This window comes from Camelus ferus, chromosome 7 (assembly GCF_009834535.1).
Source record: "Camelus ferus isolate YT-003-E chromosome 7, BCGSAC_Cfer_1.0, whole genome shotgun sequence".
Lineage (NCBI taxonomy): Eukaryota > Metazoa > Chordata > Mammalia > Artiodactyla > Camelidae > Camelus > Camelus ferus.
In genome coordinates this window covers 16,877,601-16,929,409 of record NC_045702.1, presented here as the reverse complement: position 1 = coordinate 16,929,409, position 51,809 = coordinate 16,877,601, and the positions used below count along the sequence as shown (strand labels likewise).

The 51,809-nt window shown below is 42.4% G+C and overlaps 2 protein-coding genes and 1 pseudogene across 3 annotated transcripts; 2 read left to right on the top strand and 1 right to left on the bottom strand.

The window, feature by feature from the left end:
• The first annotated feature begins 7,645 nt into the window (after positions 1–7,645).
• Positions 7,646–28,457, top strand: MKRN1 (makorin ring finger protein 1). 2 transcript variants are annotated; one of them, XM_032483495.1, is made up of 8 exons: positions 7,646–8,036; positions 15,108–15,236; positions 21,266–21,495; positions 22,133–22,359; positions 24,655–24,869; positions 25,602–25,712; positions 26,261–26,399; positions 26,763–28,457. In XM_032483495.1, the coding sequence occupies exons 1-8, from the start codon at positions 7,852–7,854 to the stop codon at positions 26,973–26,975; spliced, it is 1,449 nt and encodes a 482-aa protein (XP_032339386.1). In that variant the 5' UTR covers positions 7,646–7,851; the 3' UTR covers positions 26,976–28,457. The 2 variants fall into 2 exon arrangements, with proteins under 2 accessions (XP_032339386.1, XP_032339387.1); XM_032483496.1 differs by lacking the exon at positions 7,646–8,036 and adding an exon at positions 17,171–17,298.
• A 3,319-nt stretch (positions 28,458–31,776) lies between these two features.
• LOC116665085 lies at positions 31,777–32,183 on the top strand (annotated as a pseudogene).
• A 6,666-nt stretch (positions 32,184–38,849) lies between these two features.
• RAB19 (RAB19, member RAS oncogene family) lies at positions 38,850–49,049 on the bottom strand. The gene is made up of 4 exons (XM_006185351.3): positions 48,922–49,049; positions 46,995–47,207; positions 45,151–45,334; positions 38,850–40,058 (listed from the first exon to the last, which is right to left on the bottom strand). Exons 2-4 carry the CDS (start codon positions 47,193–47,195, stop codon positions 39,790–39,792), a joined length of 654 nt encoding a protein of 217 aa, XP_006185413.2. The 5' UTR covers positions 47,196–47,207; positions 48,922–49,049; the 3' UTR covers positions 38,850–39,789.
• Positions 49,050–51,809: the final 2,760 nt, after the last annotated feature.

The window sequence follows — 51,809 nt, the reverse complement described above, 5'->3', positions numbered from 1 at the left end:
CTAACAAATCACAAAAGGATCACAAATTTAAATGAAATGAATCAAACCATAAAATTACTAGGAAAAAAAATCACAGACGAATACCTTGGGGTGGGGAAGAGTTTTATAACTATGATACAAAATCCAGAAACCATAGAATTAGATGGCATTAAAAAAAAAAAAAAGAGAGAGATCCCACTGGCAAAAATGACAAGGGAAAATAGAACAACAAACTGAGAAACATATTTGCAGTTAAAGATAAACAAAATGCTAAGTTCCCTGGTTCCCTTTACAAAGTGCTAATGCAAACTGATAAGAAGACCAATGTTCTAAAAGAAAAGTGGGCAAAGGATGTGAATAGATAGAAAAAGAAACAAAGTATCTCTTAAACTTATGAGTGAAACAAAGCAGGACCTTGAGGGGTCTTCAAATAAGAATTTGTGGAAAATAAGCTTCATCCAGCCTCCTTGACCTTCCCTAAATTCCGGAAAGGCAGATTCAAACAGTGGCTTATCAGGGAAGGAAGGGAACAGAGAAACAAAGGAGGAGGAGCCATCAACAATAGTGCAGCCTTGGGGCAGGGCCCTGGTTCCTCCTTAAGGGATATACATAATAATATCTTCGAGTTCTTCTGCAGGAACTAACCCCCACCCCACCCCACCCCACCCCCACCCAGGTGGAAGACAATAACTTCCTGCTGAGCACAAGATTCCCGCAACACCACCCTGTTACCTCACCACCAGCCAATCAGAAGAAAGTCACACACCCTGCAGCCCTCACCCCGAGTTTTGCCTATTAAAAACTTCCCCCTGGAAACCATCTGAGTTCAGGGTTTTAGAGCACGAGCCACCCATTCTCCTTGCTTGGCCCTGCTATAAACCTTTCTCTGCTCCAAACTGATGTTTCGGTTTACTTGGCCTCACTGTGTGTAATATGAGGGTTAACAGAAGTGGCAATTGATGGTAAACTATACTTCAATTTAAAAAGAGAGAGAGAGAGAAATCACAATTAAAACTACACTGAAATGCTACTTCCCCACCCAGTTGGCAATACCCAAATGTTTGGCAGCTTATTGGATTGGTGAAGCTGTTTGCAAACGGGGTCCTTATACACTACTGGTGGGACTGCAGATTGGAGGATGTATTCATCAAATCCGTGCACACGACTAAAGCTCATACTTAACTGGCCCAGCAATGCCAGTTCTAGGAGTTTATCCTACAGACAAAATCTCACATGTGCAAAATATTATACGTAAATGTTATTAATTGAAGCACTATTTATTATGATAAAAGATCGAAAATAAACCAGTTGTCCGTAAGAGGGGACTGGTCATATAAATCGTGGTGCCTCCACACAGCAGAGAACTACGCAACTATCGAAAAGAATGAGGATTTCCTTTAGGTTCTGATAGAGAAAGAGCTCCAAAATACAGTGGTTGTTAGGTGGGGGTGGAGGCCAGGTGTATAGTCTGCCGCTAGTTTATTTAAAAGAGGAAAAAATACATAGACATGTTTGTTTGAATTTGCATAAGAAAGAATACATAAAGTAACAGTAGTTAGCTATGGGGAAAGGAGCTGGGTGGCGGGGGGGGGGGGAGGAAGAGGAGGAAGAATCTTTACTCTATACCCATTAAAGAAAAAATAATATTCTGTTAGAGAAAAAAGTATGCAAAGCACAGCAAGACAGATTTTATTTAAGGGGAACCATCGTGGTGGGTGTAGGGGCCACTGAAGTGAGGTCTTGCAGTAAAGGAGAGAGATTGGACCCTACTCTGAATACAGCTTAAGCAAGTAGGAATTTCTGGCCAAGAAGCAGGATTGGGGGTGGGGGTCAGTGGATGGAAAATTCTAAGAGGAAACATAAGGTATGAGGGGGATTCTGGCTAAACTGACCTAACAGGATTCTTGCTGAAGGCAGGCCAGGGTGATCAGACGTCATCTGAGAGAGAGTGGATCACCCAATCAGATATGGAGGGTGATCAGATACAGGGGATGGAGAATTCTAGCTAAACCAATTTAACAGGATTCTTGCTAAAATTGGACAATGCAGGGTTGAACATGAAAGTCCAAAAATTGAGGCCTTGATGAAAAGTTCAGAGAAGCCTGAGTAGAATTTGGTCAAGGAGAGAAAATTTATCACGCTCTTTTCTATTTGTAAAAAATTTTGGTCTCATGACTGCATTATTATAAAAATGTTTTTATACAAACCAAAAATTAACACAGCATTTAATACAAAATAATTAATAAACTGTGAGAAAAGATACTTAAGTCAGGGAACCACTGACCTATGTGAAGTGGTTTTTTTTCTCTTCTTTTAAAAAATTTTTATTGAAGTATAGTTGATTTACAATGTGTTAGTTGCAGGTGTGCAACAAGGTGATTCAGTTATACATATACTATATATATACACATCATTTTCTGGATTCTTTTCCATTATAGGTTATTACAAGATATTGAATATAGTTCCCTATGCTATACAGTAGGTCCTTGTTGTTTATCTATTTTATATATAGTAATGTGTATATGCTAATCCCAGACTCCTAATTTATCCCTTCTCCCCAACCTCTTGCCCCTTTGGTAACCATAGTTTGTTTTTTATGTCTGTGAGTCTGTTTCTGGTCTGTAAATAAGTTCATTTGTATCTTTTTTTTTTTTTTTTTAGATTCCACAAGTGACATTACATGATACTCGTCTTTCTCTGACTTACTTAACTTAATATGATTATCTCTAAGTCTATCCATGTTGCTACAAATGGCATTATTCTTTTTTATGGCTGAGTACTATTCCATTGTGTGTCTATATGTGTATATATATAAATATCCCACATCTTCTTTAGCCATTCATCTGTCAGTGGACTTTTAGGTTGCTTCTCTATCTTGGCTATTGTAAATAGTGTTCCTGTGAACACTGAGGTGCATATATCTTTTTGAGTTAGAACTTTCTTTGGATATATGGGCATCCTGTATTTTATTTGCTCAATCTGGCAACCCGATTTTAATATCATATAACAACATCAACAGAAATAATGGCAAATACTTACCTAGCAGTTACTAAATACAGTGACTGTTCCTTGAGCCTTATATATATTAATTCACATAATAGTTACAAGGAAGGCATACTATTTCACCAGTGAGGAAACTGAGGCAGTAACTTCCCCAATGTCACATGCGCTACTATGTTCAGGCAATAAATTTCCATCCTGACTCCCATTTAACCCAGATTTTCTGCTGAGTCCTGATCTTAGGATTCCTGTTCTCCTGACCAAGTTCACTGAACCCTCCTGTCAAGACACATATTTTTGTTTTAATAAATATGATCATTATTCTTGGGAAAAGACTAGAGCTTTGTGTAAAACTGTGAAGGAGATACCCACTATCCTTTTTTTTTAATCCTTCTCTCTCCCCTTCCTTTGTCTCTGCCAAGTCTTCTCAAGCTGGCCTTGACCCTGAGTCAGTGGGGGTGAATAAAGCAAGTGCTCCCGAGGGGTCCTCCTCAGCACAGGGGAGTCCCCTCTGGATTTTGGCATCTTAGAAGACATCAGTCATCTGAGAAGGTTCCTGGTGGCCACGCAGGCAGCTGTTACTCCACCTACAATTAAGAACCTGGCTGTTTGGGTAGCACTGGTCCAGCAGAATCACTAATAAATATTTCATGAGTGAAGACATGCATGGATTTCCCTTGTGCTGAACTTCTCTCCCAGAGAAACAGAGATGGCTCTTAGTAATGCAGGAAAACAGATGTGGGTGTGAGGAGGGCTGTGTCCCAGGTCTCAGTTGAGCCCCTGGGATGTGCCCTGCCAAGGTGGGTCCTTGGTTTCATGCAGGAAAGAATTCAAGTGTGAGCCCCAGTTGAGTAACGGTAGACTTAATTAGAGAGATAAATATTGCATAGAGCATAAGGCAAGAGAAAGGCAAGAGGTGTGGGAATTGGATGCTCAGGTTAAAGTAAAAGTAGGTACACACTCCACAGACAGAGTGCGGGCCATTTCCAAAGAGGAGGGAGTGAAAAAGGGTGCTAAGTGTGGTGTTGACAGTTTTTATGGGCTCAGTAGCTTCACATGCCTTCAAGTAGGACCATTCCAACTACCCTGGGAAAGGCGCTGGAACTCCCAGGAATTGGGCCACTGCCCATTCTTTGGCCTTTTGTGGTTAGCCTTGGGGCTGTCATGGCACCCGCGGGCATGTTATTTATCAAGCTGTTACAATGAGTATATAATGAAGCTCAAGGTCTACTAGAAGTCAGCCAACTTAATCCTCAAGGCCAACTGGGAGTTGAATCTTCCACCATTTTGGTGTTAAATTGCTGTCATTCCTTGGGTGGCTGTGCCCTGCCCCCTTCCATCCTGTATCATTAGTTTATTTTGTTTCTGTATAATACAAAACATCATTATTCTTGTTGGTACAGATGATGAGACAAGGCACTGTAACGTTTCTAACATCAGAGAATTCTTTCCTCTGTGGCCCAATTATTGAGTACCTACTATATGCCAGACATTGTTCTAGGGACTTAGGGTACATCTGAACAAAACAGGCAAAAATCTCTGCCCTCAGAGCTTAGATTGTAGCTAGGAGAGACAGACAATTTGAAAAATAATAAAGAAGCAAATTCTATAGTAAGTTAGAAGGTAAGTACTATGCAATAAAGAAAAAATAGAGCAGAGTAAGGGGCTTAGGGGTAGAGGAGTGTGAGGTTGGGGGTAAGGAAACGTGTTGCAATATTTTAAAAGGCAGTCAGAGGAGACATTGAGATGTGAGAATTTCTTGTTGAATTTTGGCAAAAGCTTAGAGGAGTTAGCCAAGGAAATGCCTGGGTGATGAGGCTGTAAGAGTGTGACTTGTGTGTTTGCATCAGCATGATTCAAAGCAGGACCCTATGCGACTCTCCCAGGTTCAAACCCTTTCTGTGTTCCCTGTTTCTTGTTTGTAGGAAATAGGCTTCATTCAGCCTCCTTGACCTTCCCTGAGTTCCAAAGGGCAGATTCAAACAGTTGCTAATCAGGGAAGGGAGGGAATACAGAAACAAAGGAGGAACAAGTCAAGAAACAATAGTGCAGCCTTGGGGCAGGGTCCTGGTTCCTCCTCAAGGAACATACAGAACAATATCTTTGAGTTCTTCTGCAGGAACTAAGGCCCCCACCCAAGTGGAAGATGGTAATTTATGGCTGAGCACAAGATTTCTGGAACATGGCCCTGTTACCTCACCACCAACCAATCAGAAGAAAGTCACACACTCTGCAGCCCTAACCCTAAATTTTGCTTATAAAACTTCTCCCCCCAAACCATCTGAGAGTTCAGGGTTTTAGAGCACAAGCCACTCATTCTCCTTGCTTGGCCTTGCAATAAACCTTTCTCTGCTCCAAAAACTCTGATGTTTTGGTTTGTTTGGCCTCACTGTGAGCTGTGCACATGAACTTACATTGGGTAACAAGCGTGAGGCCAGAGTCCTGAGAAGGAGCAGGAGAGATGAGTTCTGAGAAGAGGAAGTCACATCAGATGGGGGCCTAGCTTTACCCTGATTGAAACTCTCTCAGAGGACTTTGAGCAGAGAAAGTCACTCTGGCTACAGGGTTAACAGGAAGATCTGAAAATCAGAGCTCAGGTTGGCTAGATACATGGGGCCTCGGGGACAGCCCTGGGTCCTATCCCCTCCTCCATCTTCAAGTTCTGGCTCAGGGCCTTTCCAGGTGTGTCTCTGTGACTCAGTTTTTACCATCTCATGACTGCACAGAAGGCTCTGAGCCAGGCACCACTGGTTTCAGGCAAGGGCAGCAGTGGGGAGACAAAAAGAATCCATAATTTACAAGAGGATTTTTCTAAAATAGAAGAATTGTTTTAAAGGACCCTTTTTCTTAACATAAAAAAAGTTAAAGAACTTCTTTTCCCACTTCCACATTTAAAAAGCACAATTTATTACTTGACTGTGTTAATAAGGAGACAGAAGGCCCCAAATGGAGTCATTCGTGCTAGACCCCAGGACACCAAACCAATACTTAATGCCTAACCTAATTGTAGTCTCAACCCCCCGCCCCAGGAATGTAACCTTAAACTAGTCAACCTGGAGTTACCTAGTCAGCACTAAGTAAGGTAATCTGACCAATAAGCCTCTTTCATTCCCCTTGAGAGAACAACTCTGCCTGAAACAATGCATTCTTTGCTAATAATTTCCTTTTTCTGCCCCGCTTTTAGCTTTTAAAAACCTTTCCTTTTCTACAGCTCAGTGGAACTCCTTTCTATTTGCTAGATGGGATGCTGCCCAATTCATGAGTCATTCAATAAAGCCTGTTAGATCTTAGATCTTAAAACTTACTTGGCTGAAATTTTGTTATTTAACAACAATAGATAAATACTACTAAGAGCACACCTGTAGTCCAACAAAGATGTATGAACTTGCCGAAGTTGGGGGGCCACACAGGAGAGAATGTGGGCATCTTGGGAAGGGGAGTAGGGGCTTCGTACAGGGTTGAAGCTCTTTTTGGGTAATAACACAAGCAGAAGAGAAGAGCAGTTCTGGGTTGGAGCTGTCATGAAGTGGGGCAATTTAGGAACTGGGTGTCTCATAAATCTTTGGGAGGTCAGAGGGAGAAATGAAGTGGGGCTGAGGAGTTCATTAGTTAAAAAAAAAAAAAGCTGCAATTACTCAAAAGTGGATTGTTAGTCATTTTGCAGCCATGGCGTGACCTTGGGAGAAACATTGTTTTCTGTTGGCGTTGCTACTGTCCTTCTTTGTGTCTGTTGGGTACATTGTGGTCTGATTACCAGTAGGGTGGATCTTCACTTTCTCAACTCAGAGAAACTATAGAAAAGCAAATGTAAGGGCTTATGAGAAACTGCCTATGGAAGCTCAGGATTTAATATGCAGCATCTGAGTGGACAGTGGGCATTAGTGGGGAAACAGGTTATATGCTTTTTAGGTTTCCTAGTTTTAGAAATAACTCTTAGAAGCTGGGATATTTCAGACACTTTTTGTTATTCATTATCTATTAAGTTAAACCTGCAGTGTAACGTACAGTGCTAAGGGTTTTACATAGACTCATTTACTTTTTACAGCCACCTCTGGGGTACTGTTATTATTTTAAAATTATTATTTTAAAGATGGAGAAAGCAGAAGCATTAAGAGGTAAGTTAACTTACTCAAAAACACATTGCTAGGAATGGGAGAACCTGGACGTAACAGATACAAGCTAACGCCTGAACCTTTTCTTAGCCACTATATTGTTCTCTTGGGCTAAGGGATCACACCTCTGATTGGAAAAATAAAAGAGACCATTTCTTAAGTGTTTACTCTGTGCTAATCACTAAGCTCAGTGATTGCCACACATCATATAGCACTCACCGCAACCCTGTGAGGTAGGGCCTACTATCATCCCCACTTGACAGATGAGGAAACTGAGGCTCAGAGAAAACAGCCATATAGCCCAAGTTGGTACAGCTAGTAATTGGTATATTCAGGAAAGTATGGATTCAAAACTAGGACCCTAACCCCACTTGCCCTCTCCACTGGATCAGCCTCTGCTGGGAAATACTCCTCTGGGTCAATGCCCCTGACATTTGGACTTTGGAGCCTGGGGGCAGTAGGTGGGCGGGGAAGGGTGGGGCTCACCTGGGGAAGCCCGCCCCGCCCCGCCCCTTTCAGGCGGAGCTGTCTCGCCCACCAATCAGAGGGTGCTGGAGGCGGGCCGGGGCAGCTCGGGCTCCGGCCCGCAGTTCGAGCCGCGAGAGCGCTCGGAGACGCGGCCCGGGGCCGAGGGGAGAGAGCGGGCTCCTCAGTGTCCTTCCCCTCCCCACCCCTCGCCTCACCGCCTTCTCCCCGCAGCCGGGCCGGAACTATGTGATCCCGGAAGTTCCGGTGCCATTGCTGTGTGGGATAAACAGTAATGGCGGAGGCTGCAGCTCCCGGAACAACAGCCACAACATCAGGAGCAGGAGCGGCAGCGGCGGCGGTGGCAGCGGCCTCCCCTACCCCTATCCCCACAGTCACCTCCCCGTCCCCGGGGGCGGGGGGCGGGGGAGGCGGCAGCGACAGTAGCTGCGGCGGCTGGACCAAACAGGTCACCTGCAGGTGAGACGCAGCGCGGCCGGGCGCCGAGCGCGGGGAGGGAGGGGGCCGAGACTGCGGAGGAAGGGGGCGGGCGGCCGGCCGGGGGCGGGCGGAGGTGGGAGGGGAGCCGGCGTTTCGCCGCCGCCGCCGCCGCCGCCGCCGGCGTGGCTGTCCCTGCTGCCGCCCGGCCTCCCCGCCCGCGCTGCGTCAACCCCCGCCGGCCGCTGAGGCCCGGCCGCGCGCAGCCTCTGCGGGGCCGCTCCGCCGCTCGCCGCTCGCCGCTCGCCGCCTTCCCGCGCCCGGCCGAGCGGCGCGGCGCGCGCAGGGAGAGGTAGGATGACTCCTCCCTCCTTATTGTCGCCGGATCCCCCACCCCCTGCCTCCAGCTCCGCAGGTTCGGGAAGAGGGTGGGCCGTGTCGCTCGGAGTCCGGCTCCCCAAGACCCTCCCGGGTTGGGGAACGCCGCTGCGGGCTCCGGGGAGGTGGCCTGTCTGCCGGGGGCCCCCGGCTCCGTGTCATCCGTTTGTAACGTCTTCCCGGGGTCTCTCGGCCCCGGTCCCCGCCCCACTCCGAGCAGTAGCTTTTGTTATTTCTTCTTTGTATGTATATCGAGGTTGGCGGTTCTGAGCTTTGTCTTGGAACCGAGTGCTGGGCAGAGGTCGTCTCCGCCTTAAATTTTGCGAGCTGCCATTCCCGTCCGCCCGCGAAAGGTATCTCTTTTGAAATCCACGCATCTTACTTCAGGATTTCAAGGAGCTCGTCTCTCCCCAAGGAGAGAGATTTTTGTTTAGGTTTGACATGTCAGATGAAAATACTTGAAAAAATAAAGTGATTAGTAGAAGACGGTTATACGGACGTGTGTACGCATGTAAAGAAATTATTCAGCTGTATGTTTACAAGATTAGGGCGTTTGATTGAATGTCGTATTGGATTTTTAAAAAATGATCAGTGGCGGCTAGAAGCTTTTGTTTTTCTGTCGGTTGAAAAAAATTCATTGAAACGCCGGTTTTCACCAAGGTGGGGTAATTTATATGCAAATACTTAAAATATTTGTAATATACAGAATTCACTGTCCTGGTATTAATAGCGAGAGTGAAGCGTTCCCAGTGCTTAATATGATACTGTTAAGACATGAATGATAAGCTTAATTAAGTTTACTTTCAATAAGGAGATGGAAAAAGCATAAAAGCTGTTATAGGTAGCTTATCTGTAGATCCTAAGAATACTTGTGCAGTATCCCAATGAATGAGAATTTAAAAATTCCTATTTATGGAACTAATTTGAGTCTCTTCTTTTTTCTCTACAATGCTGCAGTTGATTTACAGGTACTAGTTTTATGAGTTCTTTAAGAAACTCCTCCAATGCCTTGCCTTTATCCGCCTTCTCAATCTCAATATAGTCTAATCTTGAATAGCCATCACCGTCTTGACATTACTATATTTTACTTGTCTCATTATTATCCTGGTGTGCCTGTATCTGAGCTCAGCTTTACATCTCTGCACAGAATTCATTGTCACTTCTGCACTTTACTTTCCCCTGTGAGGTACTTTTTTCCCTGGTCTGCTTCCCCTTTTCTAGTTCCTCACCAGTGTCATCAGAATTCGAAACAGCTCACAAGACTAGTTTTTCCTCTTTGCCTACCTTTAGGATCTTTGGCTAATGAAATAGCCTAGATCATTTCTGGACAGTGGGAATTCCTTGCCCATGAACCAGTAGATTTATGTACTTAAAGAGTTTACATAGCCGAGTAATCTAATATTTCAAAGAAACATTAAGAATCAGATACAGGCTTAGATGTGCTTCTGTTTTTGTATAGACAGCTTTACAAAAAGTACAGATTAGTTAAGTCTTGGGTTGAATATTTGACAGTGTTTTCAATTGTTCTAGGTACTAACATGATATCCTATTTTTAAAAAATCTTCCTCCCTTGAGTAGAATATCAAATGTATCTTCATTTATTTACTGTAAACTCTGAGCTCTCAGAGCAGGAATGCTGTTTTATTTATCATTGTGTCTATAGGGCTTTATTCAGTGCCTAGTATACTCAGTAAATGCTTGAATTGTTGTTGGTAAGCCCATACCTAAAATCATCCAGTTTGTTATGTGCTTGTTAAGATTTCATTTTAAAAAAAAGAAGGAAAACCCCTTGTAAATTAACAAAGACAAAAGACTTAATAGAACATGTGTGTATCTTTCTGGGACTAATCAGTTATTCAGTAAATAAGCATTAGTGCCTACACAGAGAGATATAGAGCTAAATGTTAAAGGAAATGCAGAGATGCACTGTATTATAAATTAATGTTTTCATGTGTTTAATAGCAAAATCTCCTTTGAAGAGAATTCAAGATAGTCATGTGTTCTAGTTGCTGCCTCTTTCCTCCTCAAATCTAGGCTTTTTTCTTCACTTAGTATGTAGTCCTCTTAGAAGTTGTTTGGATGATGGAAATTTGTGACTGCTCAGAACCATCTGTATTTTCTTGCTGGTTACTATTTCTTAAATATTTCTCTTGAAATTCTATCTCATTGTGTTTTGTTCTCACAGCTTGAAAACTTAGGTATACCTTTCCCAAGGAACTGTGTTATGCTGCCCCCACCAGGCCATTTTTGATACCTTTTATTAGAGGAATACTGTGAAATAGAAATGCTCTTCCTTTTCTAGTTTCCTCGAGTGTGGGGTTAAAACAAAGTTGTAACTTGCAGGTTGTGGTTTGGAATTTGCTTTATTAGAGTGCTTCTACAGTGGGAGACAAGTGTATGGACAGTTGAAATAATGCACAAAAACCAAGTGGTTTTTCATTTTTGATTTTTTAAAAACTTTAAAGTGTAGTTAACATAGCTTAAAATTAAAGGGAATTTTCCCAGAAAGTATTTATCCAAGTGCTGTAATATCCATAGTAAAATTTATTACTTGCAAACTTTAGTGTTTTTTGAAGGGATGATATTGAAAAAGTTATCCAGCCCAGAGAAAGAAAGATTAATTTGCTACTGGCACTGTTTCCCTAAAAAACAAATAGGGAAGTATTTTGTATACAGGTACTATAGGAGATAAAAAGCAGTATAAACTTGGTTCTTAAACACCAGGAATTTACAGTCTAGTTTGAAAAAGGGTACATGCACTCATCAAGAATTAAAGTAACAAAATAAGAAATGTCGCAGCAGATTAGGTGACTAATAACCACATTAATTAATATTCTGTAATTTCTATAAATCCCCAGACAGGCTGTTATGATGCCTAGAAGTTTTATGAGGGTATTGTGTGGTTCTCTTGTGCCCTCACAAGCTACTGTTGGGGTTTCTTGTATGTATCTTGGCGACCATGCTTAGGTTTCCAGGAGGTACAGCAGTAGAGGATTCTAGTCAATTGTATCTGTATTTATTACTGGACAATGTCTGCTTGGAATCATAGAATCTTCAAGGTGGAAGGAACCTTAGAAATCATACGGCCCAGCCTTTAACTGAAGGTAGGCTCAGCTTGGGCAGTGGCATCAAGGTGAATTTGAATGGTGGTTTTTGGTGGTGGTATTAAAAAAGAAACAAACAACAACAACAAAAAACCCCAACACTTCTCTTGATTGGTTTTGTAGTAGGGAGAAATTTGGGGGAGAGTTGCTTTTTTCCCCCTCTTTCTATTACAACTTGTATTATGTCATAATTTCAGATTTAGAGATGAGTTGGCAAGAAGGGGTTTCACTATGAGGATTGTTTATAATTCTGGATATACCAATAGTGTTAGTATCACTGAGAGATATAAAAGGCAAGTAATACAAACCATAAACCCAGACCATACATAGCAAACAACCATGTAAAATAATGCTCAGTATTTGCCAGTAGCTACTTAGAGCTTGTATTCTAGTGTTTCTGTTGATTCCAGAGTATCAGGTGATTTTGTGTCTGCTTGAATTCCTTTAGTGATGCTAGTTCTGGACCTCAGGGACTTCATTACTGGGTAGTTCTGTATCTCAGTCCTTATGTTGAGCCAGGTTTATGATGTAGCATCCTGCATATATTCACTTTATCAGGAATAGTGCTGGAACAGGTCAATTTCTTTGTCTTCTGGCTAAACTACTCCAGTTACTTAAAATCTTCTATGTCAGGGTATCTAGATCTCTTGCCTGTTGGTTGCCTTATTCTTCCTTAACTGATTTGTTCCTGTGTACTTTCTTAACATGCGTGGTCAGAAACAAATGTGGTCAAGGAATGGTCTGACAGGGCAGAGGAAGGATGTGGAAGGAGAGATGTGTGAATGAACATGAGTACCAGCACAGATGCCGCTACTGCACACATGCTGGTTTTTCTTTTTTTTTTTAAGGTCTTAAGTTCTTTAAATCTAAAGTTCTAAACTTAAATCTTTAGTTCTTAAATCTAAAAGAGTGATGAAAATAAAATGAAATAGCTTACTGAGGATCACACAGCTAGTAAGCAACAAAGCTAGAATTTAAACAGTCTTCCTAATTCTGAACCTGTGTGCTTTTTATTACTACTTAGAGCCAAACAATCTACTACAGATGCAGCTTGGTGGTGGTGTTAGCTGTTCTGGTAGCTGCATTCACCGCTGGCTTTTGAAACTCGGGATCAACTGAAGTCCCTAGATGTAAATATAATCAGTTGGCCAACACAGATCACCTGAAAGAAGGCAGTTTTAGTGTTTTTAAATTTTAATTCTAATTCTGACATTTTTTTGTTTCAAATCCTTCAATGGTTTCTTACTGCTTTAAGATACTTGGCTTAAAAGGCCTTGCAGGATCAGTTCCCTAGCTCCTAGCCCTGTCTCCCCACAGGTTTGCCCTGTTCTCTTCACTCTTGGTCATATGCTGTATTATGTTTTTGGCCATCATGTGCTAATAGGCCATGCTACACTGTCCTAGGCCAACTAGACTATTGGTTGACTCCGATTTTCACTCTTTGTTTTTGGATTCTCATGAATAATTATTACCATCATGGATGTAAAAAAGGAATAGTGGTGGAGGGGTTGCAGCAGTGCTGAGGAAGAACACCATGCTGAACCAAAGTGCAGGTGTTAAGGGAGCTGAACTCCTTGGAGCAACTGGTTGAAGGGAAAGTGTTAAGGTCAGCAGCTGTCAGGTGGTGACATAATGAAGATGTGACATAATGAAGAGCATCATAAAGCTGAGGGCGACAACTGATTGAATGAGAGCATGGAAAAATGGGATTTAAGAACAATCTTAAAATTCCAAGTATTGTGGCTGAGATTAAGGAATTACCTACCCAGCTTGAGATTTCTAGGTAGATAGTTTATCAAGCCTTAAAACTATATCAATATATGCATCTCTACTGAAGGTATTAGATACCTTTGTCTTGTGTTGAGAATTGTGAGAGTGAAAGTTCCCACTTGGGATGGGGTAGGAAGCAACTGTATTCAAATAGTGAAATTGTTTCAAATTAATAACCTATTACCGACTGTGGATACTTTGGAGATACTTTGAAACATGATTATACTAGTTGTGGTTACAGTGAAATGATCATTGGCTTGTTAAGTTGTTGGGGTTTTTTTTTTTTTCAGTGTTCTCTTCAATTATGCAGTCAAATTTTCTGTTGGCACAAGTGGTTTAACTCAAATTTGTGTTATATGGCACTCAGCTTCAAAGCTTACAGAAAGTTGTCCTGTATTTGAGCAAAAGTTAAAGCCTGAGTTAGATTAAGTTAAACCCCATAACAGTTGAAAATAGGTTAATTATAGTTAGAATTTGACCTCTGTTTTCTTATTTTGTTATGGACTGAACCCTAGGGCACTTTAGGATTTTGATAATTATCCACTGTCATGTAGAAGGCATACTTGCTAGTAATCTCTGAATAGAACCTTTCACATTTCAATTTAAGGCAACCTTCTTCAAGGCTCCTTAGGTAAATGTGAATCTGTTTTCTATATGTCATTCAATTCCTTAGGCCATTGGAGTGTACTTACTGCTACTCTACCTACCATCTGTAGGTAACTGTGACATTCTTGGATACAGTGATGTCCTCTACAAGGCCAGCCTCATTTACACCCAGGAAACAGGCATTTTTTCCTTACTCTGTACCCGCTGTACATAGATGTGTATTTGACGGAGTTATGGCCTGCAAAAATTAAATCTGCATACCTCTGTTCAAGAGAAGGAGACCAATAAGCAACCAACGGGGGGGGAAAAAAGGCTGACGGAAGTCAGTGATTGGAGGGAGGATTGGGGTGGTGGTGGTTCTACCCACTGTACAAGATCAGGGTTGTCTACAAAACGTAAGACCCTTGATTATAAATCAATAAAAAATGTTAAAAAAAAACCCCCATAAGACCCTTTTCATCATTTCCCTCATCCACCCTAGTTACTTAAAGAATTACAGATTGCTGTGTGGCCCACCCCTGCCCCATTTCCAATTTAGTTGGTCTGAGATAAGGTCTCAAAATTTCTGTTTCTGGTAAATTCCCAGATGATGCTGATGATGCCTGCTGGTCCAGGTCCTCTTAGAAACTGAGTCATACTCTGATGCTTGGTTTTTGGAAACTGCTAGTTAGGTGCGCATGTAATCCCTTAAGGCAGAAGAACAAGAGTGTGCTAAACGAAGGACATAAAATTTCCCTTTGCCGCAAGTTTTACTTGTATTTTCACATGTGGCTTTTAAAGAATTAAAATGGTTTCTTGAAGAAGTGAAACATATACGGTAGCCTGACCTGTTTGGGTTTACGTTGTTCCTTGCTTCTTTATCTGATTTTTTTTTTCTTTTTATATAGAGCTGCCATGATGGCTAAAGTTAGTGGAAAACAAGAAGCTGCCTCTAGGACTGTAAAATGAGAGCAGTGGTCAGACTTAACCTGCAGAGACAAGTTCATGACCACCTCAGAGTTTAAATCTAAATTGGTGCCTGAATCTACAGGCAGCCTGTCTTTGGTACCGTAATGGATACTTTTCTGGTTGTGCAGTCTAGTTCTACTTTCTTTGTGTACACTTCTCATGTTTGTGTAGATAAAACAGAATAGTAGAACATATTACTGATATTTAGGGCTTGTATGTTACTGGTAGAATATGCTGGTCATGAGTTCTTTGAGTACTTACTGGCTTTAGTCATTTGTAACCCAACTTGTGATTCTTTGTCTCACAGGTATTTCCTACATGGGGTTTGTAAAGAAGGAGATAACTGTCGCTACTCCCACGACCTCTCTGACAGTCCATATGGTGTAGTGTGCAAGTATTTTCAGCGAGGGTACTGTATTTACGGAGACCGTTGCAGGTAAGAATTTGTTTACAAATCAGTTTTGTTCAAGGGTGGATTGGGAGAGGTTGGGAGAAAAAAAAATGAGAGTAAAATATATAATTCCAACAGCTTTGTAGATAGTAGATTTAAAATAGTACTTTGAAAATGCTCCTCGGGGATGTTAGCACACTGACAAATCTCTCACTTGGAGCCAATTACTGAGTTTATAATACAGTCCTATATTTAATTAGGGGCTGAGGTAAACCTAGGGGGAGGGTGTGGTGAAGGTGTGCCTGCAGACTGAGTTGCATATTTGACCTGGGCTGTTTTCAGCTCTTCGCTGTTAGTATGAATTATGGAGGGAAAATGGGATCGTCAGCGTTTGGAACAGTGTATTAGATTACTGGTTGAGAGGGCTTGTCATTCCAGCTAAACTTCCTCAAACCACCTGAGCTCACAGGACTAATTCTGAGCTAAGATTTAGGGAAGATGCTTCAGAAATGTTTCTGGTATGTCTCTCAGAATGTTGGAGAACCGAGAGAGATTAGTAATTAAGTAAGCTCTATCATTGTTCATTGAATTGGTACCATTACCCAGTTAAATTGCAGTTCAGTAGTGGGTTTTGCTAGAAAGTGAATAGAGCTTTTTCTTCCCAGTTTAGAAATTATCTAGGTGTATTAATTATCTACTGATGTTAAACAGATTACTCCGAAATTTTTAACAGCTTAGAAACAATAAACATTTATTATGTCAGAATTTTGGGGGGTCTGGAATCTGGAAGTGGCTTTGCTCAGAGACTCTCAAGAAGAGACTGCTGCCAGGATTTCAGCCAGGGCTGCCATGGGCTGATGTCTGGATGGGAGCTGGAGGATCAGTCCTAGAAGGGCTCACTCACACGTCTGTCGGCGGGAGGCCTTAGTTCCTTGCCTTGTGGACCTTTCCCTGCGGCTGCTTTAGTGTCCTCATACTTGGCAGCTAGCTCTCCCCAGAGTAAGTGATTTAAGAGAGACAGCAAGGATGAAGCCACAATGCCTTTTTGTGATCTAACCTCAGAAGTCACACACTGTCACTTCCACTATTTTCTGTTTATTACAAGCAAGTCACTAAGTCCAGCTCACATTTAAGGGGAAAGAGATTGGGCTCCACCTTTTGGAGGGAGGAGTGTTAGAATTTTGGACATTTTAAACCATCATACTAGGTAAGATATTTTGGCAGTGTCATAGCCAATTTTGGCATCCTATTATGAGAAAAGAATTGTGTCAGCTGTTGGGTTCAATGCTTATAGTTCAAAAGACTAAAATTATTGATGGGGGTGATATTGATGTTTAGTTAGTTATCACATGTCTGTTTTACTAGGAAATTAGTCAGGACTGAAAAAGGAAAAGGTTCTCTCCACGTGACTGTAGGAAGAAGCCCAGAAATGTAACCTTGATACCTGAGTTTAGCGGTCAGTCATTTTGCCTTCTGCTAATTTTTTCACCGCAATATTGCTAGAAAGGAAAAAAAAGGACACAATGACATTATCCTCAAAAACAAAAACTAAAAAACTCAGACATGTCTTTTGTAGTCACTATTAAAGGGAACAAAAGGCGTTTGACATCCATCCTACTGTGAGTGAGCAGTTCTTTGTAGTAGGTTGGTCTATGCAGGTTTTTTAGATGCACTTAACTGTAGAGCAGCTGAGTTCCTTGACTAGGCAGTCCTCTGAGAATCCTTGTAAACTATTGGGAGAGAGGAATTGAATGTGGGCGAGAATGGAGATGAGGCTCTAGGTGCCCGACAGGGAGGAGTGGAGAATACGCTGTATGACAGACTGTGGGAAAGTGTGGTTGGTTAACAGATGAGCCTCTCATTCGGAAGAGATACTTCTCTGATTGGATCCTATAGGTGAAATGAATGGGAAATTAGGATAAGTGGAAGAAATCCCAGCTAAGGCCTAGGATCCACGTGTTAATCAGCTTATTTTTCAGGTAGCTTTGCCAGCCCCAAATGGTATTCCGTGTTCTCCTTGGGAGTAAGTATAGAGCCCATCATCAGCATGACCCTGTATTCAGTGGGCTTCCTTGTGGGAGACAGAAGTGGAAGGCCAGGGAGTAAGGTAGGTGCCCTGTTCTGGTGAGGCTCCGATACTTGGGCAGATGCAGGTCACCTAAAGAACTGCTTTTATCTTTACCTTTCCTTTTTAGTTAAGGATATACAGCTCCCTCTTTGGGGGGAAGACCCTGATTTGAGCTGGGTTCAGAGCTCTTACATAAAATGAAAAGAGGTTGGGAAACCTATATCCTGGTAGTCTGCCTGAAAGGAAAGTTTGGTGCTCATTGTTTGGGACAGGCTGGTGTATCAGGTGATGGTTAAGAGCTTGATTATAGACTAGCTAGAGGAAGAATCTTATGGAGGGGCTTGTTCCAAGACTGCTTGTTTCCTTGTTAAAATTGTGCTTGGGGGCTTAAACCTACCTTCGGTCTTACTAAATTGGGATCTTTTTTATATAACTTGGCCAATGACCAGGGATTTCAAATAATTTAACTCCTAATGAAGGGAATAGTTTATAATGAAAGACGATATCCTAGTTCCAGCAGTTCGGAGAAGCATAGCTGTGTCAGTGTTGCATAACGGGGGCGCTGATGTTTAGTGAAGCTGAGTCTTTGTTGCTCAGGGCATGCTGCAGGAGATCTAGAATCCCTTATCCCCACTGATAAATGCTGCTGAAAATCCCAGTCATTGTTTCGGAGCACCACTTGGGAAAGGAGCAGTGTTGCCTTGGTGACAACTATTGCTGTGGTAGAACTTGTTTCCTTTGGAGGGGTTTTGCTCTGTAGACCTACTGAATCCCGTAAGTTAAAACCTTTAAGGACAGATATCAGACCTTGAAATGATTAGAGGTGGGGAGTTGTAAGCAAGCCAGAAGGAAAAGGGTCTTTTTTGCATAGAGGTAGAAGAAAAATTGATTAAACTTCCTTAGATGGAAACTGATACTGTATCAAAATGTTCTTTACAAGTTATGAAAGAAAAGCACAATATTGGTTTAACTCAGCATTAACTCACCACTTAGCACTTTGACTAAAAGGATCAGCGATTCTGTGATAATCCATTAAAGAATTAATTTAGTAACTATAACAAAAGCACTGTCATAGACTGAATCTAGCAGATGTAAGAATCCTCTTTAGCAGGGTTTGGCAGACTTTCAGCATGAGGCCAAGACTAAATATTTTTGCAGCCATAGGTAATATATAAGCTGACAGATGTAGTTGGGACCAGTGAAACTTTATTTTGGGACACTGAAATTTTAATTTCATTTAATTTTTGTATCATAAAGTTATCTTTTTTTAACCATGTAAACATGTCAAAATCAACTATACTTCAATAAAAAATAAATAATGCCCCAAACTATTCCTGGCTCTGGTTGGATTTGGTCTGAGGGCCATAGCTGGCCAATCCCCACTCTTAAGGATCTCTGTGCTTCACTGAACCATTATGTTTTAGTAAACACCTTTCAGAAAGGGAGTCTTGCTTTTTCTTTAGTCTTTGTCTTTCTTGCCTCATTCTTTCTTATTTGTACTCTGGCTTTCCTTGCACCTCCTCACAGATTATTACCTCGGAAGCATATTTTATGTTGATCTATTCTACACTAAGGGAATAGGCAGATTTGAGAATATAATCCCTTGGATTAAAATTATTTCTTTTTACTTGACATAAATTCCTTTTCTAGAGGAACTCTTAATTTAAAAATTTAATTTTTAAAAATAGATTCTCGTTTGATAGCAGGGACCTTGTTTTTCATATTTGACTCCTCAGGAAGAGGTACAGGTCTTAATGCGTGGTAGGTGTTCATTACTGGGTGTTGATTAAAAAAAAATTAACTGTGAGTATGTTTACCTCAAATTTTAGTCTGTTCTTAAAACAGATTCTTTTATGACCATAGAAAACTGTAGACTGTTTGGAAGCAAGAAAATTTCATTTATTTACAGATGTGGACTTTTTTTGCTAATATTCTATACTTTCAAAATTTTTATTATACCTTGTTGGTTCCTTAATAAATTTACCTTCAAACCAAAATGCACTCCTCTCAAAAACTTCATGGTATTTGCAATTTGATAGATGGTGGTCAGCATTCTAGTCCTGTCTGTTAAGTAGTTTGAGTCATTTACCCTGAAATCCTTAAAATGAATATTGCACAGGAGAAAGAACTGAAACATGAGTGTCATATCTCTTTCTTAGATTCTTTATGCATCTTGACATTTGGTTTTTATTTAATCCTTTAAAACTTTCCCAAATCCCTGAAGGCCTTCTATATTGGTAAAACTGGCATTTTAAAGTCAAGCCCAGGTTCTTTTCTAACTTAGACTGTGAAAATAATTAAAATATTTTTTCTGAAATTTTCTTTCAAATCAGAGAATAACTAAATCTGAAAATTGAGGATCTGGGGCTAGATTTCTAAGGTTCCCCAAGACTCTAAAACAAACTTGAGAGCAACGTTGTTCAATAGAACTTTGTGCGATATAATATATATGTAATATTATATTCTCTATCTGCTACCCAAAAAGTAACCGCTAGCTACATGTGGTGCTGAACACGTGGAAGTGTAGCTAGTGCAAGGACCATGGAGGTGAGTTTTAAAGTCTAAGCATACATGGTCCGATACAGCCAGTGGCCGCCCTGTCGTAGGGCGGCTCTAGAGTCGAGGGCAGACTTAAGAGCACTTACACATCATCTCTAAAAGGGAAGAATACTTTCTCACAGTTTTTTGACGATGAAATGAGGTGGTACAAGAGCATATTCATGATCTTCAGCAGCTTGTGGGATTCCGGTCTGTGGAATAAAATGCACTGGGTTTTTGTAGCTGATTGCAGGACCCTCCAATTACTTGCACTGCATAGCAAAGTAGGTTACCAAATGCTTGAGTAGGAATATGAAGGTTTAAGATAATATGACATAATGTTAAAGACCAGCTCAGCAAATGTTTTAGCCATAAGCTAAAGGACAGCCTTCAGTTAGCTTTTACTTCTTTTTTAGATGTAAACACAGACACCTATCACACAGATGACCCATGGCTAGTATTGCCCAATTAATTGATTAATTGCAAGAACTGCTAGTTACATACTGTACCTTATAATGCAGTTTATGTACTAACATACATCATTAATTTTTTGTATCTGAATAAATCTCAGCATAAAAAGCTCAAATTGAGGGTTTTCTCAGGCAGCAAGTTACTTCTTGAAGAGAATTAGCTTTTTTATATGGAGGTATGGGTTCAATGATAGTTTTACAGATGAAAAGGAATCAGGAAATGCATAGGGTAAGTAAGCATTTAGAAAAGAAGTAATTGGGTGAATGAATGGATATAGGAAAAGAAATTATATATTGTATATTTAGCAGATACTTTCCCTCCCTTTTAATATTGCGAACATTTTAATTTATGTGTTGGTAAAATGTTCCACGTTTTCACTCGTTGAATTGGAGTGTCAGCCTTGCTTTGGTTTATCAGTTGGTCAGTTTTGGCAGTAGTCTCTAGCAGAGTTGCTCTGGAAACAGTAGATGGTCAGCTATCTGAAACTCCTGATTAGAGTGGAATTTGAAGGATAATAGGTGGTCTACGGCAGGGCTGGGCAAACCATGGCCTGTAGGGCAAGGCTGACCGAAGGCTGTTTTCGTAAAGTTTTATTGGAGCACAGCCAAGCATAGTAACTTAGATAATGCCCACAGCTGCTTTGGAACTGCCTCTGCAGAGCTGAATAGTTGTGGCATGGCAGTATGGCCTGCGAAGCTGTATGTAGTTTACCCTTAAAAGTGAACTGCCCCTGGTCTATGGCCTTGCTACTCAAAGTGTGGTCCCTGGACCAGCAGTATTAGCATCGTGCAGGGGCTTGTTAGCCATTTAAAATTAGGGGCTGCATTCCAGGCTTAGAAATTAGGTACCTGCCTTTTAGCAATTTCCCACATGATTCATATGCACAGTAGTTTGGAAAGAACCCAAGGACAGGATCGAGGAATATATATTCCATCTAGGGGCTTCTGATTAGACAGTGACTGCTGACTTTTTTTTTTTAACTGTTTTTTTCTTTAAGATATGAACATAGCAAGCCATTGAAACAGGAAGAAGCAACTGCTACAGATCTAACTGCAAAATCATCTCTTGCTGCTTCTTCAAGTCTCTCATCAGTAGTTGGACCGGTTGTTGAAATGAATATAGGCGAATCTGAGTCAAGAAATTCAAACTTTGCAACTGTAGGAGCAGGTTCAGAAGACTGGGTGAACGCCATTGAGTTTGTTCCTGGGCAGCCCTACTGTGGCCGTAGTGAGTATTTTGAAGAATGAAAACAAGTTAGAAGGCTAGACAGTAGTCCATCAATTAGCTGAGTTTTCACAACCTTCCTGCTTCTAATCTTCATATTTATGGCCTAATTTTAATATTCTTACATTGAATTCCCTAAGACTTACAGAGGGAATTAAAGAAACTTTTTGAATCCCAATAGTAATGAGTTTAGAATATTTTGAAAAACTGAAGCCTTTCTCCTTTAATCAGTGCAGTTCCACCAAGAAGTACATAAAAATTCTTTTTTAAAAAACAAAACAAAAACAAGCCTAATTTCGGGAAATGTCAGCATTAGAAAAGATTGATTTCTTTCAAGAGTAAGGGAATTAGTTCAATAGACTATTTTAGACTGTTTTGGAGTTTAATTGAAGGTCTTTTTATTTTTTTTTAATTTTATTGAGTTATAGTCAGTGTACAATGTTGTCAGTTTCCAGTGCAGAGCACAATTTTTCAGTCATACATGAACATACATATATTCATTGTCACATTCTTTTTCACCGTGAGCTACCACAAGGTCTTTTTAATTTTTTTCTTTTCAGTTAGGTTCTAAGTTATCCCTACAGTACGTATATCTGCCTTAGCCACTTTGGACCTTTACCACCCTCTTAAACATTTTCAGCTGCCCCTTCCTGCACTGAAGCACCCCTGCAGGGCTCAGTGACCAAGGAAGAGTCAGAGAAAGAGCAGACTGCAGTGGAAACGAAGAAACAGCTCTGCCCCTATGCTGCGGTGGGAGAGTGCCGGTACGGGGAGAACTGTGTGTATCTGCACGGAGATTCGTGTGACATGTGTGGGCTGCAGGTCCTCCATCCAGTGGATGCTGCCCAGAGATCACAACATATAAAAGTAAGTCTTAAGGATGTTATTATGTTGAGAAGTGTGAGAACTGTGTTTTCCCTTTCACAACAGTGTTGCTTCATTTCAGAGAAACATTTGATGAATTGAGTGGTTGTCAGTAAGTAGGAATATGTTCCTCCCTGGGCTTCTTGAATGCTTTACCAAGAAATCCTGCTTGTAGAACCTCAGGCTATAGGCGTTCCCCCCCCACCCCTTAAAAAATAACAGCTTTTCTGAGATTCACATTCCATACAATTTACTTTTCTAAAACTCATGTTTCATTGTTTTTAATATATTTACAGTGTCGTGCAACCATTACCGTCATTCTCTCTAATTTTAGGGCATTTTCATTCCCCCCAAAAAGAAACCTCATACTCATTAGCTCCATTTCTCTCCATACTACCCTTCTTCCGGCTCCTGGCAATAACTAATTTTCTTTCTGTCTCTATGGACTTGCCTGTTCTGGACATTTCATATGAATAGAATCATATGTGGCCTTTTGTGACTGGCTAAAATATTAGCATATTGTTTTTAGGGTTCATTCATGTTAGTGTGTGTCAGTACTTCATTCCTTTTTATGGCTGAATAATCCACTGGGGCGCTTCATCACGTTTTGTTTTTCCATTTAAATTTCACCTTTTGGCTATTGTGAGTAATGCCATGAACATTCATGTATACATTTTTGTAGATTTTTATTTTAATTACCTTGGTAGAGTTGCTGGGTCGTATGGTAACTCTATGCTTAATATTTTGAGTAACTGTCAAACTTTTTCCACAGTGACTGCACCATTTTACATTTTCAACAGCAATGGATGAGGGTTTCAAGCTAAGTTTTTTTTTTTTTTTGGTGAGGAGGGAGGTAATTAGGTTTGTTTTATTTATTTTTTACTTTGTAAAAATTGAAGTATAGTCAGTTAACAATGTTGTGTCATGTTTATTTTTAATGGGGATACTGGGGATTGAACTCAGGACCTTGTGCATATTAAGCACACACTGTTAACCACTGAGCTCCACCCCCCTCCCCTCCAGGCTATGATTTTTAAGCTCATTTGCAGCATGAATTTTTTGTTGAGAAGGCATTGTGTTACAAACCTTAATATTTATTGGAACAAATTTTGCTTCTAATCATCATCTCTGTTTAATAAAAATTAATTTGATCATTGGAGGAGTGAAGCACGGTGTAAGGTGGTTTGAATCCTACCTTCACAGCTAATTGGCTCTGAATTTAAGTAGATTAAATCAAGTTTAGGAAGAAGATAGAAATATGTAATATTGTGGTTATGTGAAACCGGGGTGACTTTTCTGTTGCCTTTTTTTTTTGCATGTCCTACAATTAGAATTCTCTTATAGATTAAAATATGTGTAATATAATGTTATGTCAACTATACCTCATTTAAAATAAGAAATATGTGATGTCTGCACAAAAACTTGTATATGAATGTTTATGGCATTATTCATAATAGCCCTAAAGTGTAAACAACGGAAATGTCCATCACCTGATGAACGGATAAACAAACTGATCTGTCCATACAGTAGAATATTCCTCAATAATAAAAGGAAATGAAATACTCGTATCTTGTACAACATAGAGACTTTGAAAATGTACTAAGTGAACAAAACCAGTCACAAAGGACCACATATTTATATGAAATGTCCAAAATAAGCGTATCTGCAGACTCGGAGTTGCTTAGGACTTGGGGGCGTCTAAGGGAAAGTGAGTGTCCACTATGGCTTTGGGGTAATAAAACTGTCCTAACACTGATTGTGGTGATGGTCGCACAGCTCTGCGCATTCCAAAAAACATTCACTTGTATACTTTAAATGAATGCATTATATGGTGTGTAAATTATATCTCAATAAATCTGCTTGATTTTGAATGTGAAACTTACATGCCTGCCACATAATTGTCACGTAATAAATGTTAGTTTCTTTCACCCTTATTTTCTGACAGGCGTAAGGATTAGAGCCTTAATCCTAATTACAGTTTTCCATCTAGAAACCACTAAATCAGCAAACTTAGTATAAGAAACTGTTGTAATGTGGATAACAGCAGGGGATGAGTTGCAGGATAGAGAAAATTGGGTAATTTTTTAGTCCTTGTAGTTTGACTTTGTAGTAACATAAGGTCCCAAAATATCAGTGTACCTGTACTCACCTATGAACAAAGCAAATTTTAATGTCACCTTGGGAACATTGTTTTTTTCAATAGACTTTATTTGATCCTCTGAATGGGAGTCCTTGACTCTCGTTGCGGTCTGTCATCATCCCACGACTTGATTGCACTTCTCTCCCCACTTTTTCTAGTCGTGCATTGAGGCCCATGAGAAGGACATGGAGCTCTCATTCGCTGTCCAGCGCAGTAAGGACATGGTGTGCGGGATCTGCATGGAGGTGGTCTACGAGAAAGCCAACCCCAGCGAGCGCCGCTTTGGGATTCTCTCCAACTGCAGTCACACCTACTGTCTCAAGTGTATTCGCAAGTGGAGGAGTGCTAAGCAATTTGAGAGCAAGATCATAAAGTGAGACTCCTCCCCAATCTCCGTTTGTGCTTTCTGTTTTGGGGAAGAATTTAGTATCTTGTGCCAACTTTCAACCAGATGGACCGCATTTAAATGCATGCATTTTATCTTGAAACTGGGGTATTCTTCTAATTGGGATTTCTTTGTATTTCAGCCAGCTTCTAGATTAGGTGGTATATCTTTTATTTGAATGAGGAAACCCTATGTATCAGTAGAAATCTTCGTGCTTTTTTCTGAGAAGATTGTGTTTAATGGATTAGCCAGTTTAGGCTCAGAGAGCAAACTTACCTAGCTCTGAATGTATGTTTCCTGACGTTTTACATCTTCCACTTTCCTATTCCATCCATTAAGCTAGCCAATAATCCACCATCCTTTAAAGATTGTTCTCATTACTGAACAAAAACTACATAATCTAAACAGAGCGAAGTTACAAGAAATAAATTTATTTCAACGAAAGAAAAAGGAGTCTGTGTGAAATGTCTTCTTTTTTGTTTCTGTTAACGAAGTTACTTTTTTTTTAATGACTGGCTAGCCATTGAATTGATAAAGGAGTTTGCCTTGCCTCAAAAGGAATGGTCAGTTGTGTGACAGTGTGTGGAACCCTTTCAGGAAATGCCCATTTGCCTTTCAGTTAAGTCTTTAAGTCTGGAGGTGACACACCAGGGTGTGTCCTTGAAGGAGAGTGGGCCTGTAAAGGGAAATTTGCATTGCAGCCTGTTCATTGTTTCCCAGGTCCTGCCCAGAATGCCGGATCACATCTAACTTTGTCATTCCAAGTGAGTACTGGGTGGAGGAGAAAGAAGAGAAGCAGAAACTCATTCAGAAATACAAGGAGGCAATGAGGTATGAGCACTGCAGCCTTTTCTCAAGCTAAGCGCCCACCTAGCTTGGGTTCACTTTGAACAGAACAGTGCTGCGTTACATACTCCTACCTCCTTCCTACCCTTTCTTTGACTTCCTGGTACAGTTTATTCTGTCACCCCTGGTAACACTTACCCAGTGTGTGTCTTGCTATAACACAGTCCTTGGGGTGCATGCCAAGGGGCTGTGTTATAATGGAGTCTGTGCTCTGCTAGCTGAAGCCCCAGGAATGGGCTTCTCCCCCACTCTGAGTCCATGGTACAGTCGTCCTATATTCTTGTGTGGGGGCTTTCTCGAAGGGTGTCTCTCTGCTGGACCTGCGGTGCCAGAGCTATTAAACAGCTAGGCTTGAACAGCTTGTTTCTGGTCAGTGTTTCACACAGTAGCACACATATGTGTCAGAACACACCATGGGGAGGGGCTGTAAACATGCTGGTTTTCTCCCTTCCTGTTAGAAGAAACCCTGGGTGATAGTCAGATTCAGACCTGAAATCCACTGTGAATAAGGGTTGCGATATTTTCCTTTCCAGCAACAAGGCGTGCAGGTATTTTGATGAAGGCCGTGGGAGCTGCCCATTTGGAGGGAACTGTTTTTACAAGCATGCGTACCCTGATGGCCGTAGAGAGGAGCCACAGAGACAGAAAGTGGGAACATCAAGCAGATACCGGGTAACTCTCACTGTTTTTTTAAAGGAGGGGAAATACCACGCTCTCAGCCGAGTCCCACACAGACTAGGGTAGGGGCAGGAGAAGACCAACAGTCAGGTCTGGGAGCGAGCAGGACGAGAGTGTTGGAGGAAACCAGCCTCAGCAAACTGGGAGGGAAGTGAGAGGAGAACACTAGAATGCTTAAAGCCCTAGACTAAGCTGTGCCTCCAGTAACCGGAGGGGAGGAGCTGGTAAAGTCGGAACCCTAAATGAGAAGTCTGGTTCGTCATGCCCTCTGGTGTGCTGGACGTTTTGCCTTAGAAACCACACAATAGAAGATGCTACTCGGCAGTGCCATCCCTATCATGGCCTTGTTTTTTACAGGCCCAACGAAGGAACCACTTCTGGGAGCTCATTGAGGAAAGAGAGAACGGCAACCCCTTTGACAACGACGAAGAGGAGGTTGTCACCTTTGAGCTGGGCGAGATGTTGCTTATGCTCTTGGCTGCAGGTGGGGACGACGACCTGACAGACTCTGAAGACGAGTGGGACTTGTTTCATGATGAGCTGGAAGATTTTTATGACTTGGACCTATAGCAGCTTAGCGTGGCGTGTGAACTGGCCTGCTGAGCCTCAGACAGCAGCTGTCCCCTGTGGTGGTGTGGTGGTGCCCGGGGTCCTCTCCCAGGCAGGCCTGTCAACTCCAGGTGCTGTCCTAATCATTTTCACCCAGGGCCTGTCTTCTCAACCCCTCATCTTTCCCCAAGGCGTGTGTTTTCTCTGTTTAAAGAAGCTACAAAAATAAATCTTAAAGTTAGTTTTTTTGTAACATGAATTTAACTGTCAGACAGTTAGTGTAGGTTTGTTGCGTCATCTGTTTGCAGCCAGATTCACACAGTTCGCGGGTAGTGTTTCTGGACTTCCCACCCTATTTTGAGGACCCCCGGTTCAAAAGTAACAGCATTGGCCCTGCTTTGGGTCCAGGAATAGGGGTGGTGGGTGTAGGACCTGAACTGTGGCAAGTCACCTTCTGCTGTAGACTTAGGAGGTGGGTACTTGAGGTTTCTGGTGAAATCTGCACATCTCTGTTTTTATGTCTGTTCTCCGCTATGTAATCCCCACCCTGTGCACTTGTTCCATGGCTTTGGTCTCTTGTTTAATTGCACACGATACTACTGGGTAACCAGAACCAGGTGCGACTGTGTTGAGATTTTTTTCCATGTTTAGCATGTTAGGAAAATTGTGAAAGAACACATATGAAAGATAGAGTGACATAAAATAAATCCAGAATTGGAAGTTGACTCCCAAGGGCTGATAGACTTGATACGTGTGAGTGTGTAACAAGCTTCTCATCCCTGCATAGATGCAGTGTTTGTAGCCTTAGTGGAAAAACCTGGTTTAGTGACTTCAGCCTTGTGTGGCAAGTAGATCTTAAAAGGACAAAGCAGTATGTTGGTAGCTGTTAATAGAGCAGTACTAGCTCTGTCTGTCTATATAAATACAGAGAAACGGGCTTGGCCGTAGTCATTAAACTACCTGGTTATCCCATATATTAACACAAACTGGGTCTTGGATACACAGTTGTATTTAACGTTTTATGATCTCCTAGCCTTTCCAATCCAGGCACTTTTTGATAAACCTTTGTCCTCATTTGAGAGTTTTGTTGTTGGGTGTTTGTGTTGTCTTTGTGGGTATTTGCCTCATTCCATCCCTGAGCCCTGCAGCTGGACAGATTCAGAACTATGTCCTACGGCGTTTCTTAGAGTCGTTGGTTTGTGTAATAAGTCACAGTTTTCCATTTTAGGGGAAGGTGTGGTAATCCACGAGCCAAGCTGAAGTTAAATTATTAGAAGAAATCCCTGATGGGACATTTTAGCTTTGTGTTTTGTTGCTCTTATTTCCTGAAAATAACCTTGGGGTGCTCCTGGTTGGTCCACCTGCTGCTTTGATTCCTTGGGTCCCACCCATTCTTTCACTTCAAGAAAAAACAAGTAATTGTTGCAGAAGTCTGTGTATTTTGCAGCTGCCCTTTTGTAAGAAGCACTTTTCCCAAATAAAACAATTTTTAAAACCCATAAATTGGCTTTCTGTTTTGTGTAATGAACTATTTTGAAATGTGCTGATGTCGAAGCATAGTATTTCTTTCATTGCCTCCTGAATCAGTTCATCAGCTAGTCAAATTTCTGTGCATATAGGTTCATTGAGAAAAGCCAACACCTTCCCAAAGACTCTAGCCTGCTGAGAGATGTTTGAGAGATGAGGGAAAACTTACCAACTGGGATCAGCAAATTACTGTGTATTTTAAAATTTACAAGACTAACCCTTAGGCCTCCTTCATTGGCCCAAGGCACTGCCGGTTTCTGCTGCCACGCGCTTGTATTTGAACCAGATTCCTACCAGCAAATAACAGGTAGGTCACGACATGCTGTGTTTTGAAAGGGTATTTTTCTTCCTAATTACTCTATTACATAAGTTCTTCATTAATAAAATAAAAACCCTTCCATCACCCCTATGGAAGACCTTCAGTAACCTTTTTGCAGTGGTTATTTGTAAAATAATGTCTAAAATTAAGAATTTATAGTTTTAATATCTGAATTAAGAATTGATGCTATTGAAAATGTTTCCTCACCTAGGATTGTGTGTGTTGTGACTGGTTATTGTCATGGCTGAAGGTCCACTGAGGAGTCTGGGAGTTTCTATAAACTCCCCACCAGTGGATCTTCAGTTGAAGCTGCTCCCTTCCATCAGCACCCAAAGTTCACCTTCAGCTGCTCCAGATCAGGCCATGCTGGGGACCACACGTACCCCCGAGGGATGCTGGGGAGCCTCAGAGGTGAGGAAGAAGTTTTGGGGATCTGAGTGGGGGAGAGAGACTAAAGTCTCTGCTTTTTGGTGTCCAGAGAGCAGGAGGAGGCTCATAGTTGCTGCCACATTGGCATGTCTGAGTCTGGTGGGGAGAGTGGTCTAGGCATGGCTCCGCTGGTGTAACAGCTTACTTCTGGAGTTTAGGTAGTTTGGTGTTTGGATCAGTTTTCTTTGTGTCTTGGACAAGGCAGTGGAAGCTCATGTATCAGTCCTCGCTGTGTGCGGCCGCCCTGGAACTGCCTGTGTCGAGAGGGAGCTTGTTCAGTGTGATTGGGGAACCATCGTGGCAGGTGAACTGCTTTCTGATTTGTGCAAAAACTACAATCTCAACATCTTTCCTGCCACCACACAAAATAGGTGATGTTTTCCTCTGTGACTAACTCCTGTGGGCGTACACAGATTCTTATTTTCAAAAAAGGTTGGTGGGGAAGGCTAAAGCAAACACTGCGGAAGATTTCGGGGAGGGAGGGGGTATGAGACTGATAAAGGTATCTGTAGCAGCATTTGAATTTCCAAGTTTGCTTTCTGGGTGTATAGGGGGACAGGTGCAAAGCCCATCTAACTTTCGCGGGCCGCTGGAACGTGAGCGGAAGTGACATGTATGATTCCCAGATGAAAGTTTTAAGAGCCAATCTGTGGTTTTCCTCATTCTCCCTTTTTCTATGGCAATGGATAATTTCTGAGAAGGTGGCTATTCACCAACATGGGTCACAGTGTGAGGAGGGGGTGGGAGCAGAGCCCTCACCCAACCTCCGAGGGGGACACAGTGCGAGCTCTGGGGGGAAAGCCACTGAAATTTTGGTTATTTGTGTTACACTGTAGCATCCTGTCCTGTGTTGAAATCATCGTTTAACTGTTATTTTACCCGCCCCCCCCCCAACTCTAAGTTAGACTAAGGAATGGACATTTTAAGTTGCGTGCATGATGGTCTGTTTGTCACTAATTTGCCTGACTGCTGGTTATTAAACCTCTGCGATTAACTCCTGTGGACGTACACAGATTCTTATTTTCAAAAAAGGTTGGTGGGAAAGGCTAAAGCAAACACTGCGGAAGATTTCAGGGAGGGAGGGGGTATGATACTGATAAAGGTATCTGTAGCAGCATTTGAATTTCCACGTTTGCTTTCTGGCTGTGAGGTAAAGATGCTTTCTTGTGGTCTTGAAATAAGTTCCAACTGCAAATGAGCATATGAAAGTGTGGACTCTGCATTAAGAAGTAAGGGGATACATCAAGGATACTGTTTAAAGGACCACAAACAAAGCATCTTTACCTCACTAGTGTTTAGTAACCAGCAGTCCGGCAAATTAGTGGCCAATAGACCATCATGCATGCAACTTAAAATGTCCATTCCTTAGTCTAACTTAGACTTTGTGGGGTGGGGGGTGGGGGGTGTGCGGTAATTAAGTTTTTTTTTTTTAAGGTAGGTACTAGGGATTGAACCCAGGACTTCATGCATACTAAGCATGTACCATTGAGCTGTACCTTCTCCCCGGGCTAGTCCTTTCAAAGGAGAGTCTTCACTGGCTGGCTGGTTGCAGAAGAGGCCTCAGATGCATACCACAGCCCTGCCTGACACCCAGATTTCAGCCCAGTGAGACTCCGAGCAGATACTCCCCTTGAGCTGGACCTGCACTTCTGTCCTACAGAAACATGCATTGTTTGAAAGCCACTAAGTTTGTAGTAATTTGTTATGCAGTAATAGAAAACTCATATGTCCAGGAATAACACTTGGGTTTTTATCTTTTTAGTTACAGCATTTATAGTTTCCTTCCTGTGTACACAGATACTTTTGTGTGTGTCATGGAATTGTACTTTTTCTTTAATCTTACTGTGTTGGTGAGCATTTTTCACCCTGTTAATTTTACCACACCTTTAAAAGCTGTGCAGAATTTATTTAACAGTCTCCTAATGTTGAAGATTATTCTCAGGTCATTGTTATTAGCAGTACCGTCACACAATCCAAGAATTCCTGAGCCTAAGTACCTAGAAGTAGTCTTCTGGTATTTAAAAAAATCTTTGCATGTAGTTCCCCTACTGTATAGTACAGGGAACTATGTTCAATATCCTGTAATAACCTATAATGGAAAAGAATCTGAAAGAGAATACATACGTGTATAACTGAATCACTTTGCTGTATACCTGAAACTAACACAACCATGTAAATCAACTATACTTCAATAAAAAAAGAAAATTTAAGTTTATGCTCTTAGCTGTGATGCAAAAATACCATAAAGAAGCCACTTCAACCAAAACAACAACAAAAAAACCTTTGCTTGTTTCCAGCTACCAACTAATTCTCCCCTACTTTCTCATCGTGAGAGTTCCTGAACAAGGGATCTCTACGAATGGTTTTAAGATAATCACCATTTATTGAGTGCATGCCCGGCACATTCATTTCTCATTTCATCCTTAGAGCAATCTGCGGTGTCTCTGTTTTACAATGAAGGAAACTGAAACTTAGGTTAAGCCATTTGCCTGTGGTTTCACAGTTGATAAGCTGGGGAGCAGACTTCAAACTCAAGACCTTCCGATTATGTTCCTGAGTCTCCTGACACCGGGCTGTGGTGAAGGAAAGCGCAGCGTTTATTGCAGGGCGCCAAGCAAGGAGTCCAGGAGCTGGTGCTCGGAAGGCCCTAACTCGCTCTCTGGGCTCAGACCTAGTCTGCGCCGACAGGGCTGAGCGTCCCAAGAAGGTCAGAATTGCCGGTCAGTACGGGCCTTTATGGTGCCTCCCTGAGGAAAGTGGTGAAGAAAATTGAAACCAGCCAGCAGCCAAGTACACTTGCTCCTTCTGGGGCAAAACCAAGATGAAGAGATGAACCGTGGGCATCTGGCACCTTGGCTTCTGCATGAAAACGGTAGCTGGTGGTTCTGGGACCACTTCTGCAGCCTGCAGTGAAGTCTGCCATCAGAGGACAGGAGGTACTGAAGGACCCGTAGAAGTGCCACCATTTGAAAGGTTGCTAGCCTCTAATAAATGGGTTGATTTATGTCACAACAACAAAAGGCCTGAGCTCCCCAAGGCTTTCAGGGAAATATTTTTAAAGACAGGGTGAAGGAGGGGGCAGTGGGGTGCATGATCAGCTTGTGGACATTCTTCTGATTGGTCGGTGGTGAGGTCATCAGGAGTCAACAGCCACCTTCTGGCTGGAACCAGTCTGGGGTCTCCGCGCTTGTGGGCAGCGTTCAGTTAACTTCTTCCACCTGGTGGGGGTTTCACTTCTGCAAAATAGCTCAAAGGATGTGGCTTAGAATTGAATGTCCATGACTTTGTTTAATGGCTAAACTATTATTTTGCCTTGTTTGATTGTTTTCCTTTCTGCGTTTTCTCACTTAGATTAAAATTACTCTTTGGAACTTGTGGGAAGGCCTAGGAACCTAAGGTTTTTCTCCATACAAGAGGCAGGTGGAGGACGTGGTGGGAGTGTATTCCGGGAAGGCCCCATAGGGTCCTGCTCGGTTATGATGAGAAGCCAGACTCAAGTGGACTCTGCCACGCTCGGTGGACTTGCCTCATGATTTTGTTGAAAGTACACTGACAAATGTCACCAGGGACACTCCCGCCAAATTCAGGACTTGCAGGGACCTTTTCTCTGTGCCCTTGGCTTCTCGCGGCGATTGGTGGGGTTGTTCACCATTTTTCCCCATCCTTAATACTTTATGCCAGTGTTTCTCAAACCATTTATGGTAAAGGACTAGTTGTCTTTTTAAAAAAATTCCAATTCGCCATGGGCCAGAACTTTTGTGAAAGACGATAAAAATGAATTGTTAGAAAAAATGGGATGAAAAACATCCTTCGAAGTACAGTCTCAAAGCTGTTATGATTGGTTTCAATAGACATAAAATTGGATGTTATGGCAATGCCAAACTGATAGAAACGTTTCTAAAGGCTCTAGTTTCTGTACTTCCTTGGCCTCAGGGCCAGAGGTAGTGTGCGGACCACTCCTCAGCGGCCTTGGTTGACGCTGTCTTAGTTCCGATTTTTCCTGACTTGGCACCTTCTTTCTCCTGCCCCTAATTATGGGCATTCCTTAAGGCTGTCCTTTTTCCATCCTTATCCACCCCTACTTAAAATTTGAAGCTGCTTCCATGTATATGTCACAGGGCTTGGCATACAAAGCTCATTATGACACAGCCCTTGCCCTACAGGAAGTTACAGTTGGTGGAGGAGCTCCAGGCAGAAACCCAAATAGCTGCAATGGTGAAAGAAATGGTTTCCACCTTTCTCAGTCCCGGCCTTTTACCATGTACTAGTCCGGTATCTCTGACTATTTGCTGTGTATCTACTCTGGTGCATTTTTCCCCCTTTAACGAAGGCACTGGGGATTGAACCCAGGATCACATGCACGCCCAGCACACGCTCTACCACTGAGCTATGCCCTCGACCCTTAAGTGGTACATTAAAAATAAAAAAAAATTTTTTTTGTGTATGTGTCTACTCTGGGACACCCCATGCTGACCTCCCCTCAGTTTCTAAAATTGAGAACCATTCTTTCCTCAGATCTGACCCACCCCCTTGGCTTCCTGTATTTCAACAGCATCATGTGATTTCCCTTTCTCAGAATCCATGGGGGCTTTCCTGTCTGTAGGAGTAGCATCAACTCCACCAGCCTCTTTATTCTGGGCTCTTCACAATGACTCCCTTGTCCCCATGACATTCCCTTCTTTCTCATCCCTGAAGCCTCGGCTTGCTCCTGCCTCCTTGCTGTCTCCTACAGCCCCTCTGCCACCCTGTCCAGCCCTTGCCGTCACAGGGCTCATTGTGGTCCTGAATCCTCCAAGCTCTCCCCAATCACTCAGCCAGCCTTGGCACCTTTCCCTTCCCCTGAACGGCTGTGTTACTCTTCTCACCTGTTCTGGCCACTAATCTTGCAACGTTACCTCACTCTGAATGGGTAAACTTGGTCCCTGCTAAGCATGGGGATCTTTTAGGTCAGGAAAACGAACTCTTCTTGATACTTAACTCCTTTACCTCCTAGGGCAAAGTAGACAGTAATGCTTAAATTGAGCTCATGGTAAACATCCTATATTTGCAAAAACTTCAAGAAAGCAGGGGGCTGCTTTGGCATTTCCGCTTCTGCTTTAAATCTCTGTGGTCACTGGCCATTCAGGCGTTGGGTGCTGGAGCTTGGAGAGCTGATAGGAACGACAGATGGGTTATAGTCTGCGATACCCAGGTGTCAGTCTGTGGATTGGTTGATGAGAATCTCCTTGTGCTTTGAAGAGATTTCTCACAAGTACAAGCATGGATCCTGGTCCAGACCTACGGAAGCAGAGGTCCAGGGTGGGGACCTGGGAAGCTGTACATCACAGCCAGGATGCAGACACATTCTCTAGTCCAGCCTTATTCCATTTGAGAATACTGAAGCCCCTCAAGTGGAGATGACATGCCGGGTTCACACTGAGAACGGCCAGGGCAGGATTTAAGCCCCCTTGCGGGGCTCCCTGAGTAATCACTACATCCCTGAGCGTGTCAAAATGTTATGGAAAGGAAATGTAGAGAAAAAAGGCAGAACATGTACAAGATCGTGTTGGGAGAGTCATTCTGCAGGGGATCCCAAGTGATTTTAATAGTCTCACATTTTCCTGTAATTTAAATTTTTTTCTTCAGTGTGCAACACCAGACAACATCTATTAAAAATGCTACAGCAGGGGAGGGTATAGCTCAGTGGTGGAGTGTGTGCTTAGCATGCATAAGGTCCTGGGTTCAATCCGCAGTACCTCCATTAAAATAAATAAATAAACCTAATTACCTCCCCTCCCCCCCAAAAAGACAAAAATATTTTAAAATTTGCATTCTTTTTTATTGAAGTATAGTCAGTTTACAATGTTGTGTCAATTTCTGGTGTTCAAGCATAATGTTTCAGGCATACATATATATATTCATTTTCATAGTCTTGTTTATTATAGGTTACTACAAGATATTGAATATAGTTCTCTGTGCTATACAGTAGAAACTTGTTGAAAAACAAACAAAAATTTTAAATGCTACAGTGGCAAAATATCAGCTTTTCAGAAGTCAGTGTTCCTAACTTTTTTTTTTTTTCCAAATGACAAATTCCTTTCTCAGTTGTTTCTGAGTAATATATAATCTTAGTAATTCATTTAGGGACTTAAAAAATTGCTTCAGTGTTTTTGTATGGTATATAATGGATACAGTTAAAAAGAAATACTATGGCAGATAAATTGTTACAGATTGTATTATAAAATTTATTTAAAAGGCAATTTTTTTGCTCCTTTAGCCCTTTTGAGCCCATTTAAAACCACTTTTTAACAGCTTTAGTGAGATATAACTTTACATACCACACAATTTACACATTTAAAGTATATGGTTCAATGGGTTTGGTATAATTACTAATTTTTTTAAAATTGTGGTTATATATAGCATAAAAATTACCATCGCAACCACTTTTAAGTTTAGAATTCAGTGGCATTAATATTGATGTTTTTGAAAATGAAAAAAATTAAGCAGGCCTGTTACTGCCCTGGATGATATGAATCTCCGGAACCGCTTCTCAGTCACTTGAAGGTTTGCAAACTACCTGTTGGGAGCAGGGATGTGTGCTGCTTGCTGAGTTCTTCCCTGTGTTCTCAATCTCAGCCTTGGGCTGCGATGGTTCAACATCAGGCTGGTAGAAGCCAGCCTGGTTTGCCCTGGGCCACCCACGGCTCCCCGTGTAATCTTACATCTGAGGGAACTGCAGTTTCTACATCACCCCTGTTCAAAAGACAATGCATTCAGCCTGGACTGGGCGTATTTCAGGAAGCACAGCTCCTCCATAATTCCCCTGCAGTTAGATCGGACTGGCCCATATGCCCAACCTGCTACCCTTTCCCCACCCTACCCTTCCCCACTGCCGTCTCTCCCCTTCAGCTTCTTTTATAAAGACAGCTGCACAACTTTACCTTGAAAGATGTTGAAATCTATGCAGGAGAGTTTATCTTGCAATGATCGTATCTGCGTGAGTGTGTGTAGAGGATGATGGGGGGTTAATATGATGGAGCCCAAATCCTATACATTATCTGAGAGAGTGTAGCATAATTGTTAAGAGTGGGCTCTGGAACTGGATTGGGTTTAAATGCTAGCTCTGCCACTTCCTGGCTGCATGACCTTAATCTCTCCATGTCTCATATCCTGATTTTTTTTAGTAGAAATTACAGATAGCACCTATTTCAAAGGATAGCTGATAGGATGCGCTGAGTTAGTTTAAATACAATGCTTGGTACAGAGCCAGGCACATAGTAATCACTGTATGTATTCACCATTATTATTGCCATAGTAGTAGAAGTACTGTAGATCTTTTCAGTAATAGAGTGGGGAAGAGATTCAGGAATAATCTCTGAACAATGAAATAGTAACTGAAAGGATTTTCTAGACATGGAAATGTACTTGACACTGGCAGGCGAAACAGAGACAATCATAATCTTTTTATTCTTCCAAAATGTCCCTTTTGGAACTTAATCTCCTACAACTCACTTGTTCACAACTATGCAATTTGGGGGATGGGAGAAAAGTGCCAAAGTCAGTTACCACACAGCCTTCCTGGACCATAGCTGTAAAGCGGAGCCTGCCCTGAGCCGGCTGCTCAGGACCTGGTAGGAGCCTGCACTAAGCTTCAGAAAAGCCTGCCTCTTCCCGGAGCCGACCTTTGTGTGCCTGCATCCAGGGAAGCACTCCGGACGCCCTGGCGAGCGTGCTTGAGCGCTTCTGTCCCGGCACAGTCATTTCATTTCAGCAGAAGCCCACGCTGGGTAATTACAGGTTCTCACACATGTAACCTGTTGGTAGGAATCCTTTAGTTCCAGATAATCTCCAGAGTGCCTGATTCTAGAAGCTGATGAGTTATTCGAGTATTGATTGAGATCATGTGCAGATAAAGGAAAATTGCTGTGAACCATTAATCTTACATTACTCTCAGCCTCTTCACACACTCTACCCTGAGCCACTCAGTTTTCCGTCCCCTTCTTCCTGGCTGCCTGCTCACTGCCTCCTCTGAAATTTGCCCAGTGGCTTGGTACCGGTGCATTCTTCATCTGCCTTGTGAACTTCTGCTTCTGGTTACCCTTCCTTTAGAACAATGATATGCATGTGGAAAAGGTTAATCCGCTTTGATGCATTTATTCTTTCTGGCTTAGATTTCCCTCGTGTTTCCGAAAGGTAGGTTGTTCGTTTCAACAATAAATATGTATTGACATGAATTAAAATGTCATGAATTCTCTGTGGTCTCACTCCCACCCTCACCTAACCTCTGTATAGCAGTAATTCTCAAGGTTTAGTGTGGGGAGGGTCACCTGGCAAGCTTGGATGAAGTGTGGGTTTCTGAAAAGATTCTGATTCAGTCAGCCAGCCGTTGGTGTCGGGACTGTAACAAGCATCCGCTGGCCACTCTCATAGGTGCAGCTGGGGAACTCCACTTTGAGAAGCACTGCTCTATTGTACTGTCCAACGGATATACTGGTGTGAGTCACTTACGTCATTTAAAATTTTCTATTTTTCATTTTTTCATGTTAAAAAAGTAAAAAAACACTTGAAAAGCTTAGATATAATTTATTTAACCTAGAATATCTAAAATATTTTAACACATAGTCAATATAAAATTATTAGGAAGATATTTTACATTCTTTTTTTTTGTAGTAAGTCTTCAAAATCTGGTGTAGTTTACACTTAGAGCTCATCTCAAATTCAAATTAGCCACATTTCAAGTACTCAGTAGTCGCATGTCGCTAGAGGCTATTTGGTTTGTGCTGGTCTCAGCCTATTGATAGTGGTGCTAAGGCTAGAAATGCTGAGGGGACACTCACCTGCACCCCAGGTGAGCCTCCACAGACATTTCCCCTTTCAGAACTAATGTTGTGGCTGGACTAGCCCTTGTAGTTCTTTTCTTTATTTTTTATTGAAGCATAGTCAGTTTACAATGTTGTGTAAATTTCTGATGTATATTCATTTTCATAATAGGTTAGTTACTAAAAGATACTGAATATAGTTTCCTGTGCTAAACATTATAAACTTGTCCATCTATTTTAATATGTTTAAAATTTTTTTTATTTATTTTATTTTGGGGGGAGGGAGGTAATTAAATTTATTTACTTGTTTATTTATTTTTAGAGGAGGTACTGGGAATTGAGACCATGACCTCGTTCATGCTAAGCATGTGCTCTATCACTTGAGCTATACCCTCCTCCAGGTTGTTTATCTATTTTATATATAGTAGTTAGTATCTGCAAATCTCAGACTCCCAGTTTATCTCTTCCTACCTCCTTCCCCACCCTGGTAACCATAAGTTTGTTTTCTATGTCTATGAATCTGTTTCTGTTTTGTAAATAAGTTCATTTATCTTTCAGATTCCACATATAAGTGATATCATATGGTATTTTTCTTTCTCTTTCTGGCTTACTTTACTTAGAATGACAATCCCCAGATCCATCCATGTTGCTGCAAATGGCATTAATTTATTATTTTTTATGGCTGAGTTGTATTCCATTGTATAAATATACCACAACTTCTTTACCCAGTCATCTGTTGGTGGACATTTAGGTTGTTTCCATGTGTTGGTTATTGTAAACAGAGCTGCTATGAACACTGGAATGCATCTTTTTGAATTATATCTATATCCCCAGGAGTGGGATTGCTGGATCATATGCTAAGATTATGTTTAGTTTTTTGAAGAATCTTCACCTTGTGGTCCTTAATAGGATTGCAAGGCACCCTCAGCAAGAACCATCAGGGAGCTTTGAAAAAACAAGGTTTATTATTCACAGGTTTCACAGGGTACAGAGCACTGCCCTGGCCACCCAGCGAGGTCACTATTGGTTTGCTATTCATCTAGGAGCCAATTTAATTTCAATTCAGAAATGGTGATCCAGCAGATAACTGTTTTAGAAAAAATTGTAGGCATCTCCCACATCCTAGGAGGGTGATCAAAACAGCCCAACTAGGATAAAGTGAAATCCAGCTCTCTATTACATGGCTCCTGACCATTTGGCAAGACAGTATTTATGGTCTTTGGGTCAAAAGGCTTTGCTTCCCAAACTAAGACCCGAGGTGTGAATGTCAGGAAGGAAAAATTAACAGCATCTGGTTCATCACTGCAGGCTTTCTCCCCATCCTCCCGTGCTCACGCTGTCTTAAACTGCTCCGGAATGTTCCAAACATCCTCTCCATCTCTTGATAATCCTCTTTTCTTCTTTCCTTTGCTACCCTCTTTTTCCAGCGAGAAACAAGGTTCAGCAGAAAACAGCCGAAGGGGTGGGAAGACAGAAGGAAAATGGAACGATGAAAAATAGCAAATCTTGCCCTCCTACCCTCGTGCCGCCAAGCCTTAAGAATAGTCAAGGAAAACGGTGGTGGTCCCTGTCCTGAGTCAGCATTAGGACCTCTGGTGTGAATTGAGGCAAAAGTGCGCCCTCTGCAGCCGAGAAGGGGTAGTACTAGCAGCGAGTCTCCAAGGGGGTCTGAGATCTGTCTACTCTGCAGACGCGAGGCCAGCCGGCTGCCCGTGGTTTCAGAGGTGGCCTCTGGAGGGTGCGACCAGCCTGGGGAACACATTTAGCAGGTGCACTGGGTCTTCTCCTTCGGAACCTGGGCTATGAGGACGGGACTAGAATCCAGGCAGAGGTTACTCCGGGCGCCCTCCCCGTACAATTGCAGGCTGTTGCGCGCGATTAGCTCCCTGGCCATCAGCAAGAAAACTTCATCAATGTTCTTGGACTCCTTGGCAGATGTCTCCACAACAGCCAGGAGGCCGTACTTTTCAGCCAGTGTGCAGGCATCCTCGAACAGAACGTGCCGTTCTTCCCACATGTCACATTTGTTCCCTGGGAGCGAGAGAGAGAAGCAAATATTCTGGTAATTAATCTGTTTGTTTTTTTTTTTAAGGTGAACTTTTTATTTATTTATGTTTTTTTTTTTTTTTCCCGGGAAGGATTAGGTTTATTTATTTATTTAGTGGAGGTACTGGGGTTTGAACCCAGGACTTTTTGCATGCTAAGCACATGCTCTACCACTGAGATATACCCTCCCTGCAAAAGGTGAACTTTAAAAAGAACATTTTAGTTCTTTATCCGCACATGCATGCATTCACAAATAGTGATTGAGGGCAGATTTACTGAAAAGGAACCCACAGATGAAAGGAGTCACTGTCTTATTCACTTTAAGTGCCAGGAAGAATGGGCTGGAGGGGTGTGTTTTAGCAGCCAGGACAGGTGGAGCCCTTGTATTTTGGGTCCCATCATTCCTGTCAAGTGTGACAAGATAAAGCCTGCCAAAGTGAGTCTCCATCTTCTCTCTTCTTCCTCCACATCTTGTTTCTCTTTTGACTCTTTTTCCCCAAGTGTTGGAGACTGTGAGATGGGGCCTGGTCTAGCTGAGGAGACTGTGATGAGGATTTGCTGGAATGAATAGAGAAGGACCGAGCTATAACTTACATACAATAAAATGCACAGACTTTAAATGGACAGGCCAATGAGTTTTGACAGACGTCTCTGCCCCGTAACCACCATCTCCCTTAAGACATAGAACATCTGTGATTCCCCTAGAAAGGTCAGTGGGGGACTTCATGAGGCCCAGGATTGGCTGTAAGAGGAAAAGTGCTTCATTTTTTTTCTCTTCCTCCTCAGTCCCTACATCCATCCAATCACTGGACTTTGATCTCTCTGGGGCGGGAATCTAAAGGTGAAATTACTTTCTCACCGGATTGGTTTTACCAGACATCAAGATTTATTACAAAGCTATTGTAATTAAGATAGACCAGACCAGTGTTTCCTTATGGTCCCTATAAAGAGAGTTTTTAGACCCTTTTTCCCCTCATTCCCCCTCCCCCCAAGAAAAGCATTAAAACTTCTTATTTGGAAACAAATGTAGATTCATAGGACATTGCAAAAAAATATATATGTATGTATATATTCAGGGAGGTCCAGTGTACTTTTCACCCAATTCCCCTCAATGGTAACCTCTTGCATAACTACAAAAGAGTATCAAAACCAGGCAACTGACACTGGTACAACCCACAGAGCTTATCAGATTTCACCGGCTATGCACACACTCCTTTGTGTGTGTGTGTGGTGTGTGTGTGCAGTCTGATCACATGTGTAGGTTCCTACTACCACCACTGCAGTCAAGATACAGAACAGTTCCATCACCACAAAGTGCTCCCCTGTGCTACCCTTTCCAACCTCCCACCTGCCCTATTCCCTAACCCCTGGTAACCACTACTGTGTTCTCCATCTGTCTAATTTTGTCATTTCAAGAATGATATGTAAATGGACTCATCCAGTAGGTAACCTTTTGAGTTGGCTTTTCCCAGTCAGCATAATTCCCTTGAGATCCATCAGAGTGATATATGTATCTGTAGTTCCTTCTTTTTTATTGCTGAGTAGTTCCATGGTATGGGTGTGCATAGTTTGTTTAACTATCCACCCATTTGAAGTGAATTGAGTTGGTTCTAGTTTTTGATTATTATGAATAGACCTGCAGTGAACATTTGTATACAGTTCCTACAAAATTTTAATACCACAAATACCCTGCATATCTGGCCCATGGGAGGCCACAAACCACTGTAATAGCTAAGATATTTCTGCCCCCCTCCAAGAGAATGCATAGAACAGACCAATGCAATAGAATAAAAGAACTGAGAAACAAACCCACGAATATATGTATCCTTCACAGAAAGATGGTACCACTGAGCAGTGGAAAGGTTTCCTTTTTAGTAAATGGAACTGGTGCAATTGCATCTTAATGTGAAAAGTTACAAATTTTTGGCCCAAACCTGTCACCATAAAACAAAATCAGTGCTAGGAAGGTAAATGTAAAAGGCATAATAAATTATAAATACATATATACATACATAAAGCAAGCAAGCTTTGAAAGATAATGTAAGACTATCTATCTTGATGTGTTTCAACTAGGGGAAATTTTCCTAAAAAGGACATAGGAAGCAATAATTATTAAGGAAAAGATTGATGGATTGACATATATTAAAATTAGGTGTCTGTTTATCAAATTACACCATCTGGTGAGTAAAAAAGGTAACCTCCAGGGTAAAAGATGTATTTGCACACATATAACTGACAAAGGGCTCAGAGCTCCTTCAAGAGAACCAGCTTCAAGGAACACAGGTGACCACAGCCCAGCTGTTACCCCTCCATCTTCCACCAGCTGGTGCAGAGGCCCCAGCACAGCGGGGCACTAATGGAGGCCCCCACCGCAGAGATCAGGATTCCATTCCTCGGCTGGCAACTTTGGCTCAGGGCTGATTGAGCCTTTCTTAGAACTGTGCTCAGTCTGAGACTCTTCCTACCCCATCCTTTTTCCTCCCCTCTCTCCTTCCCAGGGGCAAGTCTGCATCACACAGGAGACTCTCCCTGCCTCCTGTTCTCTCCTCTTTACCCTCCCAGCCTTTTCTCCCCATAAATCTCTTACATGTCTATCCAGTCCTGTCCTGACATCTTCCTGGAGGACCTGAACTGACATAGACTCATTTCCAGAAAAGATCAGGTACTCATAGGAATCAGTAAGAAAAAGATAAACAACAGGTAGAAAAATGGGCACAAGAAAGGAGACCACTCAGATGGCTAACAAGCGTGTGAAAAGGTGCTCAACCTCATCAATGAACAGGGAAATGCAAATTAAAACCACCAGCCGTATCATGACTCACTTATCAGGATAGATGAAATGAAAAGGTCTGAAAAGAGCGAGTGCTGGCGAGGGTGTGGAACAACTAGAACTCACAGACCCTGCTGGCAGGAGGATGAAATCCAACAGCCACCTCGGCAAGTGGTCTGAGATGATCTACTAGAGTTGCAAGACCATGCACGTCTGCTCCCAGGTACGTACCCAAGAGAACCGTGTGCCCACGTGCATCAATAAACACATATGTGTATAGACAAACAACAGATAAGGATGCTCAGAACAGCAATTTGCCTCATTGTCCCAAACTGAAAATAACTCAAATGTCCATCACCAGCAGAAAGGAGAAAGACTAGGCTCTGTATTCTTGTGAAGAAAAGTTATACAAATTATGCAAAAGAATAAATTACACTTATAGGCGACAATGTGGATGAAACTCATAAACTTGGTGTTGAGGCAAAAAAGCTTAGACAAAAAAGATATCGGTATGATTCCATTTATAGAAAGTTCAAAGACAACAGCAAAACCAAACTGCAGCATTCAGAACTGTGGGGTCAGGTGGTCAGATGATAAGGAGAAGGAAGGGAGAGGTCACCATAAAAGGCAAGTTGTATTTCCCTTTGCAGAGGAGAGGGAGTCACCAGAAGGGGTGTGAAGGGAAGGGAAGGTGCTGGCAAGATTCTCTTTTTCCACCTGAGGAGGGTAGTGTTTACACAGGTGTTTCCTTTGTGACAAATCAATGTTGATGTCCTTTCCTCTATATGTGTCCAATAAAAAAGGTGGGGGAAAAACACTTTCTCATAATGACAGTCACCAGCCTGGGCAATGCTAGACGTAGATCATAATTATCTCCAATGGTTAAATCCAAGGACTTTTTTCAGGGGACATTACCCCTTCTGGGACTGTGGTAGGCTGAAAAATGGTCCCAAAGACACCAGGTTCTAATGCCTGGAAACTGTAGCTGTTACCTTATTTGGAAAAATGATCTTTGCAGATGTGGTTAAGGATTCTGGATTAGCTGGGTGGGCCCTAAACGTAACCACAGGTATCCTTATGAGAGCAGGGTCGAGGAAGACTTGACTCCGCACACAGAGGATGTGAAGAGGGCCAACGCTGGAGTGGTGTGGCCAGAAGCCAAAGAATGCTGGCAGCCACCAGAAGCTGGCAAGGCAAGGGGCAGTCTCTTTCCTAGAGCCTCAGTGGGGTCCTGCTGACACCTTGATTTTGGCCTGGTGATACTGATTCAGATCTCTGGCATCCCGAACTGAGAGAGACCACATTTCTGTTTTGTTTTGCTTTGTTTTGTTTTGTTTTGTTTTTTGAGTGGGGTGATTAGGTTTATTTATTTATTTTTTAGTGGAGGTACTGGGCATTGAACCCAGACTTTGTGCATGCTAAGCACTGCACTCTACCACTGAACTATACCCTTTTCCCCAAACACAGTATATTTAGCTCTTTCTCAGTCCCATAGCAGCAACCTGTGCTCTAGGATCCTGTTAAAATGAAGATTCTGATTCAGTGACTCTGGCGTGGGTGGGGCCTGAGTTCAGGCACTTTTAACAAACCCCAAAGTGATGCTGATGCCGCTGGTCTGCGGACCACACTTTGAGTAGCAAGAGCCTAAACCCACTTGTCGAAATTAAGCAGCCACCTGGTAGACAGTAGTGTCCTTAGGAGGGAGGCAAAGGCCGCTCTGTTCACAAAACCAACATTATAGGGAAGTGATGGAAAAGTAACACTTTTCTGAATGTACAACAGGACTGCACATATTTCAAGCTGTGAGTTCACTTTGTGTATTTGAAGTTGCTGTTAACTTTGACGTTTGCTTGTTGTTAAGATTTGATAAGGATCTTACCAGGTGGGAGAAGTCATTTGAGAGTGTAGTCAGTCTTATTCATCTGCGTGGCTCCCCTGGGGATTAAGAGCCATCTGGTGCTGTGAACTTCAGACTGCAGAGAACTTCCTGTGTGGTCTGCACAGGTGTGTGTGTCGAATCAGCCAGGGTGTGCCTTCATCTAGCTGTCCGGGCCCCATCCCACGTCTTCCCACTCGAGGGTGGGGCCTTGGAATCTGTATTCTTAACAAGTTCACACCACCCCACTCTCATTCACAAGTGAATCTGATGGGAATTTCTGGCCCAGATGTTTTCTGAGGTCTCGTCCACCACCTGCACTTCTATGATTTCACATTCCACTGTCAGCAAAAGCTGAGCAGCTGTGGGGGTTGGTGGAGGAGGGTAGCAGGCAGAGTTAAGAAAAGTTAAATGCTTTGAAAACTACATACCGATCAGCATGATGACCAAGTTTGCCGCTCCGTATTTCTCTATCTCGTGAATCCAGTGGGGAACAGACTCGAATGTGGACTGCCGGGTGAGGTCGTAGGCGATGATGGCCGCGTGGGCGCTGCGGTAATAGCTCTGGGTGATGGTCCGGAAGCGCTCCTGGCCAGCGGTGTCCCACACCTGCATCTGGAGAAGGGCGGGGAAGGGGGGTCTGCATCAGGAGCTCCCACGCCCCATGAGGACCTGCTCACCTCAGTTGTTTCCTGAGTCTCACTTCTAGGGCCCAGGAGTCTGCTGCTCCCAAGGTAACCTAAATGTGCTCTCAGGTTGGGAGCTACCACCTAAGGGATCCTTCAGTCGGAGAGGTGGATCCAGTGTCCTGGGGTCTGGTGTTCTTTTGTCTTTCCACCACACTCATCCCTTCATCCAGATTTTGGGGTTTATCTTTTGAGCCTGACCATTGATATGAACACTGGCAAAGGTGATAGCATTGGCTGAACTCTTGATTTTAAAAGATCACTCAGCTGTTCATGGATAGAAGCGTCCTTATAATACTCCCTTCCAAATTACCATCCCAGGCAGTGGCACCAATTGATATTCCTCCACCAGTAGTGTGTAAAGGTACTCGTTTCTTCACACTCTCACATTATTTATAAATTATATTATAGAGTTATTTTTAAAAGAAAGTTTGCAAACATACACAAAAATAGAATAAAACAGTGACCCCCTCATATATCCATAGTATTATCAAAATTTTGCCCCCCTTGCTTCACATAGCCCTTTCTGTTGATTTCTTTGAGGTGTTATTTTAAAGAGAATCCCAAACTTCATGTCATTTCATCCCCACTCACATCAGTATACATTCTTATAGGGGGCAGGGTATAGCTCAAGTGGCAGAGTGTGTACTTAGTATGCACGAGGTCCTGGGTTCAGTCCCCAGTACCTCCACTGAAAAATTAAACCTAATTACCTCACCACTGCAAAAAAAAAAAAAAAAAAAAGGACGTTTTCTTACATAACGATGACACCATGATCACTACTAATAAACTTTTCAATAGTGCCTCAGTGTCATTTAATACTCAGACCATATTATTTGACACAACATTGTAAAAAGACTATAACTCAATAAAAGAAAGTAAAAAAAAAAATACTCAGACTGTATTAAAATTTTCCTGATTGGCTCCAAAATGTCTTTTTACTATTGTTTCTATTTAGGAAGGATCCCAAACAAGATCCACTTATTACATTTTCACCAACACTTTGTGATCTTTTCTAATCAAACGGGTAAAAGATATTATTTCACTGTTATTTTAGTTTCACTTCTTTAATTATGAGTGACAATGGGCACCTTTACACCTTTACATAAATGTAGGAGCCAGTTCTGATGAAATCTGTGAAGTAGAGGTTTTGACCAATCGGAACTGCCCACTTTTGCATTGGGTTGGTCTTTTTCTTAGATATTTATCAGAGCTCTTTTCCCGTTAAAGAAATTAGCCCTTTGTCAGTTTCATACGTGCAAGTGTTTCTTTCCAGTTTGTCATTCAGCTTTTGACTTTGTTTATGGTATTTCTGAGGACATAGAAATTTGACCTTTATACAGCTATATAGAAATGTATAATTTGACCTTTAGATAATTAGATTGAGCAATATTTTCCTTTATGGCTCCTGGTCTCTCGTCTTATTTTAAAGCCTGATCTCCCCATTCCACAAAATAAATACTTCCATTTTTTTCCTGCTACTTTTATGATTTCATATTTTATATTCAGATCTTTCATTCCTCAGTCACGTGTTTCAGGTTGGGAACCCTGGCTAAAAAGAGGCGGAGCCACCCCTGTGCCCCTCTGACCTTCACTTTCTTGCCATCGATATCAAGGGCACGCACGGTGAAGTCCACCCCAATCGTGTTCTGCTGCCCCTCTGCGTAGACCCCGGATTTGAAATGCTGCACCACACACGTCTTCCCCACATTGGAATCCCCGATGAGGATAATCTTGAACAAATAGTCAAAGTTCTCGTCTGCTGCCCTGGCTGAGCTGGAGAATTGCATGGCTCTTGCCACCTGGAATGGACCAAGGAAGAAAAGGGATTCAGCTTCTCTTTAGTGAACAGCTACCAGGGGGCTGGAACAATTCTCAGCACTCAGGATTGAAGACAGGACAAGACAGAGGGAGGTCACTGCGTCCACAGCTCTAACATTCCTGTGGGAGAAAGACACTAATGACTGGTCAGGTAAGAGGGAGCTGCCCCTGCAAACCCACACCTGCCCTAGGTGGGCTGACATTACTTTAGGGGTGTCCTGAGAAGGAGGAGGTTCTACTGCCTTTCTCTACTGGGCCCAGTACACAGTCAACACCATCAGTTGACAGCAGTGCCCGAATTTCTAGCCACAGAGACCACGTGCCCCCTGCTCCAGCAAGTGCGCAGTGAGCAGAGGATGTCCGTGAAGACGCCCACAGCAGAGTTTCACCTGCCATTCATCAGGCCCAAGACGCGCCTAGCTGTCAACCTATCTCCGTTTTACATGGGAGCATGTCTCCCAACTACTGGAAGACTGAATGGCTGGGCAACCAGCAACAAGGACCAACACGACCTGACAGAGAAGTCAGTTTCAGAAAGAGTCGCATAGACTTTTCCTTCTGGTTGGCACCTATATTTTTCTTGACCAGGAAATTAGGATTTTGAGAGTATTCAAAAGGAAAACTGTGGTTCGAATGTTTGTGGCATCCTCTACTGTAGGCTGGAAAAGAAAAGTTTCTCATGACAGTGTTTCCCAAACTAACTGGTTATCAGAATTATCTAGGGAGACAATTAAAAATATATATTCCTGGGGCCCATCTCAGATCTGCTAAATAGACTTAAAAATATGTACATATGCACACGCTCCCAGGTCATTCTCATGACCAGCCAGATTTGGGAAGTGTCAACCAACACACTCACCCGCCTGAAACTTTATTCCCACCTTCAGCATCTCTGCTTAAATGTCCATCTATGCTTTAGCATCTCAGATCACAAGGAGCTCACTACCTCCTGAAAAAGTCTATTTTGTGTGCACAGTTCTAACTTCCATGGGGTTGAAATCTATCTCCCTGAGGTTTCCATCTGTTGACCCTCATGCTACACCAGGACTCCTACTTTACATGACAGCCCAGCAGAAGTTCGGAGCAGGAAACATATCCCCTCAAGGTGAAGATCCCTGGCCCTTCAACTGTTCTTCATCTGATGTTGTGTTGGGTCTCCTGATCAAATGTCTCCTAAAAATACGTGAAACCTTATCCCATTTGATGATTGAATTTGATGTGCTGCAAATTGTTCCTATGACTTCCTTCATTTCCTCTAGTTTTATTCTTTGATTTTCTCAAAGTCATAGAAAAGGACAAGTCTGTATCATCAGACAAATTTAAATCTATATGTAAAAATCGAGAGCTTGAAAGAACTGAACAAGGATCCCATACCTCTCCTGGATGCCTCTGAAATCACATGGCTAAAAGATCCGGCAGACAAGAGACACAATCCAAACCACTTTTGTCCCCCTCTGGCTTTTCGAATGGAAGGAAAGCCATTCCACTTCCGGTGTCTTATCACTGTACTTTGAGCTGAGATCTGACTTCCAGGTTCCCCTACCCCATCTCCCCAATTAAGTCCTCAGGGTTTCCACAAAAGCCCCCTTGACCTCAGCCTACCCGCCTGCAAGGAGAGCCACACAGTGTCCACCCTCCAGCGTCCTCCATCCTGCATCCTGTACCCTGCACCTTCCTGGATCACCTGTTGCTTACCTGTCGGGCTCTCTCTCCTCTGCCAGCAGGTAATGTTTGCTCTTTCTCCTGGTTTTCCTTTTGGCTCTCTGTGCCCCTTCTTCCTCCTGCCTCAAGGTGTGGTGGGAACTGTAGTTCTGTCCCCCGGTGTCAGGTTTGGTGGAGAAAGTGAAAGGAAAGTGCAAACCCTCCCCGCTCCCGCCCCGGATCCGGAGCAGCTGCCGTTGGGTATGAAGCATGAGGCGAGGCGCTGGCCAGCACCGGCACACTAAGTCAGCTTTCCCTCCCAGCAGCGTCTCGGCATCCAGCAAAGCCCAAATGAAAAGGACTAGCCAGCTACCTCAGCCAACTTCTTTTGAGCCGCCCTGTTCCTTCTTTCTACTCTTCTCTTAGGCAGCCCTCACCCCCAATTTTTCCTGGTGTCCCCTGTTTGGCTGGGGTCGGCACGGCTACTTGAAAGACAGCAACTTAAAGGAGGGTACAGCTCTGGATTTTAAGTCCTTTAATTGTTTTGTGGACTTGAATAATTCTGAGGAGCCACTGAGAGAAAAGAGGTGAGCCAAAGAGAAGATTTAAAAAAAAGTAAAACGACTTGGAATTTGCAGGGGAAGAAAAAGCTGAAAAAAAATTTGTTTCCTTCTGGCAAAAAAAATCTGCCACAGAACCAAGGTTAACTGGGAAGACCTGGCCCCAGTGCTGGCAGATGCTGACAGATGCTGACAGGAAGCTGAGCTGAATTTTCCTTTTAATTTTTTCCCTGTAGAGTCTGGAAGAGTCACTGCTTCTGATAGCCTTGGAGACTAGATCTTCCCCACTACACGGAATGTACCTGGTAGGCAGTTAAGCTACAGGCACACAGTGCAAAGGAGAAACAACCGGATTGATAAAATATTTAAACTGGTGTAGTGTTTTCAAACTGTGGGCTGAGACCCATTAATGAGTCATGAAATCAGTTTTGGTGGGTTGTAACCAATGTTTTTACAGAAGAGATTAGGAAAAAAATTCAGAATGTATTTCACATAGTAAGGTTAAGTACTGAGGTGTTTGGGTCAGTTGTGTGCCTGTATGAGTGTTCTGGGGTGATGTAAGATGTATTTCCTGCCGTGTATTTCCGCTTGAGATCTAGCACGGAAATAAGGACAATTTATTCACATTATGGAAAGAACATTTCTTTCCATGATGCCTTCAGAAAACCTGTAAGTGATGATTTATCTCACCCCAAATTCCATTTACACATCACTTTCAGGAACCTCTCTTTTGGGGAGGATAAACCCAGCGTTGACAAGACACTGCCAAATACTGCTGCTGCAGACTGCGCTTCGAGAGCCACGGTCGTGTGTATGCAGCTTGAAAACGAAATGTAGGTCAAGATCCATCACAAACATATGGGCAGGGACAGAAAATAAAACGCGTGAGATATCAGTGTCAGTGCAGGTAGGTATCAAAATGTTTTCTTATTCTGGTAATGATAACTGTTAAAGAGAAAAAAACAAAACCCCTGCACTTGGAGAGCATCTGGAAGGAGAAATCAAATGGTAAAATGCCCGGAGGGCTACGGAAGTCAAGGAGAGATGCTGCCCCGCCCTACGCCGACCCTCTCCACCAACATGACTCTAAGTGCAAAGAGCATATAGCTTGGGCTCTGGGGAGAAGGCATCCTTGACCTGGGTGGTGGTGACGACACAGGTTATATACTTACTCTAAACACACACACACACACGTACATTTTCACACATCTGTTTCACAATGTATGTTCAATCATTTTAACCATTTCTAAATGTATCATCCAATGGTATTAAATTTATTCACACTGTTGTGCAGCCATCACCACCATCGATTTCCAGAACTTCTTCATTATCCCTAACTGAAACTCTATATTCATTAAACAGTAACTCCCATGTCGCCCTCCCCCTAGCCCTGGGTAACCACTATTCTACTTTCTGTCTCAATGAATTTGATTACCCTGGGTACCTCAAACAAATGGAATCATACAGTATCTGTCCTTTTGTGTCTGGCTTGGTTCACTTAACATAATGTTTTCAAGGTTCATCCATGTTGGAGCATGTGTCAGAATATCATTCCTTTTTAAAGCTGAATAATAGTCTACAATATGTTTTTTGCAATACATGTGAAACATTTGGCTGGTTTATTGTTGCTCACCATGCTATCACATTTCCTCAGCCACGCCCTCAGATGACTGGAAACAAAACTACCTTTGTGCTGTGTAAAGGCAAATACAAGTTAAAAATAAGAGGCTTAATCCTCCCTGTTGAGAATAAGGGAGGATTTTCCTTTCAAAATTTCTGTGTCCTTTTCAAATACATATCTATCTTTATAATGGCTAACTAACCTCTGCTCTTCTCACAACTCTGGAATGTTTCCTCCAGGACCTGGGAGCCATCTTTTAAAATACAAGCACCAGGAAGATTCTGCCTCTAACTCCCAGTTCCTGTGGGAGGGTGAGAGCCTAACTTTTGGAGGGCCTTGCTCCCAATTTGCAAAATAAAACAAAACAAAACAAACAAACAAACAAAATCCATCTCCTGTCCTAAAGATGTGAGAAGTTTGTTTCTTCTCTGGATAAGCTAACACAGGTGGTCTCCCCAATGATTGTGATAAAGTTAGAAGAACTTGTGTGACAAAAGGTCCTGTCAAGTCCTCTCCCTTGAGGACTAGTGGTTATCTTGAGAACATGCATGGAGTGGGTTGTGTCTGCTTGGCTGCGTAAATGAGAGGTGCCTTTCTGACTCTGCATCCTCTCAGGGCATTGCCTGTGAGGTGCATCACATTCTGGTTTAAGGCTTAGTCAATAATAAAACTGTTCTCTAATCTGCTAGCTTTGTGGACAGGCTTTCTGGCTTGGGAGACTTTTTTTTTTTTCCTTAGCAGTTGAAAGAGAGCCCAGGAGG

Bases quoted from the DNA above. Each gene is read 5' to 3' on its own strand.
- MKRN1 (XM_032483495.1), top strand. From the start codon at position 7,852: ATGGCGGAGGCTGCAGCTCCCGGAACAACAGCCACAACATCAGGAGCA. The intron at 8,037-15,107 runs GTGAGACGCAGC...TTTGTCTCACAG, and splicing joins ACCAAACAGGTCACCTGCAG to GTATTTCCTACATGGGGTTT. The intron at 26,400-26,762 runs GTAACTCTCACT...TGTTTTTTACAG, and splicing joins GAACATCAAGCAGATACCGG to GCCCAACGAAGGAACCACTT.
- RAB19 (XM_006185351.3), bottom strand. From the start codon at position 47,195: ATGCAATTCTCCAGCTCAGCCAGGGCAGCAGACGAGAACTTTGACTAT. The intron at 45,335-46,994 runs GTCAGAGGGGCA...GCCCTTCTCCAG, and splicing joins TCGATGGCAAGAAAGTGAAG to ATGCAGGTGTGGGACACCGC. The intron at 40,059-45,150 runs GTATGTAGTTTT...TCTCGCTCCCAG, and splicing joins CTTGGTCATCATGCTGATCG to GGAACAAATGTGACATGTGG.